This window comes from Solanum verrucosum, unplaced genomic scaffold, assembly GCF_900185275.1.
Source record: "Solanum verrucosum unplaced genomic scaffold, falcon-dt-bn FXZP01000049.1, whole genome shotgun sequence".
Classification (NCBI taxonomy): domain Eukaryota; kingdom Viridiplantae; phylum Streptophyta; class Magnoliopsida; order Solanales; family Solanaceae; genus Solanum; species Solanum verrucosum.
In genome coordinates this window covers 9,395,118-9,449,886 of record NW_026020221.1, presented here as the reverse complement: position 1 = coordinate 9,449,886, position 54,769 = coordinate 9,395,118, and the positions used below count along the sequence as shown (strand labels likewise).

At 33.3% G+C, this 54,769-nt stretch overlaps 3 protein-coding genes across 4 annotated transcripts; 2 read left to right on the top strand and 1 right to left on the bottom strand.

Annotated features, from left to right (window-relative positions):
- Positions 1-6,336: 6,336 nt before the first annotated feature.
- LOC125830970 (calcium-dependent lipid-binding protein-like) lies at positions 6,337-14,375 on the bottom strand. 2 transcript variants are annotated; one of them, XM_049510160.1, is made up of 12 exons: positions 14,322-14,375; positions 13,720-13,840; positions 12,552-12,653; positions 11,654-11,704; positions 11,046-11,166; positions 9,852-9,973; positions 9,609-9,707; positions 7,939-8,019; positions 7,767-7,849; positions 7,166-7,391; positions 6,928-7,092; positions 6,337-6,835 (listed from the first exon to the last, which is right to left on the bottom strand). In XM_049510160.1, exons 2-12 carry the CDS (start codon positions 13,822-13,824, stop codon positions 6,449-6,451), a joined length of 1,542 nt encoding a protein of 513 aa, XP_049366117.1. In that variant the 5' UTR covers positions 13,825-13,840; positions 14,322-14,375; the 3' UTR covers positions 6,337-6,448. The 2 variants fall into 2 exon arrangements, with proteins under 2 accessions (XP_049366117.1, XP_049366116.1); XM_049510159.1 differs by lacking the exon at positions 14,322-14,375 and adding an exon at positions 14,124-14,191.
- A 10,430-nt stretch (positions 14,376-24,805) lies between these two features.
- On the top strand, positions 24,806-25,816 carry LOC125831508 (MADS-box transcription factor PHERES 1-like). Its single transcript, XM_049510685.1, has one exon. It carries the CDS (start codon positions 24,806-24,808, stop codon positions 25,814-25,816), a length of 1,011 nt encoding a protein of 336 aa, XP_049366642.1.
- A 15,166-nt stretch (positions 25,817-40,982) lies between these two features.
- On the top strand, positions 40,983-41,993 carry LOC125831507 (MADS-box transcription factor PHERES 1-like). Its single transcript, XM_049510684.1, has one exon. The coding sequence runs from the start codon at positions 40,983-40,985 to the stop codon at positions 41,991-41,993; it is 1,011 nt and encodes a 336-aa protein (XP_049366641.1).
- The last annotated feature ends 12,776 nt before the right edge of the window (positions 41,994-54,769 follow it).

Here is a 54,769-nt window from a genome sequence, read left to right as displayed (position 1 = left end):
ATACTTTTAAAATATGCTATTAAATAGTTAGGGGGGGGGGGGGGTAAAAGGTCCTTTCCAAAGTTTGGTATCATAACAACAATTTCGACCAAAGAGTTGGAGTATTTTTCAAACCCTTTTCCCAAAGATAAAAATTATGAAAATGTATAAGTAATATTTAGAAATTACATTAAAGAAAATACTTTTATGTATAAAATAAATTTCAAAAATTATATATATAATGTCGAGTTGGTTTGGTTTCGGGTCGACTTATTTTAATTAAAGGCAAACTAAAAAAGTATAGTCGGGTTTTTTTCCGATACAAAACCAAGTCAAACCTAATCATTAGTTAGATTTTTTTCGGCTTGACTCAATTTGCGGTTTGGTTCAGTTTTTAGTTCGATTTTGTACACCCCTAGTTCTAGGAGTGTTAAAATGAGCTCAAATATAGGAAACTCGCTCAATTCATCAAGAATTTCATTGGTTGGGCTCAAAATAATTTGAATTAGGTTCAATCTCAACCCATTCAAACCTTAGCCCATTTTAAAAGAAGTAAAAACTACATAAATCCCTTAGTGCTAAGAGTGAGTTACATTCTATGCCTACTCTTTTTCAAATTACAAAAATTCCTTAAAATTAAAGGATTTTGGATACATCAGCAGACATGCGGATACATAAGTCGCGATACATGGCTATTGAGAAACCCTGTAGATACATAACTATCGAATGTATCCGAGAGGAGATTTTTGTAATTTTTTTAAATGATAGGAAATTTTAGAGATTATGGAAAATAAGATGTGTATTTAGGTAATTTTTCCTTTAAAATAATCTTCAATTGAGCGCAATTTAATCTTCGATTTCAATCTGTTTTAAGACTCTTTATTGCATTGGTCAACTATGATTTGGGTAAAATGGTTCTAACCCATTTACAAAAAACCTGTTTTTCAAAAAAAAAAAAATTACCCCCTCCCCCGCCCCCCCCCCCCCCCCCCCCCCCCACACCTTCCACCAACTGACCCCTAAATTTTTTTGTTTTCCAAAAACAAAAAAAAATCTGTTTTTCCAAAAAAAAAATAATTACCCCCTCCCCTGGGCACCCCCACCTTCCACCAACCTACCCCTAAATTTGTTTTGTTTCCAAAAAGAAAAAAAATAAAAAATTTACCCCCTCCCCCCGGAACAACCCCATCTTCCACCAACCGACCCCTAAATTTTTTTGTTTTTCAAAAACAAAAAAAATCTGTTTTTTCAAAAAAAAAATAATTTAACCCCTCCCCCGGGAACCCCCCCCCCCCCCCCCCCCCACAACCAACCGACCCCTAAATTTTTTTTGTTTTCCAAAAACAAAAAAAAATCTATTTCATTTCACTTATATGGGCCGGATATGGATTCTCATGTTAATCCATTTTGTCCATATTTGTATGAGCTTAATAGGTTGAAGACTATATTAACCCGTTTAAGAAAAGAAAAGAAAATATGAGTGATCCATTTAATTTTAATATGGGCAACATGGTTTCATTTCACTTATATGGGCTGAAATTGTCACCCCTAATCTATTATATCTCAATTTATTTAGAGAGTTAGTATTTTTGAAATAGGTAGAACCTCTTTAATGAGTAAATTGATTTTGAAATTCTATCAATTAATAAAGGTTAAAAAAATTAACTGACTATGTTAATTATTATTTTCTTAATAGATGTATCAATTGAAAAATGAACAAGTAAATAAGGACAAAAGGGAGTATCAAATTATAAACAAAAATAAAGACCTTTATCTATGTTTCTTGGAACCAAAGTAATCAAATAATTAATTTAATATGAATAAATTAAAATATAGCTAATTCTAGAGCAAGTGAATTTGAAATGAAGTTTCTAATTGGAAAAAGAGAGAGAAATAGACAAGATTTTCAATCATATGATTATATATAATTTTCTCTTTCTTTAGCATTTACCAAGGGGACATGGATTGATGATCGAACATTATACTATCTAATTGACTTCTTAAGTTTTGTTTTAAATGGAAAAATATCTTGTTAAACCCTACATCATTGTTGACTATTTGTAAAATCTTTTTTTTTTTACAACCTAACTTGTTCTTTAAAATTGAAAATTGCCTAGTTGCACTCAAATTACATCAGATTCATAGATAAAAATAATTTGTGTTTCATATATAATATGAAAAAGGGTTATATTTATTCGGTTCCTGTACTTTTAAAAAAGGGCTATATTTACCTTTCGTTATACTTCTTTTATATATATATATTTGCCCTTGTCATCCAACTTTAAAATTATATTTGCTTTTAAACAGTTAAGTCTCATTTTCCTGTTCTTATTATTCTATGTGGCGCCTACGTAGATATATTTTTATCACAATTAATTAAATTTGCTCTCAATTTAATTATTATATCGACTCAATATTTTTCCTAGCAACGAGATTTATAACTAATTATAAAAGGGAAAATGCATAAGTACCCCCCCAGCCTATGCCCAAAATCCCAGAGACACACCTAACCTTTACTAAGGTCCTATTACCCCCCCGAACTTAATTTATCTATAATATTCTACCCCTTTTCGGCCTACGTGGCACTATCCTTGAAAAAAATGTCAACATGCGCTGGGCCCACAAGATTGTGCCACGTAGGCAAAAAAGGGATAGAATATTACATATAAAATAAGTTCGGGGGGGTAATAGGACCTTAGTAAAGGTTAGGTGTGTCTCTGAGATTTCGGATATAGGCTGGGGGGTACTTATGCATTTTCCTTTTAAAACGTAGTGATGTTTATCTAAAAGATCTTGAATCACCAATTTCCATTTGCAATTGCTATTGCTATTTTGAGTGTCCTTGTTATAACAAATCATATTTAATCACACTTTTATCACATTGTGTGTCCTAGAATATGATTAATGAAGATTATATTTTCTTTAAAAATTTTTATAAGAAAGTGACGATTGGCGAGGAAAATATAGTATTAGTAACTTGTTTTAATGGTTAAGATGAGTGGTTATAATATTGAGTCACTATAATAATTAATTGGGAGTAAATTTAATTAATTATGATAAAAATATATCCACATAGGCGCCACATAGAATAATAAGAATAAGAAAATGAGACTTAACTGTGTAAGGATAAATATGATCCCCAAGTTGAATGAGAAGGATAGATATATCAAAAAGAAAGTACAGCAAGGGATAAATATAACCCTTTTCTAAAAATAGAAGGGCAAATATGATCATTTTTCGTATATAATACTCCATCCGTCCTATTTTATATGTCATCCCTTTCTATAAATAGCTGGACTACAATACTTGTCATTTTATAAAATTTATGCATAAATTACCATATTTTGCCTATTACACCCTTGATAGAGTAGTTAATTAATCTTGAAAATGTATTCATCATTTATTATAAAGTTGACTTAAGAAAACTTTAAATAATGATAGAATGATCATAAAGTTACATTTTTTCTAAATAGAAGTGCAAAGTAAAAAAATGACTTATAAAATGAGACGGAGGGAGTATATCATATCATACTATATTGAAAGCGAGAGCATTGTAAATCAAAAGTTACATTACAATTTACACTCAAAAGATGAGATGACAGTTTTTCCCTTCAACAAACGCTATAAGACAGTTATTTCCTCCGTCCACTTTTAATTCATAATTTTCATTTTTTAGAATCAAAAGATTAGAACTTCGACTAATATTTTATAATGTATTTTTTAATCATATTAATATGCAAAAAATTGTAATTTATAGTACTTTCCGTATATTGTTTGAATATTTAATTTGTTTGCTCAAAATATCAAATTAATGTAAGCTAATTTAACTGAAAACTAGTCAAATTGACTTTCGAAAAGCGCAACATGACAATTAAAAGTGGACAGAGGGAGTATATAAAATGTATTATTACCTTTATTCCATATTAACTAAATTTTTAGAGTTATTATCATTATTCAAAATAGTTGAATTGTTCAAAGTTCAAGAGAAATGTTTGATTTTTTTTTCTGATTTACCCCTTTCTTTAATGAAGTTTTGTAATTTTCTGGGAGTTAAACTATATTATTTACATAGTTATACTCCAATATAGAACTACTTGTATTTATGATTTCACATTTAAGCTTGAAAATGTGACATTGAGAACCAAATGGACTCCTTAATTTCTGTTAGTAGTAACTACTCCCTCTGTCCCTATTTACGGTCCCTTTTTGACTTACATCTATTAAGAAAATAATAATTTACATAGTGAATTTATCATTTTACCTCTATTAATTGATAAAATTTCAAAATCAATTTACTCATTAAAGAGGTTCCACCTTTACAAAAACATTATCTTTCTAAATAAATTGAGGATATAATAAGTAAAAAATATTGTTTTTTCTGGATTTGTCAAAAATAACAAGTAAAAAAGAATAAGTAAAAAGTTAAAATTGAACAAATAAAAAGGGACAGAGGGAGTATTATAGTCAAAATCCAAACCTTTTTAAGTAACGACTTAGGAATAAACAAAAGGGTAATAGAGGAAAATATGATTCAATTTTTGTCCTAGATTGATTTTTTAATTCATGTGCATAACCTTAAAAATTCAGTTAATATGAAATAGAGTGAGTATAATTTTTAGATTTGATAATAAAGAAAAGTCCCTTTGCAGAAGAACAAGAATAAAATCTTATTGGTTTCTCACTGTATTCATGACAATCGGTGAACAATTATGCCAAAAAAATATGTATTAATTCTCTACAAATGAAAAAAATTCACTAAAAAAAATTAGAAGCAGCAAAAACGAAGAGATGCTATGGGAAGGAATAAAACGCATTTCTTGAATGCGATTTATGAACAAACTTTTAAATTTTCTAAGATATATAATCAAACATAAAATATTACGTTACTTATCCTAAATATTCCTAATGTATAATATGGTACAACATTATATTTGTGGAAATTCATACTATACTGCTAGATTACATATAAATTCTTTCGACATCATTTTTAATTTTTTGCTTCATACCGAACACATTTTTATATATAAAGGGTTATATTAAAAGCAGACATCTTTTTCACAATGAAAAATTGCGACGTTTTGGAACAGTTATGACTTTTCGATTAGTTGTGACTTTTCTGACAAGACACAACAAACACTTATTCATATTTCCCTTTATTGCACTATAAATAAAGGGGGTTCCTCTCATTTTTAGGCTACAAATTTTCTACTCTTCCCCTTCTTAACAAACTCAAGTGAAATCTGCAGCCGTTGAGTTGTTCAAAGTTCACATAGACATAATTTAATATACACATGATGTAATGCATATATCGAGAAACTAATATATATACTTGTGTTAAGTACAGTTTGTACAATTTTTTTGTATAGAATCTAGTCAAAAAGCTACAACTTACATGCAACTCATATACAAATTGTATGCAATTATGTTAACTAAAACAAATGAGTTTTGGCTTGTCAACATTTTGAATTCTAGCTAAACAAGAAATAAATGGGATTGTTCTTATAAAAATAAAAAAAATGGGGAAAAATTTGAAATGAATAACTGTCAAATAGTGAAAGCAGGATTTGTAGTGTTTTCCCAATTTTCTCACAATCATAGCCAAACAAATATATACTACATCCGTCCACTTTTAATTGTCATAATTTCTTTTTTTAGAGTTAAATTATAAAACTTTGACTAACATTTTACCTGTATTTTTCATTGCATGGATATGCAAAAAATTGCAATTTATAGTACTTTCCATATAGTTTTTGAATATCTAAATTTTTTGTTTAAAATATCGAATTAATTTAATCTAATATAACTTTGAAAATCAGTCAAATTGACTTTCGAAATGCGCAACATAACAGATAGCTTGCATTATATTTATCTGTACTTCACGAAAAGGTTTATATTTATTCTCGGTTAGAAGTTTGACTCATTAATACCCCTACGGCTAATCTTTTAGCACACATTTACGAAATAATTTACTTTCACCCCTTTTTACTAACGGGAACATTAAATATTTTTTTAAAGAAAAAAAATATGAAAGAAAATCCATAGTTGCCCCTAAGGTTTGCAAAATGTTTACTTTTGCCTTTATTCACTAAAGGGTCATTTGATATACATAATACATGTATTAAAATCAGCATAACAAGTACGATGGTCGATTACAAGCTTATAATTCTGCATAACTCTAACCAGCCACAAAACGACCTGTAAGGGTTTCATTTAGAAGCTCAAAGTCCATTAAACCTCCTCTTAGTTTCACGAAGTAGAGGGGTACACGGAGCGCAAAAGACATTAGGCCTATAAAATGTGCTCATTTGCATATCTTTCACTTACTTATGAACACCTTAATTCCATTTCCCAAGTACACTCTTTGCATCGATAAACGCCATGCTTAAATCTGTGATCTAAACCCTACAAGTTTACAAACACTAGATAGTTTCGACTTCACAAAAACTAGCCAACATCACAAAGGCAGAGTCTAGAGTGGCTTTGCACCTCCATTTTCTTGAACAGAGTTTACTCGAGTATGGGAACCACTCTTCTTCCTTGAATGGCTCGATTGCCCCGTGAGAGTCTTCCCCATAAACTTACCGGCTTTGCTTAGGCCACTTCCAACAGCTCCAAGGCCACTACCTACCATCCCTGCACCCGCACCTAGCCCTGTTCCGACAAGACCTACTCCTGCACCAAGGCCTGTGCCCACCATGCCAACACCTGAACCCACGAGTGATGCTGCTCCGTCAAGGGCATCCATAGTGCTCCCAATGACACCTTCTGCCTTCAACCTCTTTCTTTCTTCTAGGATCTTCTTCTCCGTCTCCAGAGCAGCTAACTGCTCTTCTTTGTTGAACTCATGATACAATACCTGCCAATTTTCGGACAGCAATCAATACGTAAGAGCATAATACTACGGTGAATGAAACTTCAATAATGCAACACGTAGACTTTGTCATGTACCTTTACTGTGATAGTTCCTCTATCTTTCTTATCTTTGACTCTAAGCATGTCAAGTGTTGGCAGTAACCTTAATTCAATTTCCTTCAGAGTCTCCGCTACCAGCTCATTCAGAGGCAACTTTGTAACCCCCATTCGCTGATCTTGTCCAACGTCTTTATCAAATACCTGTTCAAAATGATCATGGATATGATTATGGAAACTCGTACAAATAAGAGGCTGAAATGTACAGAAATTAGACCTCTAGGATAAGAGATTGAGTCTCCTTGTCTTCTGCAATCAACTCAAACGTCTGGTCCCAAACCGGATTTAGGTTGTTGTTGATGGTTTTCGTCTTCAGCTTAAATAGAGGGCGAATATATACAACTGCATACGGATCAGATTTTCCAATCATTTCATGATTCTTTAAGCTATTAGCCCTGACTACGGTCACTATAAGCTTTCCCTGAGGCTTAAGCTCCAAATCACTGCATGAAACACACAAATAACGTCACATAAAAATGAAAAATATAATAAAGACATGTTACAAGACAGAGTTATCGTTCCCATCGAAAAGACAACACTGATGGAACAGAGACAAATGATAGTATTGGTTTCAAATTGAAGTGACACAGGACCAAAGGAAGGGATAATGACACCAAAGATTTCTATTATATTTAAGTGTTTAAACTCGGTTAAACACTTAACCGAGTGTTGAATGCTGACAATTCTAATAACAATATAACTTTGAAGGTAATAACAGACTGTACCAAGAGAGGGAACGAAATGCAGCTGTCACTTATCCACCACTAAAAAATCATTAACATTATCAACGACTAAAATACTTTTAAAACTGAATATACCTAGTATCCACACCTACGCCAATTGGAACGACAATTCTATGGGGCCATTCTAGCATATCTGTAACAATCGAGTTTACTGTGTCCTTTCAATGAAAAAGAGATCAGAGTCAGTCTACGGAGAAAATATTCGAGTAAGAAATGTCCAGCAAGAGAATAAGTTTTTAACACTTACATCAATCATATCCGAAATTCCAGGAAGAGCTGTTAAACTACCACCAACAGCCTTCAAAGTATAATCAATTCTTGGCTTTGGCTGAAAAAACAAACAAGGAGTCAGTTACATAAACATACATAAGAAAGTGATCACGAGAATATGAGAACTTAATTGGTAGCACATGTTATGTTATGAAAGCAAGAGAACTCAATAATTCTCTTTATTGAGCCCAAAACGTAAACGAGAGCATATTTGGACCTATACGCATAGTATAAGGGCGTAATTTGTCCAATTAATTAGTTCCTAACTACAATTATGAACTCACTTGTAAAGATGCATTTGTGAAGTTACCTAATTGAATTGTAATGAATTTTCCCACCTATTTAAGGCATCACATAGAGCACATTTTGAGTAATTTTTAAGTAACTTAACATGTCATTTTATGCAATTTAAATAACAATATCTAGGTAAAGATATAACCACCATGATGTCATAAAATTTAAAAAATTCACTACATTACTTCAAACCACAAAATATCTTTACCTTCGATCAAATGACCAAATACCATAAAATTTCATCAAATCAGAAATACAGTTATACACCATATGCTTCAAACCAGAAACCGTCTTTAGACTCCATCAATTTTCCGTGCAGACTTTTAATAAACTTTCCGTTTGTGGGGGAGAATTGTCATTTAAATTTAAGTTCTCGTGCTTTAATCTTGTTTTTCAGAAAAAAGTAGGGACAACCATAACATTGCTCATCCACCTGTCCTTCCGTGAATCTCTCTTAATTTTGCGGGTTGATGGAATCTATGACATTCAGTGGTTTAAGAGAATGTAAAGATATTTTGCGATTTGAATCAATGTAGTGAGTTTTCTGTTTTATGACATTATGGTTGTTGTATTTTTACCTAGAATTTCTAATTTAAATTGTAAAAAATGGTAAGTTGCTGAAAAATGGCTAGAATATGCTATATGTGATGCCTTAAATTGGTGAAAAAAATTCATTACAATTCAATCAAGTTGCTTTGTAAATGCAACTTCACAAGTTGTTGCATAATTTCAGTCAGGAACTAAATTGGACCAAATATGTTCTCGCTTAAGTTTTGTGTCAAATAGGGACAATTTTTTACCCAATAAAGTAACGACAAGGGAATAATTAGACCCAACTATTAACGGAGGACAAATATAGTGAATTTCCACATAATTTAAGGGCATTTTTTTTTTACCTTTTTCCGTTCATTTTAAGCGATCAGTTCTACCACTACACAAAAATTAGTTCCCATAGAATTGCATAAGAAAGAGGGAGAAACATTTTTGCAGCATAATATAATATTCAAGAAGTATATTATGACTATAGGCTATAGCCTATGACAAATGTTAGATGAAGTGTTCACACAACATTTACTTTTACTATAGCCTATCGACAAATGATTCCACATGCTTTAGCCAAGGAGGTACTCAAGTCTCTCAACCAAGATGTTGTTTTATCAACACACAGTCTAACAAAACACCAAAAACTGATACAACCAATATCAAGACGAACCACACCCTCTCCCGGTCTCTCTCTCTTTCGTTTGGGGGAGAAAGGAGGGAGAGGGAAAGGGTGTTAAGTATTAAAAGGACCACAATTTAAAGGGATCTAAGACTAGAAGAAGCACATTCAGCAATAGAATTAGGCTATACCTCAGAGAGTAAAGCAACAACAACGGCAGAGATGCAAGGAATTTCTTCAGCTAGTTGGAAGATAACACGAACAATTGTGTAGACCTGAAGATCTTTTAACTGCAACCAATTTGCGATGGACGATGGTTAGTATAACTCTCTTTCTCCATATAACTCACTAGTCAGAGGAACATGGAGAGGTGAAAGATTTGTTTTTTTCGTCTCTTTGGATCTGATGACAGGTGAAAGAGATTAGACACCTACCTGAATGGGTATAGAAGCAACCATTGCAGCTTGCACACCTAAAACGATATTGGGATCACCACCCCATTGAAGATCAATATCCATAGTAATTTGATCTTTTTTAAATTTTTGAACACGAATACCTGCATTTATCCCCCAAAAAAGAAGGCTAAAATGCTGAGTGAAATAGTACAAACTAATTAAGGAATCTAACACATGCAACTGAAACCAAATCATTAAATGTCTTATCGGGGATGCAACACTATAATGACGAGAGATAAGCTCTATGTGGATTACTTTGTTTCCACTGACATGAAGTATGTCATATCAAAATTATTTTCTATCTCTTGGTCAACTGTGTGCTACAAAGATAGGCATCATAGATATAGAAATTGGCTCACTCTTTCTTTGTCTCCCGCTCTTTAGCCGGATCACAACCCCATGATTACTAAATATTTGCCAAAACATCAACCCCGAAACACTAGTATTAGCAAATCTGTGATTTGCCTCTTGAGTATCCATGTTCATTCAGGTGACTTGTCAAACCATTAACAAAAGAACTCAAGAGGTGAGGGTTGTCTAAGACCATATAAAGTGACCAACTAATCCTCATCTTACCGATGTGGGACTCAGCATTATTTACAAAAATGAAGTCATTAAAAAACAATCATCTTGTATATCTTAATGGTTTCCGGCATAAGATGATGGCTAACTACACTTTTTTGGAATCAAATCATCAGTATAAATAAACTGAAGAAGATTCAGATGAATCTCAAAGCTCGAAAACTAGACAGTAGCAGCAGCGAACTCAAAAAGGCGAACTGACTTTCTTTTCCAAAATGTAAACAGAGAAACTATATTGGGAACAATGCAACCAGGTCTACTGAGAATTGGACCAGAGTGAGTTATGCAGAAAACTAGCTAATTTAATGTACTTATGTATTGCGAATTGATCGCAGAAACTAGGCTGTAAAAACTTATGAACTTAGCATTTCTGTCTCCGATCAAGTCACCAAACTGTTCTACAAATATGAAACAATTCATATGTAGTACCAAAGTACAAAATGATTATCAATGATGACATAAATTTTTTAGAAGAACTAAGAATGTGCTAATAGGTAATCCATTACAAAGCATAATGATAAAGCAAAAAGCAGAATAATGAAACAGTTCATTTTTTGGGTGATCGGTAATAATGACTATTTATGTTGCTACCTTCAATTTTAGGCGACACAGTTCCCAAGGACAATTTACTGAACTTCAATGAAGTAATCCCAGGAGGTCGATAGTCTTCTAAAAGAGGTTCAACAGATTCTTTTATTATAGCCTCGGCTGCCTGCATAGCCAACATTTAAGAGATAAGATTAATGACTTCACTACATGGCATTTGGAAAGGAGAAACTTCGTTCAACCACACTAATGGAACTACAGATGTTACTGCTCTAACTGAATAATTGGCGTTGATACAAGTGTTTGCACATGAAGAATGTGAACTTCATTGTATAAATTATTCATCCTGAGTAACCGCCATATCTGATGCAATATCAGAAAGAAACTATGCAACTTAATTGCGTCGAGCAATACATTGAACGAAATCTGTAACCAAAACCCCCTTCTCTCAAATCTATAAAAAGAATCATCCATCTCCACTGTACACTTGACCAAATTTCCAGGCTTATTTTTAACTATGAGCCACTCGCAAGCATTGAAGCCTTATTAAGGAATTTAACACGGCTTACTGAGAAGTTCATAGTACAAAATTCAGATGATGATAAAGTTACCAAAAATGACATGATTACACAAGGCAAGAGCCAAAAGCTTACCTCAGCAACAAATGGCCAAAGTTTGCTCAATTGTTTGTTCAACCATTTGACCTGCAGCGCGAGACAGCATGAGACAAATATTCTTTTAAGAAAGTAATGTTTTATAGATGCCATGAGGAAAATACCCTGTTGACAAAGCAATACCAAAAAGTAGAGAGCCTACACAAAGATATGGTTCTCCACATAAGACACCTAATCATCTATGCCACAGAGTCTAGTAAGAATAAATGACAAGCCTAGGCTGTACAGATTCATGTTCCTCCCCTTTCAAAAGCTCTCATGTTCCTTTCTCTTCAGAGTAGTGTTAGCGACACACATGTAACATTAGCAATGTACACTATGCTAGTTTATTTCCCTGGATTTCATAAGGAAACATGTAAAAACATCAGATAATTCGTAGCTTCAAAGACTCACATATATATCAGATATTTTTCTGTCCTCTCACTAAGTTCAGGTACTACAGTTGTGTTGCTTTCCTTCGCAATTTGTGACAACCCGTTTAAGTGTAACAACCCTCACCAACCCCGCGGCTAAACAGAAAACAAAGGGAAAACAGCATATAGCTCTCTAACTAGTAAAACTTCTCTCCTCGCATTGATCACCACTTAGCAATGTATTTTTTGTTCTAACTCATCAAGTAACAGTCATAAATACGATTCAAATGTACATTAAGCTAGCCGATTAATTCTGAGAGTTCTTCCCATGATATTGAAACCATTTATTCATGCTAACATAAACTTCCCATCATAAATATTCCGTTCAAAAGTAAGTACATTTTCTATAGAATGGTTTCAGTCAAAGTCAGTTTGTTGGATCAAGTATTCTATTGAAAGGCAGAACAACAATGCGAGTTTTAAAGACTACATGAGGGTAAAAACAAACAATTGAATCCCACAACCTGTTCATAAACTGGGAATGATATCCATTCAGGAAATTTATCGCCACACATTTTCTTTAAATCGTCCCTACTGAGGGAGCTCATTAGATTAACCTCCACTGCCTGTCAAAGGAGTAAATACAATGAAAGATCAGACGAAAATCAGTCTTTCAAAAAGGAAAAGCAGCTGCACCACTTCTGAAATATAAATGACTCATCATAATAACAAGCATGATAAAGAGAACCATGTAAATCAATATGAAATTAACCAGTGACTAGTTCCTACTCTCGTAACAAATTGAGGAGAAACTTACATAAGGCAGAGAACAAAGAAGCAAAACTATCACAGAGGCAGCAGAAGGAAAACAGTTTTATATCCACAATCCTTCCTAGCTGCTTCATCTTCAGAAATAGTAGTTTTATTTTACCAATCAGAATAAATACTCCCTCCAATTTTCAATTTCTTTGTCCGGTTTTTGACTTGGCATGAAGTTTAAGAAAATAATGAAGATTTTTGAATCTTGTGGTTTTAAATTAAAGATATGCAAAAATGTACCAACATGTCTTTCAATCGCGTGGTCTTAAACATATCATATCATGTGAAAAGTTAGAACTAAAGAGTTGCAAGAAAAAAGAGACATTCCCTTGAAACGGACTAAGCAGGAAAGTAAGACAAACAATAGAAACTGAGGGAGTAAACAAAGTAAAGCTTCGTGTGCAACACTCGGACAGCTATCCATTTCACATTGAGAAAATTTATAAAGCATTTCTCCTCCAACAACAAAGTTGGATTTTGAGTTGGAGCCGGCTTTACGAAACCTTTCATAACAATTCCGTTCAATGCAACCTAAATTAGCCATTGCAATTCTATAATTAAACAAATTATAAACAAGAGTCAACAATGCCTTCTGCAAAAAAATAATAAACGGGGATAGGGGAAGGGGATTACAAGCCAGAGGTAGAGCCACCTTAGGTGGCGAAGCGTGGTCTGCTTCACACCCAAGGGAAAAGTTCAGGTAGTTTACCAACTAACTGAACTACTAACATTCCCGAACCAACAATGCGTGATTAACTACGCCACCCCTAATGATGTTCATCCCAAAAACATTATAATAGTAAAACACACCAAAATTACCAAAGAAAAATGATAATGATCATTCAAACAAATCATAATTCATCAAAATCATACCTTTGAACTTCGTTTAGTGCTTCGATAACTCGTCATGTATTTCCAAGCAGCCATTAAACCAACCCCAAAGATCATCCCCATAAGAATCCCAGTTATCAACCCCATTTTATTTCTTGTATCACTACAACCAAAGTTACACAAAAACCCAATGTTAATCACAATTAACCAAACCAGCCAAAAAACAAAAAAAAAACTTCAAACACAAGAATTCAGATGAAAACATAACCCCACATGGAGGCTTGCAGTAAAATTCAAGAACCAACAAAAAAGATTCCAACTTTTTCCTTCAAATACAAGAATTCAGAAGAAAACAAAAACCAACATGAAAACTTACAGTAAAATTCAAGAATCAATAATAAAAACTTTTTTCTTCAGCCCCTTAATAAAGTTGTAAACTTTTTCACCTTTTCTCTGTTTTTACCTTATTTTCAAGAAGAGGGTGTCAGCCAAAATGATGATTCTCAGAAGAAAAGATTGAGTTTTTATTAGAGAAATGTTACAGAGGAATTTTATTTCAATTTCATTCTGCATTGAAGTCTCAGATATTGTCTGTCGGTTTCTATGTATGCAATTGAATTTTTTTTTCATTTTTTGAAGTTTACCTTTTTTGAGTTTTGTATGACTGTTTCTACACACTTGTCTTGTAGATATTGTCCTCTCAATTTAGGAGTTATCGAATTCAAGGCATATACTCCCTCTCTATGACACTTTCAAATATGTTCAATATATATATATACTAGTAAAATTACTTGCGCTTTGCGCAGGAATTAAATATCACGAAATTTATAAAATAATACTTAAAACCTATCAGACATGAAAACTAAAACACTATATTATCTTACATACAAAATTACGTAGTAACAAACATTAATTATGTAAAGAAAAATGAAAATTATTACATCTTATCATTTATTCTTAATAACATAAGCATAAATTATAAATTAATGATTGTAAAAATACATATCAGGATCTGTAACATAAGCAATAGTGTCAGTGAGTAACTCAACATGAGCAAAGTATACAAAGATTTAATTGTGAAGAAGAAGAAGAAGTGGAGGTTCAGAATTTTTGTTGTGTTAAAATGAGAGGAAATCCCTCTATTTATAGACAACAAAGGGTAGTGTGAACAAATGTTTATTGTGCCTTATAAGAAATGTTACAACTATTTGGAAAAGTTTCAACCCTCCGGAAAGGTCACAACCTTTCATAAAAGTTATAATTTTTCATAAAAATCGCAACTCTTCATTAAAAAGTAACTTTTCATAAAAGTCACAATTATTCATTAAAGTCGTAACTTTTCATGAAAGGGAAGGCTAATTTTGTAAATAAATAAATTAAAAGAGAAATCTGATTTGTGGTGGCGCCACGTAGACGGGCCTAAGGTTCTCTTTATATATATATATATATGATACTAGTAAAGGAAGTTTGGGCGTTGCCTGGGCCCAACAGGGATAAAGTTATTGTTATGTATTATGTAGGGTTAAAAAAGTAGTAAGATTGTTATAATATATTTTGCTATAAGTGAGCTAATATAAAAACTTATTTGTTATTTGTCTTTTTAATTTCAATTTCAAAGAGCAAATAAATGTAGCGATGAGATTGAGGGTAAAAATGAAACATATCTTTCTAAATTTAATTAAAAATAAATACTCACTATGTCCCTATTTACTTGTTCACTATTGAATTGACACACCTATTAAGAAAACAATTAATGAATGAGTTTACCATTTTACCCCTATTAATTATGATCCCAGCTTATCTCGACTAGATAGACCCAATTTTAGACTTAGGAATTTTACTGCGGGTATTTCTAAAAATGAAAGGATGGATCATTACATTTAAACGGGTTTAACTAAACATGACAGAAACTCAATAAAATTGAAGTTCTTTCTTCCCCTCTCATATAAAGAGATAGACATTAGTTAGAAAGAATCAAAGATATATATATATATATATATAGGGATCCCAATATGGTTAATATTTATCACATTGACTATAAAAGGAGATTTTTTCATCAGAGTAATAAATGTACATATTCGTTTGATCAAAATTTAGTAAGACATCTTCAAATAAATTTCTCTTCATCTTGAGTATTTTTCTTAAAATGAATAAAAAAGTATCTTTTCATTTTAACACTATTGTAAACACATCATTTTGATAAGTGTTTAGTGCTATTATTTCAGATTGACTTGTCTCAAAACTAATATAGAAATATATATAATTTTAATCGAGTGACAGGTTGGTGAGTATCGGACATTAAGAAAAACATACTTAAGCAAGATTTACTTTCAAATATATTTGAAAGCAACATAATTTTTTAAACTAAATATGGTTTATCCAAAATGAAAGAAAATAATAATGTGCTTCGACAAGCGATGTAACTTCTTCAATCATACAAACATCACCATTTAAGATTTAAAATATACTTGTGGTTTTTAAATTAACCATAAAAATTGAATATTTTTAAGCATATTAATTTATATTTCAATATTCCTAACCAATATATAAATGTTCCCTTGTTTCAATATTTAATTATGTACATCCTTGAATCAAAATATACTTTTTATTTAAAAAAAAAACTCGATGAAAGAAATGAGTAAAGAAATACATTTGCGATAACTTTATGACCATTCTCTATATACACTACTTAAATTTAAGGGAAAAGGGTATGAAAAATACTCCAACTTTGGCCAAAATTGCTGTTACGATACCAAACTTTATGGAGAACCATTTACCCCCATGCACTATTTAATAGTGTATTTTAAAGGTATATATGTGCCCAAGTGGACACATTACTATTTAAAATGATGCAATATTTATGATGTCCACGTAGACAAATATATACCTTTAAAATACTCTATTAAATAGTACAGGGGGTAAAAGGTCCTTTCCAAAGTTTGGTATCGTAACAACAATTTCGACCAAAGTTGGAGTATTTTTCAGACCCTTTTCTCTAAATTTAAATCACATTAATATTTTCCTAATAAGTTGGTCAACATAATACCAGAGCCATAAGTAAATATATTTTAAGGTGATTCTATCTAACTTTTATCTAATATCCCCTGATTTAGTGTTTTTCCAAAATAGTTCTTGCTAGCAATAAAAAAATTTCTATTTCAAACTTTTAAAATTATACAGAATTAAATTTTTCTCTATAAATAGGAGTCAATCCTAGGCAAGAAAATCACAACTACTACTGCTAGTACAACAAAGCCATTTTAACCCTCATATCCAAACAAACACATTTCTCCTCCCCTTTAGCCATGACTAGAAACAAAGTGAACTATGATTTCATTGAAGATGATAGCAAAAGAAAAATCTCATATAATAAAAGACTGAAAGGGCTCTTGAAAAAATCTGATGAACTGAAAACACTTTGTGATGTTGAAGTGGCTACAACCATATACGGCCCTTACAGAAATGAACCATATACATTTCCAAATAATGAAGTTGTACGCAACACTTCTATCAAGTTTAAGGAGTTGCCGACATTGGATAGATCTAAAAACATGGTGACAAGAGAAGAGTTCACCATGCAACGGATCAAAAAGTTGGAGGAACAACTTCAAAAGGTAAGAAAGGAAAATAGGGTCAAGGAAATGACAAATGAAATGTATGAGGTGTTCGAGATAAAAACTGTTTCTGTTGACATGAACCCTTCCTATCTTAACGACCTACGTTGTGTAATCAAGAAGAATCTCAAACAAGTACGTGAACTAATGATAACAGAGGCTAATGGAGAGGGTTCTACATCGAATGCCCCTCAACCCATTATTGATCCAACGTACCCAGTAGGAACAACTCTGAAGGACCGACGGATCCTTCTCCTCTATTGTTTTCACAAATGTTTCCTCCAATGGTTCCACAATTTTTTTCTCCAATGCATCAACACATGGCTGTTGGAAAAACACCTGCACTGACCCACCCAATGCCGTCAACAATAATGTATTCTTCGATTCCTTCACCAACGATGGATTCTCTATTGCCTTCACCAATGATTGATTCTCCGATGCCTTCATTAATGATAGCTCCTCCAATGTATTCTCCAGTGTCTCCTACAATGAACCAGAAAATGGAACTTTCAATGGATATCCCTTCAATTGGTATATCAACGCCAATGAATAAGAATCAGAATTCCTCTGTTGACTTACCGTATAGTCCTACAATTTCTGGGTTTCTTAACTGGAAGGATGATGTTGTAATGACTTTATTGGATGATCCTTTTTTTTAAAATAATAATGTGCAAGATCCAAACCACACCAAAAAATTCTAAGGACCAATGCGTGTATTTTTAATTAGTATTATTTTCTATGTACATATGGTCAAATGGAGTATTTATGTCGTTTACTATTTTTCATATGTAAATTGTGTCGTTGGACTATCCGAGTAAGTTTCCCTTCGTCCTCCTTTGAAGTGTCCTCCTGTCGTATTCCTTGATTTGTTTTAAAGTTTGTAGTTTCATTCACTTATTAAATCGATGGTCAATTAATTTAATTTTTATTAGATACCAATTTATTTATTTTTCATTTATTACTATTATTATTGAAATGTTGTTAGTACAATTTTCTAAAATGACCTCTTACACTTCAAAATCAAACAAACCAATTTACATATAGGGTAAAATTTTATTTTTAAACTTTCTCGTGTAAAGTAGTAACACTTCTAATATTACAATTGAATTAAAACAATATAATTAATTGTCTTATTTATTATACACATATTTTTGAAATTATGGTTATAGTAAAAGATTCATTAATTTTCTAGGTTTTGTATGTTAAAAACTTCAAAAGTTCTATTTTGACTTAATTTTTAGAATTGATGTTTGCACTCCCAAATCAGAGAATTGGTTCATCACATTTTATTTTGGCTCCATTTTTCTCATTTTCCCCCCCTTCGTGACGGTTAATATAAAAATTGAGATTTAAAAATATCCTAAGGTTACTGAAACATGTCGGTGAATGTTTTAAGCTTGTTGAAATATTTTTTTATGAGGTTCTTTTGAATCGAATGGGCATATTTATGTTTTGATATTTTTTCTCATTTGGCCATGTACTGTTAATTTTTAACAACGGTTGGTCTGTATATCTATTTTTGGTTATGCATATTCATGCGTTATAGTATGTCTTTTAGGTTTTATTTATACTTATATCTTTCTCAATAGTTTTCTTTATTGTAAAATCAGGTGGCTTGTGCAATTAATGATTTGCTAGAGACAATGTCAATGTAAGATACTATGGATAGTTTGGTTGTTAACAGGTGACTGATATGATCCGAATAAATTACGTCAATTTTAAAATGATCCATGATATTGAGTGTTAATGTTTTCATTAAGTTGTTTTTCAGTCCTATAGAGTTTAATGCATCAAGTCGCTATTGATATTTGTTTTCTGTTTGGTTGACATTTTCCATGAGTCGTGACTGTTTGTCTTCACCTTTTGATTTGTCGTTCCCAAGAAGTCCTAATTGACCTTAAATTGAGTATGTATGAATTAGCTGAGAAATACATAATGGACAAGCTTGATACTATGTGTGTGCATGTTGACATCTTCCTGAGAGTGAGTGTTTGATTATGAATCTTAAATTCTCAAGTTTCATTTATAGTATATATTTCGGAGATCTTCTTTTCCTGAGTTGGCCTATATAAATAGAAGAGGTGATTACCATTGTCAAATAATTTTCATGAAATAATAGATAGACTGTATGAATGATAATGGAGCTTAAATGTTGTCATGTGATAAACTGTCGCTTCTATGATTCAAGTTCGTGTCAAGTCGAATTCTTGCTAGGTAGAAGAGTGAAGTCTGAGTCTGTATGATGTTGATGTTTCGTACTCCTTGAGGATAAGAAGTAGTTTAAGTTTTTTGTGATTTGATAAGTTTGTATTTTACGTACTTGTAAGTTTTTCTAGGTTTAAACTATTGTGTTTTCAGAGAAAAAAAGATGCGTTTACGATGTTTAAACTTTGAAAAGTAGGTTTTCATAATTTACATGTGATCCAGTAGAAACAAAGTAAAAAGGTTCAAAGCTGAAAGTGATAAAATAGTCTGTTACCATAAAGTGATGCTGATGTCTTCGGATGTCCACATGCGGCTCTGCATCACTAACTTACTGAATTTCAACTAGAGGAAGAATGGTCTCTATAAAAAGGTTGGTGTGTGGTAAAGAGTTGCGATGCAATTCTTAATATGGGGATGCATCTCACCTACATTTCAAATTAAGTCAGAAGCGACAATTTCACCATACTACTTGATATGGGAAATCATTTGTGACTGAAACAACAAATACAGTGATGCAGTGCGTGTGTGTGACCTAATTTTGATGGGCTGGTCATTTTTTTTTTGGAAATTTTTGTAAAGTTATTATTTTACCCTTTCCGATATTGGTCCCGAATCGAACTCACATATGTGTTTCGATGATTCCATTTTTTTAAGAACGTCAAGTATAGACAATTTTCCAATATGATTTGTATATATAGGATTCCAAACGAATCCTAATGGTCCTTTCAATGTTTTGAGAGTTGGCTGATTTTTCTGGCCCATGAGTTATATACCCTTCGCGTTTGTGATAGGCCTTTTGCTTAAGCGTCCTTCACTTAAGCCAAGGCATGATCTCTAAAGCGAAGGATGAAATTTAGAGGGGTTAGCTTAAGTGAGCTAAAGATTGCTTTAGCGGTGATCATTTAAGGATAGCCTGGTTTACAGAAGCGATAACCCCACTTTAAAAGTGTATTTAATCATATCACTTAATATAATGAGTTCAATGATGAGTAAGTATTTGTAAAGTTCAAATGATTTCACTCATTTATTTCTTTACATTCAAATTAGTATATATTTATATGTATTGCGGTCCTTTCATTCAGTCATTTCGCTTCGGCAATATTACGTACTTGTACAATCAATGTGTTGATGTCATTTGACCTGCATCTATTTATGATGCAAATATAGGTGTTCAAATCATCAACTGACACTTTGTTGAGATTTGTTTGCACTTCCAGTTAGCTTTTGGTGAGTCTCTTTGCATTTTAGAGGACTCAACTTTTATCTTTTAGTTAGTTGCTTGACGTGTTGTGGGTCTTGTCCTAACATCCATATTGAACAATAGAGGCTTCATAGATAGTTAGTCTTGAGTATGTTTTAGTATTCCTTTCTAAACTATTTTTTAGCTATTATTGGAATCAGAATATTTTAAGACAGTTGAGTACTTTGAGATTAAATAGTTTAATTGTTTTTTAAAGCTCAATTCTGCTTGAGTTAGTCTTTAGCTAAGTAGCTAGCGGCCAAGGTTTCGCTTGTAGATCATCTGGTTCTCGAGGGCCGGCTACGTTCAAGGTGTAGGTTTGGTTGACAGTTGGGATTTTGATTGGCAAATGACAAGGTTTTTCAAGAACTTGAGTTCTGAGCTAAAATGGCGATTGTTCATTGATTTTCACTCCTTTTTCAAAGTGGTTTTCACCAATGAGTTCCAAATGTCTCGAAAAACATATTCAAGTAAATATTTTTGGATTCAAACCTCATATTCGAAATTGGGTTATTCAGTTGATTTGACCCATTTCTCAAAGTGAATGATTTGGGTGTTATTATTAGTTCTGGAATCTTATTTTGATTACTCGATTGAATAAGATTGCGTGTCTTTGCACATTGTTCAGAAAAGGAAAGATCAAGTCTTGAATTAACTTTTGAATGAATTGAAGCAAGTGATTTCTAAACCTTTTAAAACTAGTAGAATCGTTTATTTCCCTTCACTGTGTGTGTTGGGGAGTAATGGAAATGACGTGATCTGTTCAATTATTTTACTTGATGATTTATATTAATGAATAAAAGTGGGATTATTGAAAAGGCAATGTGTTGATCATAATTCTTTGTGAATTGCCTTTTTGTGGACCCAAAATGTGTTGATTAATGAAATGTTTTGATAGCATTATTGTGGACTTGAATTGTTTAAGTTATTGCCTCTTTCTGATGGTGTGAAATTTCTAATTTGCATTGATTTATTTATATCGTGATGAGACATGCGAAGATCATGCCGACGAGAAAAGGTTCGAGCAAGAAATTTGATATAAAACCGAAAGGAAATGGTTCCAGCTAGTGATATGACATAAATCTCTAGGGAACTGGTTCCGGCTACTGATATTATATTTAAGGGAGATGGTTTCGGCTAGTTAGATGATAAAAATTAAGTGAAATGGTTCCAACTAGTGATATAATATAAAGGCGAAGGAAAAATGGTTCCGACTAGTGATATTGTGCCAAAGAGAAAAGTTTTCGGCAAGAGTTTGATCTATTGGATACTTGTAATAGATCTACTTGATACTTGAGAATTACTTACTTGGTACGTGTGATTGGCATACTTGAAACTTATTGGTTGTTGAACTGTGATAGTTGGACTATGATTGTTCAGCCTTGGGAATTATGTATTGTAAAATGGTTAGGTTGGACTGAATATGCAGGTTGTAATTTGATGAGTTTGGGTTTGGATGAAAGAAGTACTCGTATTCTAGAATAATTTCGCTTTATTTAGTAGTTTCTTGCCATGTACAGTGTTGTTCGGCACTCACTCCTTGCTTCTAAATTTATGTAGGTTCTGAGCCTAGTTTCGTGTGATTTATCTTCTTCTTTTTCCTCCTCCGTGGCTCAACAAGGATTCTTAGAGCTTGTTGCTTGTCATCCTGGTGGACCCTCTTCTTCCTTTATGTTTATGCTTTCTTCTATTTGAGAAATAAAGACTTTTGAAACATGTAATTATCTTTCAATCCTATTTTAATACATTAATGGATTGAGCACGTGACAACAAGGTGTTGGGTTATATTAGAATGACTAAGTTTTTTGCTGCTTTATTTATCTTGTCTTCCTTTCCGCATTTGTTAGCATCTTTTGGGTTTGAGGCTGACTTGTCGTAGTGGGTTAGACGATGCAATCTCTTCCATTATTGAGTCGTGAGACTAATTTATTCTTAATTTTGTGATGTAATTCTAGAAACTATTAATATCTATTCTTAGGATCTTATTAAGGTGGTTCTTAATTCAGTTTTATCTGGTTTGTGTGTTCTTAAGATGCTATTGTCGAGAGAGGAATTTGTTGCTACCTTGTGATTGAATCTTTGGTTGTTGAGTATAATCATGCCTTTTAACCCTTCTTCGAGATAAAATGTTTGGAAATATGTGTATTGAGAGCCTTGTCTCTCTGTTATAAAGGGTTTTCTCTTTAATACTCCCTTTGTCGCTAATTACTTGTCCACTTTTGAATTGGCACACCTATTAAGAAGACAATAATTGATATAGTGAGTTTATCATTTACCCCTATTAATTATGAAGTGAACGAATTAAAAACTTAAGATTTTCAAGAAATTCTACATTTTATAAAGTTATAAATTGAGGGTATAATAGAGAATTTTTTTTGTCCTTTCTTGATTTGTCAAAATGGACAAGTAATTAGGGACAACCAAAAAAGGAAAAGTGGACAAGTAATTTGGTACAGAGGAAGTATAACTCTAGGAAATTTTTAGGAAGAGGCAACTCTTTTCAAACATGGACTAAGAAGAGAAGGTGTAAAAATTATTGGGGCCATTGTGGGGTGTTGCTATGATGGCCAAGGGACCACTAGAGCTATAGTAGCCAAGGGACTGCGATAGTGGTCCAAGACAGTCCTTTCCTGGATAATCCTATGTAAGTGAAATATTTTTTTCCGCCAAGGTGGGTCGATCCCAGATTTGCTCGACTAGATATACCCAATTTTAGACTTAGGAATTTTATTGCGGGTATTTCTTAAAATGAAAGGATGGATCATTACATTTAAATGGGTTTAGCTAAACATGACAGAAACTCAATAAAATTGAAGTTCTTTCTTCCTCTCTCATATTAGTTTGATCAAAATTTAGTAAGACATCTTCAAATAATTTCTCTTCATCTTGAGTATTTTTCTTAAAATGAATAAAAAAGTATCTTTTCATTTTAACACTATTGTAAACACATCATTTTGATAAGTGTTTAGTGCTATTATTTCAGATTGACTTGTCTCAAAACTAATATAGAAATATATATAATTTTAATCGAGTGACAGGTTGGTGAGTATCAGACATTAAGAAAATCATACTTAAGCAAGATTTACTTTCAAATATATTTGAAAGCAACATAATTTTTTAACTAAATATGGTTTATCCAAAATGAAAGAAAATAATAATGTGCTTCAACAAACGATGTAATTTCTTCAATCATACATACATCACCATTTAAGATTTAAAAAATACTTGTGGTTTTTAAATTAACCATAAAAATTGAATATTTTTAAGCATATTAATTTATATTTCAATATTCCTAACCAATATATAAATGTTCCCTTGTTTCAATATTTAATTATGTACATCCTTGAATCAAAATATACTTTTTATTTTAAAAAAATCTCGATGAAAGAAATGAGTAAAGAAATACATTTGCGATAAATTTATGACCATTCTCTATATACACTACTTAAATTTAAGGGAAAAAGGTATGAAAAATAGTCCAACTTTGGCCGAAATTGCTGTTACGATACCAAACTTTATGGAGAACCATTTACCCCCCTGCACTATTTAATAGTATATTTTAAAGGTATATATGTGCCCAAGTGGACACATTACTATTTAAAATGATGCAATATTTATGATGTCCACGTAGACAAATATATACCTTTAAAATACTCTATTAAATAGTACGGGGGGGGGGGGGTAAAAGGTCCTTTCCAAAGTTTGATATCGTAACATCAATTTCGACCAAAGTTGGAGTATTTTTCAGATTCTTTTCTCTAAATTTAAATCACATTAATATTTTTCCTAATAAGTTGGTCAACATAATACCAGAGCCATAAGTAAATATATTTTAAGGTGATTCTATCTAACTTTTATCTAATATCCCCTGATTTAGTGTTTTTCCAAAATAGTTCTTGCTAGCAATAAAAAAAGTTCTATTTCAAACTTTTAAAATTATACATAATTAAATTTTTCTCTATAAATAGGAGTCAATCCTAGGCAAGAAAATCACAACTACTACTGCTAGTACAACGAAGCCATTTTAACCCTCATATCCAAACAAACACATTTCTCCTCCCCTTTAGCCATGACTAGAAACAAAGTGAACTATGCTTTCATTGAAGATGATAGCAAAAGAAAAATCTCATATAATAAAAGACTGAAAGGGCTCTTGAAAAAATCTGATGAACTGAAAACACTTTGTGATGTTGAAGTGGCTACAGTCATATACGGCCCTTACAGAAATGAACCATATACATTTCCAAATAATGAAGTTGTACGCAACACTTTTATCAAGCTTAAGGAGTTGCCGACATTGGATAGATCTAAAAACATGGTGACAAGAGAAGAGTTCACCATGCAACGGATCAAGAAGTTGGAGGAACAACTTCAAAAGGTAAGAAAGGAAAATAGGGTCAAGGAAATGACAAATGAAATGTATGAGGTGTTCGAGAGAAAAACTGTTTCTGTTGACATGAACCCTTCCTATCTTAACGACCTACGTTGTGTAATCAAGAAGAATCTCAAACAAGTACGTGAACTAATGATAACAGAGGCTAATGGAGAGGGTTCTACATCGAATGCCCCTCAACCCATTATTGATCCAACGGTACTCAGTAGGAACAACTCTGAAGGACCGACGGATCCTTCTCCTCTATTGTTTTCACAAATGTTTCCTCCAATGGTTCCACAATTTTTTTCTCCAATGCCTCAACACATGGCTGTTGGAAAAACACCTGCACTGACCCATCCAATGCCGTCAACAATAATGTATTCTCCAATTCCTTCACCAACGATGGATTGTCCAATGCCTTCATCAATGATTGATTCTCCGATGCCTTCATTAATGATAGCTCCTCCAATGTATTCTCCAGTGTCTCCTACAATGAACCAGAAAATGGAACTTTCAATGGATATCCCTTCAATTGGTATATCAACGCCAATGAATAACAATCAGAATTCCTCTGTTGACTTACCAGATAGTCCTACAATTTCTGGGTTTCTCAACTGGAAGGATGATGTTGTAATGACTTTATTGGATGATCCTTTTTTTAAAAATAATAATGTGCAAGATCCAAACCACACCAAAAAATTCTAAGGACCAATGTGTGTATTTTTAATTAGTACTATTTTCTATGTACATATGGTCAAATGGAGTATTTATGTCATTTACTATTTTTCATATCTAAATTGTGTCGTTGGACTATCCGAGTAAGTTTCCCTTCGTCCTCCTTTGAAGTGTCCTCCTGTCGTATTCCTTGACTTGTTTCAAAGTTTGTAGTTTCATTCACTTATTAAATCGATGGTCAATTATTTTAATTTTTATCATATACCGATTTATTTATTTTTCATTTATTACTATTATTATTGAAATGTTGTTGTTAGTATAATTTTCTAAAATGACCTCTTACACTTCAAAATCTAACAAACCAATTTACATAGAGGGTAAAATTTTATTTTTAAACTTTCTGGTGTAAAGTAGTAACACTTCTAATATTACAATTGAGTTAAAACAATATAATTAATTGTCTAATTTAATATACATATACTTTTGAAAATATTGTCATAGTAAAAGATTCATTAATTTTGTAGCTTTTGTATGTTAAAAACTTCAAAAGTTCTATTTTAACTTAATTTTTAGAATTGATGTTTGCACTCCCAAAACAGAGAATTGGTTCATCACATTTATATTTTGGCTCCATTTTTCTCATTTTTTTCCCTTCGTGACGGTTAATAATACACAAAATTTAATATAAAAATTGAGATTTAAAAATATCCTAAGGTTACTGAAACATGTCGGTGAATGTTTTAAGCTTGTTGAAATATTTTTTTATGAGGTTCTTTTGACTCTAATGGGTATGTTTATGTTTTGATATTTTTTCTCGTTTGGCCATGTACTGTTAATTTTTAACAATAGTTGGTCTGTTTATCTATTTTTGGTTATGAATGTTCATGCGTTATAGTATGTCTTTTAGGTTTTATTTATACTTAGATCTTTCTCAATAGTTTTCTTTATTGTAAAATCGGGTGACTTGTGCAATTAATGATTTGCTAGAGACAAAGTCAATGTAAGATACAATGGATAGTTTGGTTGATAACATGTGACTGATATGATCCAAATAAATTATGTCAATTTTAAAATGATCCATGATATTGAGTGTTAATGTTTTCATTAAGTTGTTGTCAGTCCTATAGAGTTTAATGCGTCAAGTTGGTTTTGATAGTTGTTTTCTGTTTGGTTGACATTTTCCCTTAGTGGTGACTGTTTGTCTGCACCTTTTCATTTGTCGTTCCCAAGAAGTCCTAATTGACCTTAAATTGAGTATGTATGAATTAGCTGAGAAATACATAATGGACAAGCTTGATACTATGTGTGTGCATGTTGACATCATCGTGAGAGTGAGTGTTTGATTCTAAATCTTAAATTCTCTAGTTTCATTTATACTATATATTTCAGAGATCTTCTTTTCCTGAGTTGGCCCATATAAATAGAAGAGGTGATTACCATTGTCAAATAGTTTTCATGAAATAATTGATAGACTGTATGAATGATAATGGAGCATAAATGTTGTCATGTGATAAACTGTCGCTTCTATGATTCAAGTTCGTGTCAAGTCGAATTCTTGCTAGGTAGAAGAGTGAAGTCTGAGTCTGTATGATGTTGATGTTTCGTACTCCTTGAGGATAAGAAGTAGTTTAAGTTTTTTGTGATTTGATAAGTTTGTATTTTACGTACTTGTAAGTTTTTCTAAGTTTAAACTATTGTGTTTTCAGAGAAAAAAAAGAGGCGTTTACGATGTTTAAGCCTTGAAAAGTAGGTTTTCATAATTTACATGCGATTGAGTAGAAACAAAGTAAAAAGGTTCAAAGCTGAAAGTGATAAAATAGTCTGTTACTATAAAGTGATGCTCATGTATTCGGATGTCCACATGCGGTTCCGCATCACTAACTTACTGAATTTCAACTAAAGGAAGAATAGTCACTACAAAAAGGTTGGTGTGTGGTAAAGAGTTGCGATGCAATTCTTATTATGGGGATGCATCTCACCTACAATTCAAATTAAGTAAGAAGCGACAATTTCACCATATTACTCGATATGGGAAATCATTTGCGACTGAAACAACAAATGCAGTGATGCAGTGCATGTGTGTAACCTAATTTTAATGGCCTGGTCGGTAATTTTTGGAAATTTTTGTAAAGTTATTATTTTACCCTTCCCGATATTGGTCCCGAATCGATCTCACATTTGTGTTTCGATGATTCTATTTTGTTCAGAATGTCAAGTATAGTCAATTTAAAAATATGATTTGTATATACAGGATTCCAAATGAATCCTACTGATTCTTTCGACGTTTTGAGAGTTGGCTGATTTTTCTGGCCCATGAGTTATATACCCTTCGCATTTGTGATTGTCCTTTTGCTTAAGCGACCTTCACTTATGCCAAGACATGATCTCTAAAGCGAAAGATGAACTTTAGCGGGGTTAGCTTAAGTGAGCTAAGGGTTGCTTTAGCGGTGATCACTTAAGTAGAGCCTGGTTTACAGAAGCGATACCCCCACTTTAAAAGTGTATTTAATCATATCACTTAATATAATGAGTTCAATGATGAGTAAGTATTTGTAAAGTTCAAATGATTTCACTCATTTATTTCTTAACATTCAAATTAGTATATATTTATATCTATTGCAATCCTTTCATTCAGTCATTTCGCTTCGGCAATATTACGTACTCGTACAATCAATGTGTTGATGACATTCAACCTGCATCTATTTATGATGCAAATATAGGTGTTCAAATCAACAACTGACACTTTGTTGAGATTTGTTTGCACTACCAGTTAGCCTTTGGTGAGTCTCTTTGCATTTTAGAGGACTCAACTTTTATCTTTTAGTTAGTTGCTTGGCGTGTTGTGGGTCTTGTCCTAACATCCATATTGAACAATAGAGGCTTCATAGATAGTTAGTCTTGAGTATGTTTTTAGTATTCCTTTCTAAACTATTTTTTAGCTATTATTGTAATCAGAATATTTTAAGACAGTTGTGTACTTTGAGATTAAATAGTTTAATTGTGTTTTAAAGCTCAATTCTGCTTGAGTTAGTCTTTAGCTAAGTAGCTAGCGGCCAAGGTTTCGCTTGTAGATCATCTGGTTCTCGAGGGACGGCTACGTTCAAGGTGTAGGTTTGGTTGACAGTTGGGATTTTGATTGGCAAATGACAAGGTTTTTCAAGAACTTGAGTTCTGAGCTAAAATGGCGATTGTTCATTGATTTTCACTCCTTTTTCAAAGTGGTTTTCACCAATGAGTTCCAAATGTCTCGAAAAACATATTCAAGTAAATATTTTTGGATTCAAACCTCATATTCTGAATAGGGTTGTTCAGTTGATTTGACCCATTTCTCAAAGTGAATGATTTGGGTGTTATTATTAGTTCTGGAATCTTATTTTGATTACTCGATTGAATAAGATTGCGTGTCTTTGCACATTGTTCAGAAAGGGAAAGATCAAGTCTTGAATTAACTTTTGATTGAATTGAAGCAAGTGATTTCTAAACCTTTTAAAACTAGTAGAATAGTTTATTTCCCTTCACTGTTTGTGTTGGGGAGTAATGGAAATGACGTGATCTGTTCAATTACTTTACTTGATTTATATTAATGAATAAAAGTGGGATTATTGAAAGAGGCAATGTGTTGATCATAATTCTTTGTGAATTGCCTTTTTGTGGACCCAAAATGTGTTGATTAATGAAATGTTTTGATAGCATTATTGTGAACTTGAATTGTTTAAGTTATTGCCTCTTTCTGATGGTGTGAAATTTCTAATTTGCATTGACTTATTTATATCGTGACGAGACATGGGATGATCATGCCGACGAGAAAAGGTTCGAGCAAGAAATTTGATATAAAACCGAAAGGAAATGGTTCCAGCTAGTGATATGACATATATCCTTAGGGAACTGGTTTCGGCTACTGATATTATACTTAAGGGAGATGGTTTCGGCAAGTTAGATGATAAAAATTAAGTGAAATGGTTCCAGCTAGTGATATAATATAAAGGCGAAGGAAAAATGGTTCCGACTAGTGATATTGTGCCAAAGAGAAAAGTTTTCGGCAAGAGTTTGATCTACTGGATACTTGTAATAGATCTACTTGATACTTGAGAATTACTTACTTGGTACGTGTGATTGGAATACTTGAAACTTATTGGTTGTTAAACTGTGATAGTTGGACTATGATTGTTCAGCCTTGGGAATTATGTATTGTAAAATGGTTAGGTTGGACTGATTTATGCAGGTTGTAATTTGAGGAGTTTGGGTTTGGATGAAAGAAGTACTCGTATTCTAGAATAATTTTGCTTTATTTAGTAGTTTCTTGCCGTGTACAGTGTTGTTCGGTACTCACTCCTTGCTTCTAAACTTATGTAGGTTCCGAGCCTAGTTCCGTGTGATTTCTCTTTTTCTTCTCCCTCATCCGTGGCTCAACAAGGATTCTTAGAGGTAGTTCCTTGTCATCCTGGCGGACCCTCTTCTTCCTTTATATTTATGCTTTCTTCTATTTGAGAAATAAAGACTTTTAAAACATGTAATTGCCTTTCAATCCTGTTTTAATACATTAGTGAATTGAACACGTGACAACAAGGTGTTGGGTTATATTAGAATGACTAAGTTTTTTGCTGCTTTATTTATCTTGTCTTCCTTTCCGCATTTGTTAGCATCTTTTGTGTTTTTGGTTGACTTGTCGTAGTGGGTTAGACGATGCAATCTCTTCCATTATTGAGTCGTGAGACTAATTTATTCTTAATTTTGTGATGTAATTCTAGAAACTATTAATATCTATTCTTAGGATCTTATTAAGGTGGTTCTTAATTCAGTTTTATTTGGTTTGTGTGTTCTTAAGAAGCTATTGTCGAGAGAGGACTTTGTTGCTACCTTGTGATTGAATCTTTGGTTGTTGAATATAATCATGTCTCTTAACCCTTCTTCGAGATAAAAGGTTTGGAAATATGTGTATTGAGAGGCTTGTCTCTCTGTTATAAAGGGTTTTTTTCTTTAATACTCCCTTTGTCGCTAATTACTTGTCCACTTTTGAATTGGCACACCTTTTAAGAAGACAATAATTGATATAGTGAGTTTATCATTTACCCCTATTAATTATGAAGTGAATGAATTAAAAACTTAATATTTTCAAGAAATTCTACAGTTTATAAAGTTATAAATTGAAGGTATAATAGAGAATTTTTTTTTGTCCTTTCTTGATTTGTCAAAATGGACAAGTAATTAGGGACAACCAAAAAAGGAAAAGTGGACAAGTAATTTGGTACAGAGGGAGTATAACTCTAGGACATTTTTAGGAAGAGGCAACTCTTTCCAAACATGGACTAAGAAGAGAAGGTGTAAAAATTATTGGGGCCATTGTGGGGTGCTGCTATGATGGCAAAGGGACCACTAGAGCTATAGCAGCCAAGGGACTGTGATAGTGGTCCAAGACAGTCCTTTCCTGGATAATCCTATGTAAGTGAAATAATTTTTTCCGCCAAGGCGGGTCAATCCTAGATTTACTCGACAAGATAGACCCAATTTTAGACTCAGGAATTTTACTGCGGGTATTTCTTAAAATGAAAGGATGGATCATTATATTTAAACGGGTTTAACTAAACATGACAGAAACTCAATAAAATTGAAGTTCTTTCTTCCCCTCTCATATAAAGAGATAGACATTAGTTAGAAAGAATCAAAGATATATATATATATATATATATATATATATATATATATTGGGATCCCAATATGGTTAATATTTATCACATTGACTATAAACGGAGATTTTTTCATCAGAGTAATAAATGTACATATATATATATATATATATATATATATATATATATATTGGGATCCCAATATGGTTAATATTTATCACATTGACTATAAACGGAGATTTTTTCATCAGAGTAATAAATGTACATATTCGTTTGATCAAAATTTAGTAAGACATCTTCAAAATAATTTCTCTTCATCTTGAGTATTTTTCTTAAATGAATAAAAAAGTATCTTTTCATTTTAATACTATTGTAAACATATCATTTTGATAAGTGTTTAGTGCAATTATTTCAGATTGACTTGTCTCAAAACTAATATAGAAATATATATAATTTTAATCGAGTGACAGGTTGGTGAGTATCGGACATTAAGAAAAACATACTTAAGCAAGATTTACTTTCAAATATATTTGAAAGCAACATAATTTTTTAAACTAAATATGGTTTATCCAAAATGAAAGAAAATAATAATATGCTTCGACAAGTGATGTAACTTCTTCAATCATACAAACATCACCATTTAAGATTTAAAAAATACTTGTGGTTTTTAAATTAACCATAAAATTGAATATTTTTAAGCATATTAATTTATATTTCAATATTACTAACCAATATATAAATGTTCCCTTGTTTCAATATTTAATTATGTACATTCTTGAATCAAAATATACTTTTTTATTTAAAAAAAAACTCGATGAAAGAAATGAGTAAAGAAATACATTTGCGATAACTTTATGACCATTCTCTATATACACTACTTAAATTTAAGGGAAAAGGGTATGAAAAATACTCCAACTTTGGCCAAAATTGCTGTTACGATACCAAACTTTATGGAGCACCATTTACCCCCTGCACTATTTAATATGTATTTTTAAGGTATATATGTGCCCAAGTGGACACATTACTATTTAAAATGATGCAATATTTATGATGTCCACGTAGACAAATATATACCTTTAAAATACTTTATTAAATAGTACAGGGGGGCAAAAGCTCCTTTCCAAAGTTTGGTATCGTAACAACAATTTCGACCAAAGTTGGAGTATTTTTCAGACCCTTTTCTCTAAATTTAAATCACATTAATATTTTCCTAATAAGTTGGTCAACATAATACCAGAGCCATAAGTAAATATATTTAAGTGATTCTATCTAACTTTTATCTAATATCCCTGATTTAGTGTTTTTCCAAAATAGTTCTTTAGCAATAAAAAAAGTTCTATTCAAACTTTTAAAATTATACAGAATTAAATTTTCTCTATAAATAGGAGTCAATCCTAGGCAAGAAAATCACAACTACTACTGCTAGTACAACAAAGCCATTTTAACCCTCATATCCAAACAAACACATTTCTCCTCCCCTTTAGCCATGACTAGAAACAAAGTGAACTATGCTTTCATTGAAGATGATAGAAAAGAAAATCTCATATAATAAAAGACTGAAAGGGCTCTTGAAAAAATCTGATGAACTGAAAACACTTTGTGATGTTGAAGTGGCTACAGTCATATACGGCCCTTACAGAAATGAACCATATACATTTCCAAATAATGATGTTGTACGCAACACTTTTATAAAGTTTAAGGAGTTGCCGACATTGGAGAGATCTAAAAACATGGTGACAAGAGAAGAGTTCACCATGCAAAGGATCAAGAAGTTGGAGGAACAACTTCAAAAGGTAAGAAGGAAAATAGGGTCAAGGAAATGACAAATGAGATGTATGAGGTGTTCAAGAGAAAAATGTTTCTGTTGACATGAACCCTTCCTATCTCAACGACCTACGTTGTGTAATCAAGAAAATCTCAAACAAGGTACGTGAACTAATGATAAAAGAGGAATGGAGAGGGTTCTACATCGAATGCCCCTCAACCCATTGTTGAACCAATGGTACCCAGTAGGAACAACTCTGAAGGACCAAGGGATCCTTCTCCTCTATTGTTTTCACAAATGTTTCCTCCAATGGTTCCACAATTTTTTTCTCCAATGCCTCAACACATGGCTGTTGGAAAAACACTGACTGACCCTCCAATGCCGTCAACAATAATGGATTCTCGATTCCTTCACCAATGATGGATTCTGATGCCTTCACCAATGATTGATTCTCCGATGCCTTCATTAATGATGGCTCCTCCAATGTATTCTCCAGTGTCTCCTACAATGAACAACAAATGGAACCTTCAATGGATATCCCTTCAATTGGTATATCAACGTCAATGAATAACAATCAGAATTCCTCTGTTGACTTACCAGATAGTCCTACAATTTCTGGGTTTCTCAACTGGAAGGATGATGTTGTGATGACTTTATTGGATGATCCTTTTTTAAAAATATTAATGTGCAAGATCCAAACCACACCAAAAAATTCTAAGGACCAATGTGTGTATTTTTAATTAGTACTATTTTCTATGTACATATGGTCAAATGGAGTATTTATGTCGTTTACTATTTTTCATATCTAAATTGTGTCATTGGACTTCCGAATAAGTTTCCCTTCGTCCTCCTTTGAAGTGTCCTTTTGTCGTATTCCTTGATTTGTTTCAAAGTTTGTAGTTTCATTCACTTATTAAATCGATGGTCAATTATTTTAATTTTTATTAGATACGATTTATTTATTTTTCATTTATTACTATTATTATTGAAATGTTGTTGTTAGTATAATTTTTTAAAATGACCTCTTACACTTCAAAATCTAACAAACCAATTTACATAGAGGGTAAAATTTTATTTTAAACTTTCTGGTGTAAACTAGTAACACATCTAATATTAAATTGAATTAAACAATATAATTAATTGTCTTATTTAATATACATATATTTTAAATATGTGATAGTACAAGATTCATTAATTTTGTGCTTTTGTATGTTAAAAACTTCAAAGTTCTATTTTAACTTAATTTTTTTAGAATTGATGTTTGCACTCCCAAAACAGAATTGGTTCATCACATTTATATTTTGGTTCCATTTTTCTCATTTTTTTCCCTTCGTGACGGTTAATAATACACAAAATTTAATATAAAAATTGAGATTTAAAAATATCCTAAGGTTACTGAAACATGTCGGTGAATGTTTTAAGCTTGTTGAAATATTTTTTTATGAGGTTCTTTTGACTCTAATGGGTATGTTTATGTTTTGATATTTTTTCTCGTTTGGCCATGTACTGTTAATTTTTAACAATAGTTGGTCTGTTTATCTATTTTTGGTTATGAATGTTCATGCGTTATAGTATGTCTTTTAGGTTTTATTTATACTTAGATCTTTCTCAATAGTTTTCTTTATTGTAAAATCGGGTGACTTGTGCAATTAATGATTTGCTAGAGACAAAGTCAATGTAAGATACAATGGATAGTTTGGTTGATAACATGTGACTGATATGATCCAAATAAATTATGTCAATTTTAAAATGATCCATGATATTGAGTGTTAATGTTTTCATTAAGTTGTTGTCAGTCCTATAGAGTTTAATGCGTCAAGTTGGTTTTGATAGTTGTTTTCTGTTTGGTTGACATTTTCCCTTAGTGGTGACTGTTTGTCTGCACCTTTTCATTTGTCGTTCCCAAAGAAGTCCTAATTGACCTTAAATTGAGTATGTATGAATTAGCTGAGAAATACATAATGGACAAGCTTGATACTATGTGTGTGCATGTTGACATCATCGTGAGAGTGAGTGTTTTGATTCTAAATCTTAAATTCTCTAGTTTCATTTATACTATATATTTCAGAGATCTTCTTTTTCCTGAGTTGGCCCATATAAATAGAAGAGGTGATTACCATTGTCAAATAGTTTTCATGAAATAATTGATAGACTGTATGAATGATAATGGAGCATAAATGTTGTCATGTGATAAACTGTCGCTTCTATGATTCAAGTTCGTGTCAAGTCGAATTCTTGCTAGGTAGAAGAGTGAAGTCTGAGTCTGTATGATGTTGATGTTTCGTACTCCTTGAGGATAAGAAGTAGTTTTAAGTTTTTTGGTGATTTGATAAGTTTGTATTTTACGTACTTGTAAGTTTTTCTAAGTTTAAACTATTGTGTTTTCAGAGAAAAAAAAGAGGCGTTTACGATGTTTAAGCCTTGAAAAGTAGGTTTTCATAATTTACATGCGATTGAGTAGAAACAAAGTAAAAAGGTTCAAAAGCTGAAAGTGATAAAATAGTCTGTTACTATAAAGTGATGCTCATGTATTCGGATGTCCACATGCGGTTCCGCATCACTAACTTACTGAATTTCAACTAAAGGAAGAATAGTCACTACAAAAAGGTTGGTGTGTGGTAAAGAGTTGCGATGCAATTCTTATTATGGGGATGCATCTCACCTACAATTCAAAATTAAGTAAGAAGCGACAATTTCACCATATTACTCCGATATGGGAAATCATTTGCGACTGAAACAACAAATGCAGTGATGCAGTGCATGTGTGTAACCTAATTTTAATGGCCTGGTCGGTAATTTTTTGGAAATTTTTGTAAAGTTATTATTTTACCCTTCCCGATATTGGTCCCGAATCGATCTCACATTTGTGTTTCGATGATTCTATTTTGTTCAGAATGTCAAGTATAGTCAATTTAAAAATATGATTTGTATATACAGGATTCCAAATGAATCCTACTGATTCTTTCGACGTTTTGAGAGTTGGCTGATTTTTCTGGCCCATGAGTTATATACCCTTCGCATTTGTGATTGTCCTTTTGCTTAAGCGACCTTCACTTATGCCAAGACATGATCTCTAAAGCGAAAGATGAACTTTAGCGGGGTTAGCTTAAGTGAGCTAAGGGTTGCTTTAGCGGTGATCACTTAAGTAGAGCCTGGTTTACAGAAGCGATACCCCCACTTTAAAAGTGTATTTAATCATATCACTTAATATAATGAGTTCAATGATGAGTAAGTATTTGTAAAGTTCAAATGATTTCACTCATTTATTTCTTAACATTCAAATTAGTATATATTTATATCTATTGCAATCCTTTCATTCAGTCATTTCGCTTCGGCAATATTACGTACTCGTACAATCAATGTGTTGATGACATTCAACCTGCATCTATTTATGATGCAAATATAGGTGTTCAAATCAACAACTGACACTTTGTTGAGATTTGTTTGCACTACCAGTTAGCCTTTGGTGAGTCTCTTTGCATTTTAGAGGACTCAACTTTTATCTTTTAGTTAGTTGCTTGGCGTGTTGTGGGTCTTGTCCTAACATCCATATTGAACAATAGAGGCTTCATAGATAGTTAGTCTTGAGTATGTTTTAGTATTCCTTTCTAAACTATTTTTTAGCTATTATTGTAATCAGAATATTTTAAGACAGTTGTGTACTTTGAGATTAAATAGTTTAATTGTGTTTTAAAGCTCAATTCTGCTTGAGTTAGTCTTTAGCTAAGTAGCTAGCGGCCAAGGTTTCGCTTGTAGATCATCTGGTTCTCGAGGGACGGCTACGTTCAAGGTGTAGGTTTGGTTGACAGTTGGGATTTTGATTGGCAAATGACAAGGTTTTTCAAGAACTTGAGTTCTGAGCTAAAATGGCGATTGTTCATTGATTTTCACTCCTTTTTCAAAGTGGTTTTCACCAATGAGTTCCAAATGTCTCGAAAAACATATTCAAGTAAATATTTTTGGATTCAAACCTCATATTCTGAATAGGGTTGTTCAGTTGATTTGACCCATTTCTCAAAGTGAATGATTTGGGTGTTATTATTAGTTCTGGAATCTTATTTTGATTACTCGATTGAATAAGATTGCGTGTCTTTGCACATTGTTCAGAAAGGGAAAGATCAAGTCTTGAATTAACTTTTGATTGAATTGAAGCAAGTGATTTCTAAACCTTTTAAAACTAGTAGAATAGTTTATTTCCCTTCACTGTTTGTGTTGGGGAGTAATGGAAATGACGTGATCTGTTCAATTACTTTACTTGATTTATATTAATGAATAAAAGTGGGATTATTGAAAGAGGCAATGTGTTGATCATAATTCTTTGTGAATTGCCTTTTTGTGGACCCAAAATGTGTTGATTAATGAAATGTTTTGATAGCATTATTGTGAACTTGAATTGTTTAAGTTATTGCCTCTTTCTGATGGTGTGAAATTTCTAATTTGCATTGACTTATTTATATCGTGACGAGACATGGGATGATCATGCCGACGAGAAAAGGTTCGAGCAAGAAATTTGATATAAAACCGAAAGGAAATGGTTCCAGCTAGTGATATGACATATATCCTTAGGGAACTGGTTTCGGCTACTGATATTATACTTAAGGGAGATGGTTTCGGCAAGTTAGATGATAAAAATTAAGTGAAATGGTTCCAGCTAGTGATATAATATAAAGGCGAAGGAAAAATGGTTCCGACTAGTGATATTGTGCCAAAGAGAAAAGTTTTCGGCAAGAGTTTGATCTACTGGATACTTGTAATAGATCTACTTGATACTTGAGAATTACTTACTTGGTACGTGTGATTGGAATACTTGAAACTTATTGGTTGTTAAACTGTGATAGTTGGACTATGATTGTTCAGCCTTGGGAATTATGTATTGTAAAATGGTTAGGTTGGACTGATTTATGCAGGTTGTAATTTGAGGAGTTTGGGTTTGGATGAAAGAAGTACTCGTATTCTAGAATAATTTTGCTTTATTTAGTAGTTTCTTGCCGTGTACAGTGTTGTTCGGTACTCACTCCTTGCTTCTAAACTTATGTAGGTTCCGAGCCTAGTTCCGTGTGATTTCTCTTTTTCTTCTCCCTCATCCGTGGCTCAACAAGGATTCTTAGAGGTAGTTCCTTGTCATCCTGGCGGACCCTCTTCTTCCTTTATATTTATGCTTTCTTCTATTTGAGAAATAAAGACTTTTAAAACATGTAATTGCCTTTCAATCCTGTTTTAATACATTAGTGAATTGAACACGTGACAACAAGGTGTTGGGTTATATTAGAATGACTAAGTTTTTTGCTGCTTTATTTATCTTGTCTTCCTTTCCGCATTTGTTAGCATCTTTTGTGTTTTTGGTTGACTTGTCGTAGTGGGTTAGACGATGCAATCTCTTCCATTATTGAGTCGTGAGACTAATTTATTCTTAATTTTGTGATGTAATTCTAGAAACTATTAATATCTATTCTTAGGATCTTATTAAGGTGGTTCTTAATTCAGTTTTATTTGGTTTGTGTGTTCTTAAGAAGCTATTGTCGAGAGAGGACTTTGTTGCTACCTTGTGATTGAATCTTTGGTTGTTGAATATAATCATGTCTCTTAACCCTTCTTCGAGATAAAAGGTTTGGAAATATGTGTATTGAGAGGCTTGTCTCTCTGTTATAAAGGGTTTTTTCTTTAATACTCCCTTTGTCGCTAATTACTTGTCCACTTTTGAATTGGCACACCTTTTAAGAAGACAATAATTGATATAGTGAGTTTATCATTTACCCCTATTAATTATGAAGTGAATGAATTAAAAACTTAATATTTTCAAGAAATTCTACAGTTTATAAAGTTATAAATTGAAGGTATAATAGAGAATTTTTTTTTGTCCTTTCTTGATTTGTCAAAATGGACAAGTAATTAGGGACAACCAAAAAAGGAAAAGTGGACAAGTAATTTGGTACAGAGGGAGTATAACTCTAGGACATTTTTAGGAAGAGGCAACTCTTTCCAAACATGGACTAAGAAGAGAAGGTGTAAAAATTATTGGGGCCATTGTGGGGTGCTGCTATGATGGCAAAGGGACCACTAGAGCTATAGCAGCCAAGGGACTGTGATAGTGGTCCAAGACAGTCCTTTCCTGGATAATCCTATGTAAGTGAAATAATTTTTTCCGCCAAGGCGGGTCAATCCTAGATTTACTCGACAAGATAGACCCAATTTTAGACTCAGGAATTTTACTGCGGGTATTTCTTAAAATGAAAGGATGGATCATTATATTTAAACGGGTTTAACTAAACATGACAGAAACTCAATAAAATTGAAGTTCTTTCTTCCCCTCTCATATAAAGAGATAGACATTAGTTAGAAAGAATCAAAGATATATATATATATATATATATATATATATATATATATATTGGGATCCCAATATGGTTAATATTTATCACATTGACTATAAACGGAGATTTTTTCATCAGAGTAATAAATGTACATATATATATATATATATATATATATATATATATATATTGGGATCCCAATATGGTTAATATTTATCACATTGACTATAAACGGAGATTTTTTCATCAGAGTAATAAATGTACATATTCGTTTGATCAAAATTTAGTAAGACATCTTCAAAATAATTTCTCTTCATCTTGAGTATTTTTCTTAAAATGAATAAAAAAGTATCTTTTCATTTTAATACTATTGTAAACATATCATTTTGATAAGTGTTTAGTGCAATTATTTCAGATTGACTTGTCTCAAAACTAATATAGAAATATATATAATTTTAATCGAGTGACAGGTTGGTGAGTATCGGACATTAAGAAAAACATACTTAAGCAAGATTTACTTTCAAATATATTTGAAAGCAACATAATTTTTTAAACTAAATATGGTTTATCCAAAATGAAAGAAAATAATAATATGCTTCGACAAGTGATGTAACTTCTTCAATCATACAAACATCACCATTTAAGATTTAAAAAATACTTGTGGTTTTTAAATTAACCATAAAAATTGAATATTTTTAAGCATATTAATTTATATTTCAATATTACTAACCAATATATAAATGTTCCCTTGTTTCAATATTTAATTATGTACATTCTTGAATCAAAATATACTTTTTATTTAAAAAAAAACTCGATGAAAGAAATGAGTAAAGAAATACATTTGCGATAACTTTATGACCATTCTCTATATACACTACTTAAATTTAAGGGAAAAGGGTATGAAAAATACTCCAACTTTGGCCAAAATTGCTGTTACGATACCAAACTTTATGGAGCACCATTTACCCCCCTGCACTATTTAATAATGTATTTTTAAGGTATATATGTGCCCAAGTGGACACATTACTATTTAAAATGATGCAATATTTATGATGTCCACGTAGACAAATATATACCTTTAAAATACTTTATTAAATAGTACAGGGGGGCAAAAGCTCCTTTCCAAAGTTTGGTATCGTAACAACAATTTCGACCAAAGTTGGAGTATTTTTCAGACCCTTTTCTCTAAATTTAAATCACATTAATATTTTTCCTAATAAGTTGGTCAACATAATACCAGAGCCATAAGTAAATATATTTTAAGGTGATTCTATCTAACTTTTATCTAATATCCCCTGATTTAGTGTTTTTCCAAAATAGTTCTTATTAGCAATAAAAAAAGTTCTATTTCAAACTTTTAAAATTATACAGAATTAAATTTTTCTCTATAAATAGGAGTCAATCCTAGGCAAGAAAATCACAACTACTACTGCTAGTACAACGAAGCCATTTTAACCCTCATATCCAAACAAACACATTTCTCCTCCCCTTTAGCCATGACTAGAAACAAAGTGAACTATGCTTTCATTGAAGATGATAGCAAAAGAAAAATCTCATATAATAAAAGACTGAAAGGGCTCTTGAAAAAATCTGATGAACTGAAAACACTTTGTGATGTTGAAGTGGCTACAGTCATATACGGCCCTTACAGAAATGAACCATATACATTTCCAAATAATGAAGTTGTACGCAACACTTTTATCAAGCTTAAGGAGTTGCCGACATTGGATAGATCTAAAAACATGGTGACAAGAGAAGAGTTCACCATGCAACGGATCAAGAAGTTGGAGGAACAACTTCAAAAGGTAAGAAAGGAAAATAGGGTCAAGGAAATGACAAATGAAATGTATGAGGTGTTCGAGAGAAAAACTGTTTCTGTTGACATGAACCCTTCCTATCTTAACGACCTACGTTGTGTAATCAAGAAGAATCTCAAACAAGTACGTGAACTAATGATAACAGAGGCTAATGGAGAGGGTTCTACATCGAATGCCCCTCAACCCATTATTGATCCAACGGTACCCAGTAGGAACAACTCTGAAGGACCGACGGATCCTTCTCCTCTATTGTTTTCACAAATGTTTCCTCCAATGGTTCCACAATTTTTTTCTCCAATGCCTCAACACATGGCTGTTGGAAAAACACCTGCACTGACCCATCCAATGCCGTCAACAATAATGTATTCTCCAATTCCTTCACCAACGATGGATTGTCCAATGCCTTCATCAATGATTGATTCTCCGATGCCTTCATTAATGATAGCTCCTCCAATGTATTCTCCAGTGTCTCCTACAATGAAACAGAAAATGGAACTTTCAATGGATATCCCTTCAATTGGTATATCAACGCCAATGAATAACAATCAGAATTCCTCTGTTGACTTACCAGATAGTCCTACAATTTCTGGGTTTCTCAACTGGAAGGATGATGTTGTAATGACTTTATTGGATGATCCTTTTTTTAAAAATAATAATGTGCAAGATCCAAACCACACCAAAAAATTCTAAGGACCAATGTGTGTATTTTTAATTAGTACTATTTTCTATGTACATATGGTCAAATGGAGTATTTATGTCATTTACTATTTTTCATATCTAAATTGTGTCGTTGGACTATCCGAGTAAGTTTCCCTTCGTCCTCCTTTGAAGTGTCCTCCTGTCGTATTCCTTGACTTGTTTCAAAGTTTGTAGTTTCATTCACTTATTAAATCGATGGTCAATTATTTTAATTTTTATCATATACCGATTTATTTATTTTTCATTTATTACTATTATTATTGAAATGTTGTTGTTAGTATAATTTTCTAAAATGACCTCTTACACTTCAAAATCTAACAAACCAATTTACATAGAGGGTAAAATTTTATTTTTAAACTTTCTGGTGTAAAGTAGTAACACTTCTAATATTACAATTGAGTTAAAACAATATAATTAATTGTCTAATTTAATATACATATACTTTTGAAAATATTGTCATAGTAAAAGATTCATTAATTTTGTAGCTTTTGTATGTTAAAAACTTCAAAAGTTCTATTTTAACTTAATTTTTAGAATTGATGTTTGCACTCCCAAAACAGAGAATTGGTTCATCACATTTATATTTTGGCTCCATTTTTCTCATTTTTTTCCCTTCGTGACGGTTAATAATACACAAAATTTAATATAAAAATTGAGATTTAAAAATATCCTAAGGTTACTGAAACATGTCGGTGAATGTTTTAAGCTTGTTGAAATATTTTTTTATGAGGTTCTTTTGACTCTAATGGGTATGTTTATGTTTTGATATTTTTTCTCGTTTGGCCATGTACTGTTAATTTTTAACAATAGTTGGTCTGTTTATCTATTTTTGGTTATGAATGTTCATGCGTTATAGTATGTCTTTTAGGTTTTATTTATACTTAGATCTTTCTCAATAGTTTTCTTTATTGTAAAATCGGGTGACTTGTGCAATTAATGATTTGCTAGAGACAAAGTCAATGTAAGATACAATGGATAGTTTGGTTGATAACATGTGACTGATATGATCCAAATAAATTATGTCAATTTTAAAATGATCCATGATATTGAGTGTTAATGTTTTCATTAAGTTGTTGTCAGTCCTATAGAGTTTAATGCGTCAAGTTGGTTTTGATAGTTGTTTTCTGTTTGGTTGACATTTTCCCTTAGTGGTGACTGTTTGTCTGCACCTTTTCATTTGTCGTTCCCAAGAAGTCCTAATTGACCTTAAATTGAGTATGTATGAATTAGCTGAGAAATACATAATGGACAAGCTTGATACTATGTGTGTGCATGTTGACATCATCGTGAGAGTGAGTGTTTGATTCTAAATCTTAAATTCTCTAGTTTCATTTATACTATATATTTCAGAGATCTTCTTTTCCTGAGTTGGCCCATATAAATAGAAGAGGTGATTACCATTGTCAAATAGTTTTCATGAAATAATTGATAGACTGTATGAATGATAATGGAGCATAAATGTTGTCATGTGATAAACTGTCGCTTCTATGATTCAAGTTCGTGTCAAGTCGAATTCTTGCTAGGTAGAAGAGTGAAGTCTGAGTCTGTATGATGTTGATGTTTCGTACTCCTTGAGGATAAGAAGTAGTTTAAGTTTTTTGTGATTTGATAAGTTTGTATTTTACGTACTTGTAAGTTTTTCTAAGTTTAAACTATTGTGTTTTCAGAGAAAAAAAAGAGGCGTTTACGATGTTTAAGCCTTGAAAAGTAGGTTTTCATAATTTACATGCGATTGAGTAGAAACAAAGTAAAAAGGTTCAAAGCTGAAAGTGATAAAATAGTCTGTTACTATAAAGTGATGCTCATGTATTCGGATGTCCACATGCGGTTCCGCATCACTAACTTACTGAATTTCAACTAAAGGAAGAATAGTCACTACAAAAAGGTTGGTGTGTGGTAAAGAGTTGCGATGCAATTCTTATTATGGGGATGCATCTCACCTACAATTCAAATTAAGTAAGAAGCGACAATTTCACCATATTACTCGATATGGGAAATCATTTGCGACTGAAACAACAAATGCAGTGATGCAGTGCATGTGTGTAACCTAATTTTAATGGCCTGGTCGGTAATTTTTGGAAATTTTTGTAAAGTTATTATTTTACCCTTCCCGATATTGGTCCCGAATCGATCTCACATTTGTGTTTCGATGATTCTATTTTGTTCAGAACGTCAAGTATAGTCAATTTAAAAATATGATTTGTATATACAGGATTCCAAATGAATCCTACTGATTCTTTCGACGTTTTGAGAGTTGGCTGATTTTTCTGGCCCATGAGTTATATACCCTTCGCATTTGTGATTGTCCTTTTGCTTAAGCGACCTTCACTTATGCCAAGACATGATCTCTAAAGCGAAAGATGAACTTTAGCGGGGTTAGCTTAAGTGAGCTAAGGGTTGCTTTAGCGGTGATCACTTAAGTAGAGCCTGGTTTACAGAAGCGATACCCCCACTTTAAAAGTGTATTTAATCATATCACTTAATATAATGAGTTCAATGATGAGTAAGTATTTGTAAAGTTCAAATGATTTCACTCATTTATTTCTTAACATTCAAATTAGTATATATTTATATCTATTGCAATCTTTTCATTCAGTCATTTCGCTTCGGCAATATTACGTACTCGTACAATCAATGTGTTGATGACATTCGACCTGCATCTATTTATGATGCAAATATAGGTGTTCAAATCAACAACTGACACTTTGTTGAGATTTGTTTGCACTACCAGTTAGCCTTTGGTGAGTCTCTTTGCATTTTAGAGGACTCAACTTTTATCTTTTAGTTAGTTGCTTGGCGTGTTGTGGGTCTTGTCCTAACATCCATATTGAACAATAGAGGCTTCATAGATAGTTAGTCTTGAGTATGTTTTAGTATTCCTTTCTAAACTATTTTTTAGCTATTATTGTAATCAGAATATTTTAAGACAGTTGAGTACTTTGAGATTAAATAGTTTAATTGTGTTTTAAAGCTCAATTCTGCTTGAGTTAGTCTTTAGCTAAGTAGCTAGCGGCCAAGGTTTCGCTTGTAGATCATCTGGTTCTCGAGGGACGGCTACTTTCAAGGTGTAGGTTTGGTTGACAGTTGGGATTTTGATTGGCAAATGACAAGGTTTTTCAAGAACTTGAGTTATGAGCTAAAATGGCGATTGTTCATTGATTTTCACTCCTTTTTCAAAGTGGTTTTCACCAATGAGTTCCAAATGTCTCGAAAAACATATTCAAGTAAATATTTTTGGATTCAAACCTCATATTCTGAATTGGGTTGTTCAGTTGATTTGACCCATTTCTCAAAGTGAATGATTTGGGTGTTTTTATTAGTTCTGGAATCTTATTTTGATTACTCGATTGAATAAGATTGCGTGTCTTTGCACATTGTTCAGAAAGGGAAAGATCAAGTCTTGAAATAACTTTTGATTGAATTGAAGCAAGTGATTCTAAACCTTTTAAAACTAGTAGAATAGTTTATTTCCCTTCACTGTTTGTGTTGGGGAGTAATGGAAATGACGTGATCTGTTCAATTATTTTACTTGATTTATATTAATGAATAAAAGTGGGATTATTGAAAGAGGCAATGTGTTGATCATAATTATTTGTGAATTGCCTTTTTGTGGACCCAAAATGTGTTGATTAATGAAATGTTTTGATAGCATTATTGTGGACTTGAATTGTTTAAGTTATTGCCTCTTTCTGATGGTGTGAAATTTCTAATTTGCATTGACTTATTTATATCGTGACGAGACATGGGATGATCATGCCCATGAGAAAAGGTTCGAGCAAGAAATTTGATATAAAACCGAAAGGAAATGGTTTCAGCTAGTGATATGACATAAATCCCTAGGGAACTGGTTTCGGCTACTGATATTATACTTAAGGGAGATATTTTCGGCAAGTTAGATGATAAAAATTAAGTGAAATGGTTCCAGCTAGTAATAAAATATAAAGGGGAAGGGAAAATGGTTTCGACTAGTGATATTGTGCCAAAGAGAAAAGTTTTCGGCAAGAGTTTGATCTACTGGATACTTGTAATAGATCTACTTGATACTTGAGAATTACTTACTTGGTACGTGTGATTGGCATACTTGAAACTTATTGGTTGTTGAACTGTGATAGTTGGACTATGATTGTTCAGCCTTGGGAATTATGTATTGTAAAATGGTTAGGTTGGACTGATTTATGCAGGTTGTAATTTGAGGAGTTTGGGTTTGGATGAAAGAAGTACTCGTATTCTAGAATAATTTTGCTTTATTTAGTAGTTTCTTGCCGTGTACAGTGTTGTTCGGTACTCACTCCTTGCTTCTAAACTTATGTAGGTTCCGAGCCTAGTTCCGTGTGATTTCTCTTTTTCTTCTCCCTCATCCGTGGCTCAACAAGGATTCTTAGAGGTAGTTCCTTGTCATCCTGGCGGACCCTCTTCTTCCTTTATATTTATGCTTTCTTCTATTTGAGAAATAAAGACTTTTAAAACATGTAATTGTCTTTCAATTCTGTTTTAATACATTAGTGAATTGAACACGTGACAACAAGGTGTTGGGTTATATTAGAATGACTAAGTTTTTTGCTGCTTTATTTATCTTGTCTTTCTTTCCGCATTTGTTAGCATCTTTTGTGTTTGAAGCTGACTTGTCGTAGTGGGTTAGACGATGCAATCTCTTCCATTATTGAGTCGTGAGACTAATTTATTCTTAATTTTGTTATGTAATTCTAGAAACTATTAATACCTATTCTTAGGATCTTATTATGGTGGTTCTTAATTCAGTTTTATTTGGTTTGTGTGTTCTTAAGAAGCTATTGTCAAGAGAGGACTTTATTGCTACCTTGTGATTGAATCTTTGGTTGTTGAATATAATCATGTCTCTTAACCCTTCTTCGAGATAAAAGGTTTGGAAATATGTGTATTGAGAGGCTTGTCTCTCTGTTATAAAGGGTTTTCTCTTTAATACTCTCTTTGTCCCTAATTACTTGTCCACTTTTGAATTGGTACACCTATTAAGAAGACAATAATTGATATAGTGAGTTTATCATTTACCCCTATTAATTATGAAGTGGATGAATTAAAAACTTAAGATTTTCAAGAAATTCTACATTTTTCAAAGTAATATATTGAGGGTATAATAGAGAAATTTTTTTTGTCCTTTCTTGATTTGTCAAAATGGATAGGTAATTAGGGACAACTAAAAAAGGAAAAGTGGACAAGTAATTTGGGACAGAGGAAGTATAATTCTAGGACATTTTTAGGAAGAGGCAACTCTTTTCAAACATGGACTAAGAAGAGAAGGAGTAAAAATTATAGGGGCCATTGTGGGGTGCTGCTATGATGGCCTAAGGACAAATAGAGCTATAGCAGCCAAGGGACTGTGATAGTGGTCCAAGACAGTCCTTTCCTGGATAATCCTATGTAAGTGAAGTATTTTTTTCCGCCAAGGCGGGTCAATCCTAGATTTACTCGACTAGATATACCCAATTTTAGACTCAGGAATTTTACTGCGGGTATTTCTTAAAATGAAAGGATGGATCATTACATTTAAACGGGTTTAACTAAACATGACAGAAACTTAATAAAATTGAAGTTCTTTCTTCCCCTCTAATATAAAGAGATAGACATTAGTTAGAAAGAATCAAAGATATATATATATATAGGGATCTCAATATGGTTAATATTTATCACATTGACTATAAATGGTGATTTTTTCATCAGAGAAATAAATGTACATATTCGTTTGATCAAAATTTAGTAAGACATCTTCAAATAATTTCTCTTCATCTTGAGTATTTTTCTTAAAATGAATAAAAAAGTATCTTTTCATTTTAACACTATTGTAAACACATCATTTTGATAAGTGTTTAGTGCAATTATTTCAGATTGAGCGAGTTGAATTAGTTGCATATCAACTGAAGAATATTGCTAAGACTTGGTTTGACCAGTGAAAAGAGGGTAGAGTTGAGGATGCACCACCTGCGAGTTGGCTTGTTTTGAGGAGGCCTTCTTGGGGCATTTCTTCCCCCGAGAATTGAAAAAGGCTAAGGTACGAGAATTTCTTACCCTTAAGCAGGAGTTGCGAAGTGTTCATGAGTACAGGTTAAAATTCACCCAACTATCTCGTTATGCTCTGTAGATGGTTGCGGATATGAGAAGTAGAATGAGTCTTTTTGTAGCTGGTTTGTCCTATCTATCAAGCAAATAAGGTAGGGTAGCGATGCTATTTGGGGACATGGATATATCAACGTTGATGGTCTATGTGCAGCAGGTTGAGGAAGAGAAGCTGAGGGATAGGGAGGAATTCAGAACTAAGAAAGCTAAGACAGGGAATGAGTCCGCGTAGCAGAAAAGTAATGTGAACCGTTCGTCTTTTCAGCAAAAGCAAAAGGGACTTGCACCATCATCTGCTAGTGCACCTGCACCCAGAAACAGAAGTGAGTATAATGGCCAGAATTCCCAGCACTTCAGAGCTAGACCTGCACAGTCTCAAGGTAGTGTGGCACAAAGAGGTAACTGGGCTCCTGCATGTGCTTGGTGTGGTAGAACCCACCTAGGTAAGTGTCGTGATGGACAGTCAGGTTGTTTCAAGTGTGGACAAGAGGGTCACTTCATGAAAGAGTGCCCTAAGAATAGGCAAGGTAGTGGAAATCAGGGCAATATTGCCCAATCTTCATCAGTTACTCCACCAGAGAAGGCTGGACCTAGAGGAGTTACTTTCGGTACTGGCGGAGGATCAAACTGTCTTTATGTGATCACTAGTCGCCAAGAGCAAGAGAACTCTCCAGATGTTGTAACTGGTATGATCAAAGTCTTCACTATTGATGTTTATGCTTTGTTATACCCAGGAGCAAGTTTATCTTTTGTAACCCCTTATGTTGCAAATAGTTTTGATGTTCTTCCTGAGAAACTTTGTGAACCCTTTTGTGTTTCTACACCTGTTAAGGAGTCTATTCTAGCTGAGCGAGTATATCGTGATTGTGTCATTTCCATAAATCACAAAGACACCATGGCTGATTTAATTGAGTTAGACATGGTAGATTTTGATGTCATTCTAAGTATGGACTGGCTTCATGTCTGTTATGCCTCCATTGATTGTAGAACTCGAGTCGTTAGGTTCCAAATTCCTAATGAGCCAGTCTTAGAGTTGAAAAGTAGTTCAACAGTGCCTAAGGGTCGTTTCATTTCCTACCTTAAGGCAAGAAAATTAGTTTCCAAAGGATGTGTCTATCACATAGTCCGAGTTAATGACTCTAGTGTTGAGATACCTCATATTCAGTCAGTTTCAGTAGTAAAAGAGTTTCCATAATCCTTTCCAAATGATATACCCAGGAGGGAAGAGAGATACATTCGGTATAGATGTTCTTCCATATACTCATCCTATCTCTATTCCGTCACATAGAATGGCACCAGCAAAGTTGAAAGAGCTTAAAGAGCATTCAAAAGATCTCCTAGATAAGGGCTTTATTCGACCAAGTGTCTCACCTTGGGGCGCTCTGGTCTTATTTGTAAGAAAGAAAGATGGTTCCCTTAGGATGTGTATAGATTACCGTCAGTTGAACAAGGTTAAAATTAAGAACAAGTATCATCTTCCAAGAATTGACGATCTTTTCAATCCGCTTCAGGGTGCTACTTGATTCTGTAAGATAGATCTCAGATCAGGCTACCATAAGTTGAAAGTAAGGGAATGTGACATTCCAAAGACAGCATTTAGGACCCGTTATGGTCATTATGAGTTCCTAGTTATGTCCTTTGGTTTGACCAATGCACCTGCAACATTCATGGACCTTATGAAAAGAGTATTCAAACCTTATTTAGATATGTTTGTTATCCTCTTCATTGATGACATACTAATCTATTCAAGGAATGAAGAAGATCATGCTAGTCATCTCAGAATAGTTCTCCACACTCTAAAGATAGAGAGTTGTATGCTAAGTTCTCTAAGGGTGAGTTTTGGCTTGAGTTTGTGGCATTTTTAGGCCACATTGTGTCCGGAGAGGGGATTAAAGTTGATACTCAGAAAATAGAGGCAGTTCAGAATTGGCCTTGACCCACATCTCCAACTGATATTAGGAGTTTCTTAGGTTTGGCAGGCTATTATAAAAGGTTCGTAGAGGGGCTCTCATCTATTTCATCCCCTTTGACCAAGTTAACTCAGAAGACAGTGAGCTTTCAATGGTGTAAAGCTTGTGAGAAAAGCTTTTAGGAATTGAAAAAGAGGTTGACTATTGCCCTAATTTTGACCTTACCAAAAGGAACCCAAGGTTTTGTGGTGTATTATGATGCATCTAGAGTTGGTTTGGGTTGCGTATTAATGCAGAATGGCAAGGTAATATCTTATGCCTCCAGACAAATGAAAGTTCATGAGAAGAATTACTCAACCCAAGACTTAGAGTTGGCTGTTGTAGTATTTGCTTTGAAGATATGGCGTCATTATTTGTATGGTGTTCATGTTGATGTATTCACTGATCACAAGAGTCTTCAGTATAAGTTTACTCAGGAAGAGCTTAATCTCAGACAAAAGAGGTGGTTAGAATTACTCAAGGATTATGACATGAGTATTCTTTATCACCCAGGTAAGAATAATGTTGTTGTTGAGGCCTTGAGCAGGTTGTCTATGGGTAATACCGCCTATGTTGAGGAAGAAAAGAGAGAGTTAGCGAAAGATGTGCATAGACTTGCACGCTTAGGAGTCCGACTAATGGATTCCACAGAAGGAGGAGTAGTGGTGATGAATGGGCCTGAACCATCATTAGTGTCAGAAGTGAAAGAAAAGCAAGACCAAGACCCAATTGTTTTGCTTAAATTAAAGGCAAATGTTCATAAGCAAAAAGTATTAGGTTTTGAACAAGAGGGAGATGACGTATTGAGATATCAAGGTAGATTGTGTGTACCAATTGTGGATGGACTCCAAGAGAGGATCATGGAGGAAGCTCATAGCTCCAGATATTCCATTCATCTGGGTTCCACAAAGATGTATCATGACTTCAGAGAGGTGTATTGGTCTTTTCCATACCCTATTATTTTAATTCGTTTTAGTGAGCAGGTTGTCTATGGGTAATACCGCCTATGTTGAGGAAGAAAAGAGAGAGTTAGCGAAAGATGTGCATAGACTTGCATGCTTAGGAGTCCGACTAATGGATTCCACAGAAGGAGGAGTAGTGGTGATGAATGGGCCTGAACCATCATTAGTGTCAGAAGTGAAAGAAAAGCAAGACCAAGACCCAATTGTTTTGCTTAAATTAAAGACAAATGTTCATAAGCAAAAAGTATTAGCTTTTGAACAAGAGGGAGATGACGTATTGAGATATCAAGGTAGATTGTGTGTACCAATTATGGATGGACTCCAAGAGAGGATCATGGAGGAAGCTCATAGCTCCAGATATTCCATTCATCTGGGTTCCACAAAGATGTATCATGACTTCAGAGAGGTGTATTGGTGGAATATGTGAAGAAGGGCATTATAGAGTCTGTTGCTAAGTATCCGAACTACCAACAAGTTAAAGTAGAGCACCAAAGTCCCGGTGGTTTGGCTTAGAATATAGAACTTTCGAAATGGAAGTGGAAGATGATTAATATGGATTTCATCACAGGTTTACCAAGGTCTAGCAGACAGCATGATTCTATTTGGGTGATTGTGGATCGCATGACCAAATCATCCCACTTTTTACCGGTAAAGACACCCATTCGACAGAGGATTATGCTAAGTTGTATATTCAAGAGGTAGTTAGACTTCATTGGGTGCCAGTTTCGATTATTTCAGATAGAGGTGCATAATTTACTGCACAGTTCTGGAAATCTATTCAGAAAGGTTCGGGTTCAAAGGTGAACTTAAGTACTGCTTTTCATCCTTAGACAGATGGTCAAGCAGAGTGCACTATACAGACTTTAGAGGATATATTGAGGGCATGTGTGATTTACTTCAAAGGGAATTGGGATGATCACCTACCTCTCATTGAGTTTTCTTACAATAATAGTTACCACTCGAGCATCCAAATGGCTCTTTATGAAACTCTTTATGGGAGAAGATGCAGATCTCCTATTGGATGGTTTGAAGTTGGTGAAGCAAGGTTGATAGGACCATATTTAGTTCACCAAGCTATGGAGAAAGTGAAAGTGATTCAAGAAAGGTTGAAAATGGCGCAGAGTCGTCAGAAATCCTACATTGATGTTAGGAGAAGGGAGTTATAGTTTGAAGTAGATGATTGGGTATACTTGAAAGTTCACCCATGAAAGGTATCATGAGATATGGTAAGAAGGGAAAACTTAGTCCCCGATATATTGGCCCTTACAAAATATCAAAAAGGGTAGGTAATGTAGCTTATGAGTTGGAGCTACCACAAGAGTTAGCCGCGGTTAATCTGGTGTTTCACATCTCTATGTTGAAGAAGTGCATGGGCGATCCTTCACTGATCATAACAACTGAAGATATTGGAATCAAGGATAGCTTATCTTATGAGGAGATTCTGGTTCAGATTCTAGATCGCTAAGTTCGCAAGTTGAGGACTAAGGAAGTAGCATCAGTCAAAGTTCTTTGGAGGAACCAATTTGTTGAGGAAGCTACTTGGGAAGCTGAGGAGGATATGAAGAAGAGATATCCACATCTCTTCGAATCCGGAGAAATTTCAGACCAAGGTACTAATTCTCTTCTTAGTACTTTATAATTTATAAGTTGGCATGTTGTATTTGCATTGCTTGTTGGGTGTTTGAGTTGAATGTTAGATGTTACACACTTAGCCTAGTAAGAATAATCTCATTCGAGGACGAATGTTCCCAAGGGGGAGATATTGTAACATCTCGCAAATTAAAATAACTAGGAAGAAGTTAAAGAATTAGAAATAACCATTTTTGGAAATAATATAAAATTTTCGAAATTTGTTAAGTATGTTAAGTTGAGTTTTTGGTCAATTTCAAACGACCATAACTCCTAGTTCAGGATGAGTTAGGTATTATTCCAGATATCATAGGAAAGATCTTGGAATAATCTTTTCAACGCCGCTGATTTTATGCGAATCCGAGTTCGTATGAGTGAGTTATGCCTATTGAAAGTTGGGATGTTCAAATAAGGAAATGTCCAATCCGGATTTTAAAAGGGTGTTTTGGTCTTTTCCATACCCTATTATTTTAATTCGTTTTAGTGAATTAATTAAGGGTCAAAACTGAATTGGTTCAGTTTGAACAATTGGAAATTTACGCTAGGGTTCTAGAGAGAAGAACGCAAGAGAAAGGAGAAGAGGAAAAGCAAGATTTGTCGCTTCGTAAGGAAATCGCTTGTGGATTTCGTCAAGGGGTGATCCCTACGAGGTATGTGAGATCACATAGCGTTGGGTCCATTCACCCATGCGCCAAACATGTTTAATTCAGTTATTTTCATCCTAAAAGAGTTTGAAGTTGATGTTTTTGAGTTGTGTTCTTGAATTGTTTTGATTCTTGAACTTACATGTGATTGATGGGTTTTCTTGAGACATTTCTGGGATGTTAAGAATTGTTTCAAGTTAGATTCTAGTGTGCATGTTTTGGGTATCTGAATCTAAGAAAGTATTGAGAAAATAAATCGATTTAAAATGATTTGGGATCAGAAAATGAGTTGAAAAATTCGTAAGACGCACCTAGGGAGGACCAGGAGTGTCGCGCACCATAGCGCCAGGGTGGTTGGGGAGGGCCAGGCGCGTCACGCCCCATAGAGCCTGGGAGGCTGGGGCTGCACGCCTGTAGTACGCCAATTTAGGGACTCAGTCAAGTAGGGCTGGTGCGGCGCGCCAGGCACGCGCCCGGATCGTCGTTTTTCATCAGTTTTTCTTCATTTAGTATGTTTAAGTCCTAAAGTGTTCTAACACTTCCTATTGATTCTAACTACTCCAAATGACTTCTAAACACCTAGAAATCATCCAGAAACATGAATCATAAACTTGAATCCATAATTCATGTCACGACCCGATTTCTCAAGTCATGATGGCACCTACTATAACCCACCAGCAGGTAAGCCAACCCGTAACCCGGAACAACAAGTAATGGGTCTAAGGGTAGAAATTAAACAAGAGTAGGCAAATAACAATATAAACAGACGGAAGCAACCCAAAACATATATACAAATAAAGATCCCTCCCAGAACCTGGAAGTCACCAGTACAGAGCTACTACAAAATGAGTACAAGTCCCAAAACTGGACAACAGAGACTGGACTGTCTCGAAAGGAAGAAGACAAGTCTATATATACAGATGGAGACTGAAATAGTACAAAACGCCGTGTGCTCACCCCCGTCTCCAGATAAGTCTACTCCAAGCTCGATCAACGCTGGGTACTAGTGCTCGGACCTGCATCACAAAATAGATGCAGAGCGTAGCATGAGTACCAAAACAACAGGTACCCAGTAGGCATCATAGGCCGACTGAGCAAGATAAGCAAAAGTGAACTGAAATGCAAATAAAGGGTCACATCAAGTGCAAAGAGTAGTAAATGGGGGTATGTACACGAGCGTACAGGCAACAAAGATAAGTAATTTAACTAACTCCGCCGGACTCCCATAAATCCGACGGGTACGCTCGTGCACAATAAAAGAAACCACCTGCACGGACCCCCATAAGCCCGGCAGATGCATCAACAGTTAAAGTAAAATAATGGAGCTAGAAGGTCTATCACAATATTACCAATTTTCGAACTTTTAACTGAACCATTCCCAATCATATTCCAGGATCTCATTACGTCCCGAACTTTAATCGGAATCTCTCCAACCTCCAAAACCTCAACCTACAGATGAGAGTAATCAAGACTAAACTGAAGCTTTAGTGAGG

Coding starts and splice junctions, on each gene's coding strand:
- LOC125831507 (XM_049510684.1), top strand. CDS start 40,983: ATGACTAGAAACAAAGTGAACTATGCTTTCATTGAAGATGATAGCAAA.
- LOC125830970 (XM_049510160.1), bottom strand. CDS start 13,824: ATGGGGTTGATAACTGGGATTCTTATGGGGATGATCTTTGGGGTTGGT. Junction 12,654..13,719: donor GCACTAAACGAAGTTCAAAG/GTATGATTTTGA, acceptor CTCCTTTGACAG/GCAGTGGAGGTTAATCTAAT. Junction 8,020..9,608: donor TTGTTGCTTTACTCTCTGAG/GTATAGCCTAAT, acceptor TTGTTTTTTCAG/CCAAAGCCAAGAATTGATTA.
- LOC125831508 (XM_049510685.1), top strand. CDS start 24,806: ATGACTAGAAACAAAGTGAACTATGCTTTCATTGAAGATGATAGCAAA.